At 38.4% G+C, this 72,089-nt stretch overlaps 1 protein-coding gene and 1 long non-coding RNA gene across 5 annotated transcripts; both read right to left on the minus strand.

Moving 5' to 3' along the window:
* Positions 1–27,875: 27,875 nt before the first annotated feature.
* On the minus strand, positions 27,876–28,755 carry LOC147631109 (uncharacterized). Its single transcript, XR_015267529.1, has 3 exons — positions 28,652–28,755; positions 28,450–28,540; positions 27,876–28,285 (listed from the first exon to the last, which is right to left on the minus strand). It is a non-coding gene; the product is annotated as an uncharacterized LOC147631109 (long non-coding RNA).
* Positions 28,756–29,381: 626 nt separating this feature from the next.
* LOC147631110 (transcriptional corepressor LEUNIG-like) lies at positions 29,382–37,549 on the minus strand. Of its 4 annotated transcripts, none has more exons than XM_086809441.1 (19): positions 36,464–37,549; positions 35,069–35,260; positions 34,877–34,974; positions 34,678–34,787; positions 34,149–34,577; positions 33,907–33,992; positions 33,527–33,614; positions 33,204–33,315; positions 32,893–32,942; positions 32,437–32,760; positions 32,106–32,324; positions 31,738–31,983; positions 31,510–31,654; positions 31,319–31,428; positions 31,049–31,204; positions 30,674–30,829; positions 30,459–30,575; positions 29,937–30,143; positions 29,382–29,809 (listed from the first exon to the last, which is right to left on the minus strand). In XM_086809441.1, exons 2-19 carry the CDS (start codon positions 35,098–35,100, stop codon positions 29,663–29,665), a joined length of 2,832 nt encoding a protein of 943 aa, XP_086665567.1. In that variant the 5' UTR covers positions 35,101–35,260; positions 36,464–37,549; the 3' UTR covers positions 29,382–29,662. The 4 variants fall into 4 exon arrangements, with proteins under 4 accessions (XP_086665567.1, XP_086665565.1, XP_086665566.1 ...); XM_086809439.1 differs by having other exon boundaries at positions 34,877–34,998; positions 36,464–36,989; XM_086809440.1 differs by having other exon boundaries at positions 36,494–36,918.
* Positions 37,550–72,089: the final 34,540 nt, after the last annotated feature.

Raw genomic sequence — 72,089 nt, forward strand, 5'->3', positions numbered from 1 at the left:
CTAAAACACATTTATTAGGCTAAGGTCCTTTATACACACTTTCAATTGATTCCAAAAGCACATTGGAAACTTCTCTTTGAATTTTTGTTTCAAGGGAATCCATTTTAGACACTAGGAGGATTTTTATATCCACAAAGATATCTCAATTTTTTATTACCTCTCTCTAGACATTTTCTCTCTCTAGGCCAAAACAGGGTAAAACAAGATCTTTCTTCTATTTCAAAGAGGGGAATAATTACAAGAATAGAAGGGGAGGTTCTTACACCTTTACACCTCAAAAGTTGGAGGGAGGAATCTTACATCCTACCCCACTTAAAAAACGCAAGATGTCCTCATCACGCAGGTGGAGTATAATCTCTTTCATCTTCTTCTTCTTCAATCACTTCCAGCGTTACTGCCTTGGAAGTGGATGGCCGATTTGGGAACATCTCTCTTTGACTTCCCCTATTTTGAGGCGGAGGTCTTGCATTACTTTGGATTGAAATGAGGGTTGGTTAGAGGGTCTACCTCTATGTGAGATCCCAGTCTCCACCACGCAACAGATTTGGGGTACTAGCAGCGGAAGTAGCACATCGTGCGCGGGTAGGGGTCTCACACTCGTTGGGGCCTCGCCCACAGATATCCGGACAAGAGACTAATCCGTCGGTTTGCCCAAAATCGAAACCGGAAAAACTCTCTTTACCCGGAAAGCATGGGCGATTCCACCAGGATAACTCTTTACTCTAACGTAGTCAAGATCATTACGGATCAACTGATCTGACTGCACCTTTAAGGGTACTTGGTCAACTCAAGGAAGAAACTTGCACTTGGATCATTGGGATCAACGCTTTTTTCCCCATCAAGAGGCACAGCCGCCGTTGATTCCTATCCATAGAACAATTTCTATCCGGGATTTACTTCATCTATCGTAATAATAGAAATTAAAATCTCGATTTACGGATCCATCAGTCCAGCCTAACCCCATCCAGTCCCATGGGTTAATCAACCGCCCAACCACTGTAGTGATGGGATCCAATTAATAATTTGGTTAGGTTTTGTCCCGGGTACCAAGGAAAAGAGTTCCAAGGCCCCCTAGCCGGAAGTTCATACAAACATAAAACTAGTCATACCGCTTACACACCCAATATGAAATTGCCTTTTTCTTAGCATCAACTAGCTTTAAAACAATCCTTTAATAAAACCATTATGTCACTGATGACAATCCTCAAAGTCTCTGGTTGAATCCTTATTTCCAGTCATTCTTTCATCGGTGTACTTATGGCATCATTGGCAACCAGAACGCTCACCACCTGTTCTCTCAGGGGCCTTTTCCATAGTTCCTAGCTCATAGTAACCGGCAATATATTCATATAATAGAATGGAATCTCCGTGGAAGATCAGCAAGATCAACCCACAGATCCATATAAAAGAGCCATGGACTCATCTGTTGAGGACCAGCAAGGTCAATCAACCAGATCCATCCCCGGTTTCAGAAAACAACTCTTACTCCTTGTTCCAATATCTTCCACGACGCACGTGTGGGTATCTTCGGCGACCCAGAGCCCGAGCACCGTATGGTCAGCACCCTCTAGGATCCTTCGCAGGTGACCTAGCGCTTCACTTAGGCCGCTTCCTTGGTCCCTCATCCACCGTACAGGAAGCTCACCATTTCAATCGAACCGAGGCTGGTCAAGACCTCGATCGACCTTGCTACGCGAGACGTCCTCCATTGACTCTCCATCAGCAGTTGCAACTTTATCAGTTCAGTCTTCATGACCTTAATCCTCAAGACGGTCAAAATGCTTCTCCAGCATTCTTGACATAAAACAGTCATTTACAAACAGTCACAAAATACAGTTTCTATAACGAACTCTTGTCTTTCCATATTATCCACTCTCGGACCACATTACTTATTCCACATTCCATTCAATGTGTACTCGTTCTCATCCATTCACTCATATAGACTACATTATCTCACATACATCTTCATATTCATTATTCTACATACATATCCATGTTCGTACGTCCACATCATACATCCAATTTCACATTCATACATACGCATCTACATGCATACATCCACATCTTCATTCATACATCCATACCTCCATTTCCACATCCACACATCCACATTCATATTCATACATCCACATTCACATACATACATCCATTTTCACAATCCTCATTCATACACCCACATTCACATACATACATCCACATCCGTATCTACATCCATACATCCACATCCACCTCTTCATTCACATTCACATCCATACATCCACATCTACATACATACATCCACATCTACATACATGCATCCATACATCCACATCTACATACATACATCCATTTTCACATCCTCATCATTCATACATCCACATTCACATACATACATCCACATCCGTATCTACATCCATACATCCACATCCACCTCTTCATTCACATTCACATCCATACATCCACATCTACATACATACATCCACATCTACATACATACATCCATTTTCACATCCTCATTCATACATCCACATTCACATACATACATCCACATCCGTATCTACATCCATACATCCACATCCACCTCTTCATTCACAATCACATCCATACATCCACATCTACATACATACATCCATTTTCACATCCTCATTCATACATCCACATTCACATACATACATCCACATCCGTATCTACATCCATACATCCACATCCACCTCTTCATTCACAATCACATCCATACATCCACATCTACATACATACATCCATACATCCACATCTACATACATACATACATACATACATCCATACATCCACATCTACATACATACATCCATTTTCACATCCTCATTCATACATACACATCCACATACATACATACACATCCGTATCTACATCCATACATCCACATCCACATCAACATTCACATTCATACATATACATCTACATGTATACATCCACATCACATTCATACAACCATATTACATCCATTCTCGTCCTAACACATCCCATATACATCTTAACACATCCTAACTCATCTTAACACATTCTATCACATCTCATACACACCTTATCACATCTTTTTACATCTCATACACCTCTTATCACATCCTATCACTTTCCATGTGCATCTTATCAAATCTTATCACATCTCATACACATCTTATCACATCTTTTTACATCTTATACACCTCTTATCACATCCTATCACTTTCCATATGCATCTTATCAATTCTTATCACATCTCATACACCTCTTATCACATCTTATCACATTTCATATCTTCTTCTTTTTTTAAAGAGAATTTTTATATTTGATATAAGATTTCTCTACACATTTATTTATACATAAATTCCATTTAAGGAGACTAACACTTTCGAAATTAAAATCAATCTTTTATGCATCTTCTTATGCATAAATTCAATTTGGTAGGAAATTACACTTTTAGAATAAAAGAATTTCTCTTATGCATCTAAGTTATGCATAAAATCCATTTATGAGAAAAATCACACTTTTAGTATAAAAAGAATATCTTTTATGCATACCTATATGCATGAAATCCAATATGATAAAAGTAACACTCTTACAATAAAATAATCAACTTTTATGCATACTTCTATGCATGAAATTCAATTATGATAAAAGTCACACTTTTATAATAAAATAATCAACTTTTATGCATACCTCTATGCATGAAATCCAATATGATTAAAGTAACACTTTTGATATAAAAATTTTTCCTTTATGCATACTTCTATGCATGAAAATTAAAAATGATAAAAGTAACACTTTTGATATAAAAAAATTTCCTTTATGCATACTTCTATGCATGAATATTAAAAATGATAAAAGTAACACTTTTGATATAAAAATTTTTCTTTATGCATACTTCTATGCATGAAAATTAAAAATGATAAAAGTAACACTTTTGATATAAAAAATTTTTCTTTATGCATACTTCTATGCATGAATATTAAAAATGATAAAAGTAACACTTTTGATATAAAAATTTCCCTTTATGCATACTTCTATGCATGAAAATTAAAAATGATAAAAGTAACACTTTTAATATAAAAAAATTATCCTTTATGCATACTTCTATGCATGAAAATTAAAATTTGATAAAAGTAACACTTTTATGTTAAAATAATAATCTTTTATGCATACCTCTATGCATGAAATCCAAATATGATAAAAGTAAGTGTTAAAATAATAATCTTTTATGCATAGCTCTATGCATGAAAATCAATGATGCATAATATAAAAATCAATTTCTCTATGATTACAATGAATATCTTTCAATTAATCTAGGATGATAATTCCTAGAATATGGTAGGAAGTCCTCTTTTTATGCTTTGAATGAAATTATTTTATGCATAATTTTTATAAAAATTTTGCCATAGCTCCGCTGCTATGACTGATAAATCTCAATTTTTCTAAGGGATAAAGCTTATCATTAAGAAAATAATTAAAATGATCTCTAATTGGATCATTAATCCATAATGGATTGAATCATCAATATACATAAACTAAAAGCATAGAAAAAAGCCATTAATTTGGCCTCAAGCATAGCTTAATCTTGGGTTAAGGAAAAGCTTTATGAAAAGCTTGATTTGGATTGAGAATGGATCATGAGTATGACCATTTCTTGAGTGAGAGAGAGAAATTACATAAAAGCCATTAGAATTTAAACATAAATGAAAATTAACTTCAATAGCATTTATTAAATTATGTAACTCTTCACTACTATTCACCAATTAACTTCAATAGCATTTAAAAAACCATACCAATTAAGCTTCTCAAGCTTGAGAGGGGTTGAGAAGAGAGAAACATTGAGAAATTATAGAAAAGATCAATATTCACTAATTACCTTACAAATTGCTTGATTCTTTGTTCATAGTAGAGGCTCCCAACCAATCAATATTCACTAATTACCTTACAAATTGCTTGATTCTTTGTTCACAGTAGAGGCCCCCAACCAATCAATTGGTTAAGTATGTTGATGGAGCCACTAATTGGGATTGAAGAAAGAGGGAAGCTCCAAAGACTAGTGAATTATTAAATGAATTCACAGTTCTTGGCTTAGGTGGAGTAGAGTAACGATGCATAAACACTATATATTTTTCAACAAGGGGGAGGCTTCTATTTATAGGAAAAATTGAGCTCCTAACCAAACAAACTGATTCTAGAATTTTCCAAATCAGTTTGGTCAATTTTTGACCATTTTTAGGTCAGTTAAGCTAACTTTTTGGAACTAGACTTGAATTAGGAGAGAGGAGAGATGAAATATCTCAATTTTTATGAGTTTAAAACTCATTCAAGCATGTGAAATATGCACCTCCTTTAAAGAACTCCCCTTCCTTACATATGTGTCATAATGGAATCATTTTAATATTGCTCATAGTTTTTTTACTAATAAACCTTGTACATTTTCAACTCTTCATCTTATGTGAAATATGCACCTCCTTTAAAGAACTCCCCTTCCTTACATATGTGTCATAATGGAATCATTTTAATATTGCTCATAGTTTTTTACTAATAAACCTTGTACATTTTCAACTCTTCATCTTATGTGAGCATTTACTCATTTTTGGATACCCAAAATATCTCATATTTTTAATATTGCTCATAGTTTTTTACTAATAAACCTTGTATATTTTCAACTCTTCATCTTATGTGAGCATTTACTCATTTTTGGGTATCTTCTTTTACAAATTGGATTTATCTCCTCCCTACACATGGATTGATGCTATTGGCCCATAGGAACCTTAATTGGACCATAATCCAAAAATTTCTGAAAATCTAGACCCTTAGGCTAAGGTCCTTTATACCCATTTCCAATTAATTCCAATTGCACATTGGAAAGTTCTTTTTGAATTTCTGTTTCAGGGGAACTTATTTTAATAAGATGAGATAATTTTCTATCCAAAAATATTAAAATTTTGAATATTCTCTCTCTAGAATATTTTCTCTCTCTAGGTTAAAACAGTTAGAAACAAGTCTTTTATATTTCTGAAGAGGGATTGATTACAGGGAAAGATGCTGGACATTTTGAGAGGCTGGGGAGGAATCTTACATTCTCTCCCACTTGAAAAACACGAGATGTCCTCATCTCGCAAAACTGGGGGTAATTTCGTAAGATGCACAAGTATGAGACTGAGAGAAATTTTTTAATTAAGATTAATCACCAATTAAAAAAATCTCAAAGAGAGTAGGGTCAAGACAAGAACAAGATTTAAACTTTATTCATTCTTGGAACATGTACAGTAAAGATAGAAGAACTCTTTACACTTCCATAAGCCCGTCCATCATAAGGTCACAAAAGCAGCACTCACAAGCTGCACAAGTATAGGGTAACTCATCTATGGGAATGATTCTGCTGGTTATTGACGCACCTATCTCAGTGGTATGAGGTGATCTAACAAAAGGACCTCTGAGAGGCAAGCCAAAAACGGGATAAAGGCATATCTTCTCATGAGGAAGAAAACACGCCAGTAAGAAGACCCGCTCAGAAAACCCAAGATGCCTTGATCTCATGACGCAGTAGTATCGGGGACCCAAACCCAAAGCTTCAATAACCATGGCCAAGCGGACATTGTTACGAAAGTGCTGCTGACCCCAGGGTGTTACCCTAGTTATGTTTTGATAGGTCCGCCATTTGGTCTGAGCTACAGAAGTTCCTAGGTGAGCTACAGAAGTTCCTAGGTGAGGAAAAAGTGAGCGCTCATACTGTTCTATAAAGTCTTTCTTCACAGACTCTCTTGCGTCTTGAAGGTGAGAAATCATCAGGGATAAAACTAATTCCTGTTGCCAAGCCATGAAGGAGATTAAGAAAGAAAGGAGATTGATGGGAGTAAGATTACTGTGAGCGACAAGTAAAAGTTACGACTTATATAAAGGAAGGAGCTAGCATAACCTAGAAGCCAACGGTAACTTGCCACTGAAGTTTTACCGTCTTTCCATGATTTGTGTTTGACACATTTTTCTATAGAAGGCATTAAGAATTTTGAGATGAGGAGATAAAAGAAGCTTGTAGGCTAAGTCACCTACTTTCATTGAATTTAGATATAAGGGTCACAATATCTGGGGGATAACTTCTTATACTCCCCAAGAGATAAAGAACTTCTTTTGGGCCGTACTCGAATGAAAACCAAAACCTTGGTATCCAAAACACCGATTCTCACCTCTGAACTCATTGTTCTAAATCCTTAAAACAGGTGGGACTCCTGAGAAGTATTCTAGGGAAAGGGTCTTCCTTTTTTAAACGAAAACTTTCTTTTATTTTAGAGAGGGAATAATTATAAGATCAGAAAGGGAGATTCTTACTCCTGTATACCTCGAAGGCTGGGGAAGAATCTTACACTCTAGGATTTCCCTGATTTTGACGGAAAGGAACCTGATTACTCTGGAAGGAAGGAGCTGGAGTCTGGAATCTTGGTCCCTGATTTCCCCACCCCGAAAACCTTGATCCAAAAGGAGTTGGGCAATCCATACTGCAATGTCCAAATCCTTGACAGCTATAGCATTTCACTTCCTTGTTCAAGGGTGGAACTTCTGAAGTTGAATTCCAGGGGATTGAGTTCTAGGAAAAGGACCTTTCTTCCATTCTGGAACTTTCCATATTCTGAGCTTGATCTTGTTGTCTCTTAGGTAGTGGAAGGTTGGAATCACCTTCTAGAGCTAGAAATATTTTGAAAGATGATGGTGCTGGCTTTGGCGGGACCTTGACATCAAAGGCCTTGGCGAAATCCTTCGCCATCCGCAGTGCTTTGGCCATGGAAACTGCCTTGGCATTCTTCATCCATTCACATCTATCCTGATTCACATCACATCCATTTCACATCACATCACATCCATTCACATCACATCTCATCCATTCACATCTATTTACATCACATCACATCACATGTCATCCATTCAGATTTCATTGCATCCATTCAGATCCATCTCATTCATTACATCCACATCACATCACATACATCCCATCCACATTACATCACGTCCATATCTCATTCTCATCCATTTACATCACATTACATCACGTCCATATCTCATTCTCATCCATTTACATCACATCACATCCTTTCACATATCATCACATCTCAATCTCATCTCGTCACATTCACATCCACCTCCATTTACATCACATCACATCCCATCCACATCTCTTCACATCTACATCCATTTACATCACATCACATCCCATCCACATCTATTCACATCCACATCTATTTACATCACATTCATATCTTATCACATCCACTCACATCCTATCACATTGCATTCACATCTTATCACATCCATCCACATCTTATCACATCCTATTACATTGCATTCACATCTTATCATATCGTATTCACATCTATTCACATTTAGTAACATTTTCTACTTTCGATACCGATGGGACTTTTTCTAAAGTTATGCCAATTTCTTGGCCTAGTTAAAGGTACTTTTTTTCGATGGATATTTTTATATTCTTCCTCAAATTTCTCAAGTGAAATATATTCAATATTCTTCTTTTGAGTAAAAGATTCATGGGATTTACAAAAATCAAATCTACCTATATTTCTCAATAATGCTCAAAATTTCACTTTTGATAAATACTCATAATTTGAATTATGCTAAAAATTTCTCTTTTTTTATTTAATTTCTTGGATCACAATTATCATGGGAATTCCTCTTTTTTCATTTAAATGATTGAATTCCAAATGTCATCGGAATTCCTCTTTTATCATAAAATAAATTTATCTAAAATTCCTCTTTTCTTTAATAAAAATATCCATTATTTCAAATTTGCCAAGAATTCCAGTTTTACCATTTAAATGATTGAATTCCAATTGTCATGGGAATTCCTCTTTTATCATTTAAATTATCTCATGCATAAAATAAATTTATCTAAAATTTCTCTTTAAATTAAATAAAAATATTCATTATTTCAATTATGCCAAGAATTCCACTTTTACCATTTAAATGATGGAATTCCAATTGTCATGGGAATTCCTCTTTTATCATTTAAATTTTCTCATGCCTAAAATAAATTTATCTTAAATTCCTCTTTAAATAAAAATATTCATTATTTTAATATACCAAAATTTCTCTTTTCCATTTAATTACATGGATCTCCATTATCATGGGAATTCCTTTGTTTGCATAAAAATAAAAATACCAAAAAATTCTCTTTTTTTAATTAATTATTTATGCATAATACTAAAAATTAGTTTCCCATGAATTTGTAGAAAATCATTCTTTTAGCATAGGATGTCCAATCCTAGAATATGGTAGGAAGTCTTCTTTTCACATTATGCATAAAAATGAGCTATATATTAATTTCTAAAAATTTTGCCATAGCTTCGGTGCTATTACTAGTAATTTCCAATATTTCTAGAAAGAATAAGACTTTGTAATACAATTATGATAGAATACTATCCTTAGACTTAAATCCAATTTATAGAACTGAATCATAAAAAAGCTATTTTCTTAACCTCTAGCTTAACAAGCTTAGAGATTGGTTTTGAATCAAGAATTTATCAATGAGAAGCATTCATTTGCTAAAGAATTAGTCATAGGAATGACTATTCTTTTGGGGGGAGAGAGATATACATAAAAAGCATCCTAATTAAGCATAAAAACTAACATTTTTGTGATTAATCATTAGAATTCTTATAGAAAGCTTGATTTGCATTGAAAATAATTAATTTGAAACTTCTCAAGCTTGAAAGGGGTTGAGAAGTGAAATCGTTTTAGAATATTAATGAAATATTAATGAAAGCCATGAAATTACTTCTTACCTCTCTTGATTTGGCTTGCTTCTTTATCTTAGAAGGAAGCCCCCAACCAATCAATTAGTTTAGTATGTTGAGAAGAAATCTCCAAGGATTGTTGAAGAGAGAGAAAAGCTCCAATCTCTCCAAAAGTAGAGGATTTTTAAGGGATATTTTAATATAATACTGGCATGGTATAGTTGACATATTTTTTTACAAAAGACTAAGGATCTATTTATAGGTGAGGGAGGCCACGAACCAAGTCCAATTGGGTTCTAGAATTTTCCAGGTTCAGTTTGGCTAAATTTGGACAAGATTTGGACCAGTTTGGCTCCCTTTTTTATTTGGTTTGATCCAGGAGAGAGTATTCTTCCATTGCTTCGATCCACTTCTCCACAGCCTCGCCCAAGTTTTTTCCTTCACCCTTGAAAGGTCCAGGCTGCGATCTATGAAGTGTTTTACAAACATCCAAGTCGAGCTCTTCCTCATCGAGCTGGGGATTAACATTCCTACCACCACGAAGACCTCAATCCATGATCCTATCAATACGAAAATTCTTGTTAAGTCCCTTTATTTATAAATCAAATCTGACTTTAGATCCAACTAATTCTGGGGTTCTTTAGATTGGTGAGTCCCCCACAGAATCATGGGATAAAGATCCCTTCTAATAGAAGAACATACAGAACTCATTATCAGAGAATAATTCATTCATATTCTTAACACAATAATGGTCCATCAAATCGAAACTTCCATCTGATCATTCCTCCACGAGAATTTCAGTTATGTAGGTTTTCAATTTGTCATCCCTTAATTAGATCCATCAATCCAGCCCCATCCAGTCCCATGGGTTAGCCAACTTCCCAACCACTATATGTGATAGGATCCATTTAGGAATTTGGTTATGTTTTGCCCCGGGTACCAGGGAAAAGAGATCCGAGGCTCCCTAGCCGGCGCTTCAAGCAAACTTCAAGATAGTCACACCACTTACACACCCAATATGAAATTGCCTGTTTCAGAGATTCAGCTGTCTTTAAAACAATCTTTTAATGAAACCATAGTATCATTGATTATAATCCTCAAAAATATCCAGGTTGAATTCTAATTTCCAATCATTCTTTCATCGATGTACCTATGGCATCATTGGCAACCAGAACGCTCACCACCTGTTCACTCAGGGGCCTTTTCAATAGTTCCTAGCTCATAGTACTCGAAAATATATTCACTTATGAAAATCCAGACGGACTCTCTGTTGAGTCCATTTTCTTCCTCAACGCACGTGTGGGTATCTTTGGCGACCCGAAGCCCGAGCACTATATGGTCAGGACCCTCTAGGCTCCTTCTTCGCAGGTCACCTAGCACTTCACTCATAGGCTGCTTTCTTGGTCCCTCATCCACCGTACCGAAAGCTCACCATTTAAATCGAACCGAGACTTGTCAAGACCTTGGACGACCTTGCTACGCGAGATGTCCTCCCTTGACTCTCTGTCAGCTGTTGTAACTTTATCACTTAGGTCTCCACCTTGACCTCATTCACAAGTACTCAAAATGCTTCCCCAGCATTCTTGACATAAAACATTCATTTAAAAACAGGTCATAAATAAAGTTTCTAACGAACTCTGATCTTTCCACATTGTTCCACATCATTTCTCGTTATTCCACATTCTTTTACATCAATTCACATTGCTTAATGCACATCCAATCATATGTATTCCCATCGTCCTTCATCCATTCTCATCTAGTCACATCATATTACATCTCATCACATCTATCCTCATCACATCTCATCCATTCACATCTACCCATATCACATCACATCACATCCATTCACATTGCATCTCATGCATTCACATCTATCCCGACTCACATCACATCCATTTCACATCACATCACATCTCATCCATTCACATCTATTTACATCACATCACATTCACATCCATTCACATCTATTTACATCACATCACATGTCATCCATTCACATTTCATCGCATCCATTCACATCCATCTCATTCATTACATCCACATCACATCACATACATCCCATCCACATTACATCACGTCCATATCTCATTCTCATCCATTTACATCAGATCACGTCCATATCTCATTGTCATCCATTTACATCACATCACGTCCATATCTCATTCTCATCCATTTATATCACATCACGTCCATATCTCATTCTCATCCATTTACATCACATCACATCCTTTCACATATTATCACATCTCAATCTCATCTCATCACATTCACATTCACATTCACATTCACATCTCAATCTCATCTCATCACATTCACATCCACATCCATTTACATCACATCACATCCTTTCACATATTATCACATCTCAATCTCATCTCATCACATTCACATCCACATCCATTGACATCACATCACATCCCATCCACATCTCATCACATCCACATCCATTTTACATCACATCCCATCCATATCTCATCACATCCACATCCATTTTACATCACATCACATCCCATCCACATCTCTTCACATCCACATCCATTTACATCACATCACATCCCATCCACATCTCTTCACATCCACATCCATTTACATCACATTCATATCTTATCACATCACTGACATCCTATCACATTGCATTCACATCTTATCACATCCACTCACATCTTATCACATCTTATCACATCCACTCACATCTTATCACACCCTATCACATCTTATCACATCTTATCACATTGCATTGCATTCACATCTTATCACATCCACTCACATCTTATCACACCCTATCACATTGCATTCACATCTTATCACATCGTATTCTCATCTTATTCACATCGTATTCACATTTAATAACATTTTCTACTTTCGATACCGATGGAACTTTTTCTAAATTTATGCCAATTGCTTGGCCTAGTTAAAGGTACTTTTTCTCCATGGACATTTTCATATTCTTCCTCAAATTTCTCAAGTGAAATATATTCAATATTCTCTTTTGAGTAAAAGATTCATGGGATTTAAAAAAATCAATTCTATCCATATTTTCCAATAATGCTCAAAATTCCACTTTTCATAAATACTCATAATTTGAATTATGCTAAAAATTTCTCTTTTTCCATTTAATTTCTTGGATCACAATTATCATGGAAATTCCTCTTTTTGCATTTAAATGATTGAATTCCAAATCATCGAAATTCCTCTTTTATGATAAAATAAATTTATCTAAAATTCCTCTTTTCTTTAATAAAAATATCCATTATTTCAAATATGCCAAGAATTCCACTTTTACCATTTAAATGATTGAATTCCAATTGTCATGGAAATTCCTCTTTTATTATTTAAATTTTATCATGCATAAAATAAATTCATCTAAAATTTCTCTTTAAATTAAATAAAAATATTCATTATTTCAATTATGCCAAGAATTCCACTTTTACCATTTAAATGATGGAATTCTAATTTTCATGGAAATTTCTCTTTTATCATTTAAATTTTCTCATGCATAAATAAATTTATCTTAAATTTCTCTTTAAATAAAAAATATTCATTATTTTAATATACCAAAATTTCTCTTTTTCCATTTAATTACATGGATCTCCATTATCATGGGAATTTCTCTTTTGCATAAAAATAAAAATACCAAAAATTACTCTTTTCTTTAATTAATTATTTATGCATAAATACTAAAAACTAGTTTCCCATGAATTTGATGAAAATCATTCTTTTAGCATAAGATGTCCAATCCTAGAATATGGTAGGAAGTCCTCTTTTCACATTATGCATAAAAATGAGCTATGTATTAATTTCTTAAAAAAATTCCATAGCTTTGCTGCTGCTATTACTGATAATTTCCAATATTTCTAGAAAGAATAAGACTTTGTAATACAATTATGATAGAATACTATCTTTAGACTTAAATCCAATTTATGGAATTAAATCATAAGTTTACCATAATTTTATTAGCATAAAAACATAAAAAAGCCATTTTCTTAACCTCTAGCTTAACAAGCTTAGAGATTGGTTTTGAATTAAGAATTTATCAATGAGAAGCATTCATTTGCTAAAGAATTAGTCATAGGAATGACTATTCTTTTGGGAAGAGAGAGATATACATAAAAAGCATCCTAATTAAGCATAAAAACTAACTTTTTGTGATTAATCATTATAATTCTTATAGAAAGCTTGATTTGCATTGAAAATAATTAATTTGAAACTTCTCAAGCTTGAGAGGGACTGAGAAGTGAAATCTTTTGAGAATAGTAATGAAAACCATGAAATTACTTCTTACCTCTTGATTTGGCTTGCTTCTTTATCTTAGAAGGAAGCCCCCAACCAATCAATTGGTTTAGTATGTTGAGAAGAAAGCTCCAAGGATTGTTGAAGAGAGAGAGAAGCTCCAATCTCTTCAAAAATAGAGGATTTTTAAGGGATAATAGAAAATATCATTATTTTAATGTAATATTGGCATGGTATAGTTCACATATTTTTTACAAAAGACTAAGGATCTATTTATAGGTGAGGGAGGCCACTAGCCAAGTCCAACTAGGTTCTAGAATTTTCCAGGTTGAGCTTGACTGAATTGGACAAGATTTGGAACAGTTTGGCTCCCTTTTCGATTTGGTTTGATCCAAGATAGAGGAGATATAAAAATATCACAATTTTTTTGAATTAAAAACTCATCCACATGTGTGAATTAGGCGCCTACCTCAAGAGTCCCCCTCTCCTTTTACCAAGTTGTCAAAAATGCATCATTATTCTATAATATCTCATTTTTTTAGTAATATCTCATAGTTTGTAACTAATAAACTTTATACTCAGTCAACTCTTTAGCTTATGTGAACATTTACTCATTTTTGGGTATTTTCTTTTATTCTTTGGATTTATCTCATCCCAATACTTGGATTAATCCAATTGGCCCATTGGAAACCTTAATTGGACCATAATCCAAAAATTTCTAAAAATGTAGACCCTTAGGCTAAGGTCCTTTATACACATTTTTAATTAATTCCAAATGCACATTAGAAATTTCTTTTTGAATTTTTGTTTTAGGGGAATCCATTTTAGACACTAGGAGGATTTTTATATCCAAAGATATCTCAATTTTGGATTATCTCTCTCTAGACATTTTCTCTCTCTAGGCCAAAACAGGGTAAAACAAGATCTTTCTCCTATTTCAGAGAGGGGAATAATTACAAGAACAGAAGGGGAGGTTCTTACACCTTTACACCTCAAAAGTTGGAGGGAGGAATCTTACATGAGTTCCAACTTAAAAGCATTGAAGTGCATGTATGGGGTGTGTGGTGGTCCTAGATGTGCAAACCCGTACCTCTATTGCATGGCAAGAATGAACAATCCGGATTGGTACAACCCTACAATGGATTGTACAAAGCCTCCATCTAGAGACAAGACAAAGCAAGTATTGAAATTCTTAAAAATTAGGTTAGTTTATACAACACAAAAATAGTCACTATTATTAAAACATCAATATATTATAAACGCTCATCATGCTAAATAAAATGTATCTTTATGCAGGATGGTGATTGAGAATAAGAAAAAGTCAAAGTGACGCAAATTGTAATAAAATTTATTCTCAATACAAGTGGGAAAAGACTTTTTTAAAAGTATTCTTCTTTTTTGCTTCAATTGTTTGTCTTCCTCAAAGAGACTCCCCTCCTTTTTCGGGGCTTTCTTTGGGCAGTTGTTTGCCCTCATCTTTGGATGACTGTTTAGCCTCGTCTTCTTTGGGTAGTTTGCCTCTATACCTTAATAGCTTTTGGCGTTGATAGCATCCGAGCATGGGTATTCAAATTAGGAACTGCCTTTGCATACACTGCATAACACAAAAAATACCCTGCCCTTGATGCCCACAGCCCTGGTGCATATCCAAAAATACGTATAGCTTCCTCCTTTTCTATCAACATTATCTTTTTTGCATTGTGCTGTATCCTTTCGTATCCTAAGTATGCTGATAGAACCTTTAAGGCCATTAATGGAATGCATGGATCATATGAATATTTTACGTGGTAAATGATCAGCAACGCCTAGAGGTATCCTTGAAATATAGTTGCTGATGACTGAGTCTCTGCCAACAAAAACTCGTTTACCTCCACCTCAACCGAGGAATCCATCTTCATCTGCTATCTCAAGTTGTAAACATAGAAAAAATTTACTTTACAATAATAAAAATATTTTTTTAAATGTGTATTTATTCTTATAAATACCTTTTTATTCTCATCGTCAACAAGTCATCTATCCTCCCACAAGTCAATTGAACCTTGTGGAGGCATCTCTTCTTCTGATGAGCATGAAATCCCTAGTTGCTCCTTTCCCATTTTAGAGATTCCCATGCTATATTGAATAGCTTCAAATTCTTCCTCTGTGTGTGGGAAGAGTGTCTTCTTGTTCTTCAAACTTTTTTATGCACAATTCTATAGCTATTGGTGCACCGATGAAATTGTCACCTGTTGCTTTTGTATCAAGAACTGAAAATTCATCAGTGGCAGCTGGATCTAAAAATTTGATGCAACTTAACATCCATCTATAATTAAACCAATACAATAGTCCCCCCTTATATTCAACAGCTTTTGGATATATGTTAGAAGTACAAAACTCTTATTGTCCTTTAGTTGGGAAGGATGGTAGGCATGGGAGAAGTATCTCCTTCTCTGAATCCCCTATAGAAACATCCTTTCCTCTGGAAGAATTAAACTTGCCTTAAGTGGGAAGGATAGTAGGCATCTCCTTCTCTGAATCCCCTATAGAAACATCCTTTCCTCTGGAAGAATTAAACTTTCCTTAAAATCTGCAAGCATCAAAATCCTTGCTCACTATTGCTTCTTGCTCTTTATCCATGAATGTTTCTACATCATGAATTTCTTCTTGATTCTGAATTTCCCCTAGAAATGCTACAGAGACTAGACACTAGAACTCTTAAGGCTAATCCTTTCAACATTCCTGATTTTACATAAAGATAGAAAAGAAAAGCCACATGATGCTAAAGAATCTTGCATTTCCTACTGTGTAATGTGCAATGCTCCATAGTGCCCTTCACATGGTCAAGAAGTAGGTCATACTTTTCTGCTATCTTCCCTTTTCTGAAGTTGTCTGTGACAACATGATGAGATGATCAAACCTCACACCTTCAATAAGAACTCCATATCATCTCCTGAATGAAAAAGCTTGCATTTCCTCTTCATAATAGTCCTTAAAGTGATCAATCATTGAACTCACTTCAAATTTGACATTGAAAGATTCCCTATAGCAATCAAATAAATTTTCTGCACTTGCAAGCTATAGGAAGACAAAGAGTCTCTCTGATGGTGTTTCTTCTGTCATCACAGGATCACCTTCATCACTTCAAGCCATCTCTTTGCAGTTAACAACCCTAGAATGGTGTAGCTTAGGAGCACACAATAGAAACTAAGGGTTTTACAACCAAGAAGAAAATGTGACGCTTGGGGCGCTGAAGGAAGCTGGGTTATACAACAGGAAATTCTAAGGTCTGTAGCATAGACTGAAGGTAAGAAAGACAATGCGATATGGAAAATCCACTTTGGTCAAATTGATCTTATCGCTTTGTGTTTCCACTAGGGGAAAACTTCTATCGTGGGGCAATATCAAGGGGCTGAGGGGTAGCACAGGATGCTGGGGCAGCTCAGGGGGTTGGGGTAGCTCAATGACAGAAGGCAAAATGGGGGCAAAGCGTAATTTGTAAAGACAACGCGATGGATGCAATTCGATGTGATGGGGCAATTGATGCTATCTCAAGGGGCTGAGGGGGGGCAGGTTAGGGTGATGGGGCTGCTAAGGGGGCCAGGCAAAGGAAGCTCAGTTGGACTGCAAGGCAGGGGGAAGACAAGCTCACGGGAGGGGGCAAGGCAGGGGAAAGACAACCTACAGGCAGCTCAGAGGCCAAAAATTTTAATTAATTAACAAGCCATTTATAGGCGTGTGATGCCATGATGCAATGGTACAGACGCCACATGGCCACGCCACCCATCCACACTTGCGAAACCACATGTCATCGTGCAATCACACGTGTGAAGCCACATGCAGGCGTACGATCACACCTGTGAGGCTGTCACATGTGTGCATACACATATGCATTAATACTCGGACATGTGGATACACGTGTCACCGTACAATTCGATATTCTGTATACCACGTGGCATAATTGAGGTCATCTATAAATATATTGGTCGGGATAATATTTTTTTTAACCGTACGTGTGTGCATAGGTGTACTTTACCCTAGCTCCTCCTCGTGGTCTTCACCCACACGTGCTGTGCATCTTTACCCCAGCTCTAATGGTGTTCTTTACCCCAGCTCCAGTGGTGTCTAGGTAAGCTTTTCCCAAGGGAATAATGACGTAATAATCACAGACTAGAGTCATCAAATTTCAATACATGCATCGGTTTTCCAAAATGTTAGAGGTGTGCTTATTCTACTCTTATTCTCAAGTTTAATGTTTGTAATGTACATAATTTGCAAAGAAATCAAGCCTTGTTCTACACATCAAGGGTCAATCAAGCTCCAGTGGCATTCCACAAGGAGTTCCCATGAGACTGTTCTAAACCATTGCAATAGGGTAAGTCAACCTTTAGGAAATTTGGGTGAAGGGTTGCTTTGCAAGAAGGGTAGTAGGGTAACTCAACCTCACATGTATATGGTTTCAAAACTGGCTAAGTTTGCAGGGGAGGGATAGAAATAGTACAACTAGCTCTAGCACATATATAACTGATGCCATCCAATAGCTCACTAACGTGGCACGAATATGAAGATCCGGTAGCACGCAATATCGTATATCGTGCCGTCTTTCCATTGTTGCTTATGCATCCCACACCACTCTCTATGCAATTATATTTCTTTTACAATGCTTGTTCCTCCCACCTGCTCACACCTTTTTCTGCACATGAAGAATCTATCAGAGAACTAGGAGCCAAATGTTACTACTATGGTGGGAAAGTAGTAAATTAAATAAAGCCAACTTTGCAAGGGAGGGTAGGATTTGCAACAACCAGTAACGTATGTATGAGTGAAATGATAGCCAGGAACTCAGGAATGCTTTAAGAAAGACGGCACGATTACGTTAATCCAATTACACCCGTCTCATGGCATTAGAACCTCAATGGAAGGCTTCTTGGGCCCTTTTATTTGGCAGTTTAAGGAGTCAAACCTTTTCTCTTAAGAAGAAACGTTTTCTAATTAGAAGCTTCAAAACGGCTACTTTATTCGAATTTGAATTTTGGGGGGAAAATGGAATTTGAAATCTAGCGGACAAAACCATATCATGTAACATATCTATGGAAAGCTCTTGATGCGTAGATCATGGATCTATAATCTCCGCTCAAATTGGAGCTTGTATGTAGAAGTTATGGAGGTCCGAAAATTGTAAAATTGCCTCCCCCCCTTTTTGGGGAAAAAAGTGCACCCTTTGACCACTGTTACACCTCTCTTACAAACCCAACATTTCAGTCCACATGGCAACCCCCCATTTGTCTATTCCTTAATCACCTTGATTAGGCTTGGGCAAATTAAAGGGCCCAAGAAGACCCCATTCACTTCCTAATGTATATCGCGCCATCTTTCCATTGTTGCTTGTGCCTCCCACCAGACTCTCTATCTAGTCAAATTGCCTATTTATAGGCAGTTGAATTGCCTGTACAATTCTTTTTACTTTGCATGTTTGAAGATACAGTATGTACATATAATGTTCTACCATATCTGAATCCAAAATGAAGCAAGTTCTTACATGAGGTCATATTTGATTATTTGTTGGATTGACAGGCTTAGCTTAGATGGCTAGGACAAAGAAAACAGCAAGGAGGGTTGGACCAAGTCCAGGGTTAGCAGAGAAAGCAACAAGTGAAAGCGCATTGTCAAAGGAAAAGTTGAAAAAGAGAATCAATCAACATGTGAATGCCTTGAGAGAGATAAGAAAATCCCAGAAACATGTCGAGTTACTCATACCCAAGCTTACCTTCATGCGAGTTGTGAGACAGATTTGTGATGAATGGAAGCTTGGGATGAGATGGGCTGGCAATGCAATATGTGCCCTTCAAGAGGTTGCAAAATATTTCATTATAGACCTCTTTATTGATAGTTACATTTTTTCTACCCATGCACATAGGGTCACTCTTATGGATAAAGACATGCACACCTACATGCTAATAAGATACAGATTTGAGAAGTCATTGCATCTCCTATACCATTGAGTGACCCCACGGCATGCAATATTTTAAATGTCCCACTCATGTCCCACCAATTAGAAAACCTAAGGATGCAGGTATTAAGATTGAGGATGTTACCCATGATACGAATACTAGGATTGTAAATCAAACAAAGACTGAGAAAGGCAAAGAGCAGATGGCTGTTGAGGAAGAAAGGAGGGTTGATGAAGAGAGAATAATGGGAGATGAGTTGATAGACCTTGAAGAGAAGAATCTACAAGATTTAAAGAATGTACCTGGACAACTTGTTGTTCATGTGAAAGATTTTCCTAATGGTGCACAGTATCTTGATATAGCACCTTCATACATGTATATGGTGTCACCTTCATACATGTATATGGTGTCAGAGAGAAATCAAGAAATAAATGATGTTGTGATCTTGATATCTCTCAAGTATGTAAGCTATCTTTTTTGAAAATTTATCCACCCACTGATTTGTTTTTCAAGATAACTACCTAATTTATCCTCTTATTTGTTTTTTGTAGGCTTCTTTTGTCCACCCTACCCCTAGAGGCCTATTTTGCTATTTTTTTGTTGGACCTCATAGTCTATGTTTATGTAAGAGAAACAAACACCAATTTTGTAAGGCTAGAAGAATGGTTGAGGAGAGGCGACATTGAAAAGGTGCAATATGTAATTGTACCTTATAATGAAAAGTAAGTATTTTATTTTAAATATATTTTACTTTGTTTTATGTCCTTTTATACATCTCTATTAATTGTTTTTCTTTTCTCTATTTTGTAGGAGTCATTGGAGTGTAATTATAATTGATATCAAGAAAATAAAGACATATTTCTTGAATTCCATGCTTGGTATGCATGGAGAAGCCAAATTGTAAGTTTTTTATTTTAATAGAAATTGTATTTAAGATTCAATGTGTATTAGATTGAATAATTTATGTGGTTTGTTATTTTGGAGGGCATCTAAACGCATAATAAGCACATTAGGAACACTCCATCCTCCACTCCTTGAAAATAAAACTCCACATCAATTTTTCATTTTGCCTATAAGTAATAACATAAAGGATAACTTTTAAGTTTGTAATAAAGCTTTAGTTAAAAGTCTAAACAAGGACTATCATTGCTATAGGTTCCATTACAAATTGATGGAAGCTCATGTGGATGGAGAATGGTTGCAAACACATGGAGATATATACAAGCAAAATTTCTAGTAGACATATGAAAAAGAGTAGCTACGAGTATTTTTGATAGACACATCAAAAAGAGTTGTAAAAAAAATCAAATATTTTTCTTAAACTTTTGTATGCTAATATATACTAAGGTTTTGGTCATGATTTTTTACAGCTCACAACTTCATGTTATACAAACACATACATTTGGTGAGTGAGAGCAAAGACAATCAAATTAATGCTCGACAGTCGTGTGAATCTTTCTGCATATCCAGATTCACCACCACCATCACCGTCAATCCCACCTATGATGGCAAAGAAGCCATCGAAAAGGAAAGGACCTATGATGTCTCCATTTAAATTTGGAAAGAAGAAAACGACAGACACGCGGAGAAGGTAAAGGCTTCTCGAAAACAGAAACAATCTAAGGAAAAAGAGAGCAAGTCAAAGAAAACATCCAAGAAATCAGAGTCCAAGCCGACCAAGGAAAGTGAAGAGGCCAAGGCTTCTATGGACACTGACCCTTTAAAGTAGATAGTTTTCTATTCTCATACATTGTAACCAACCAATTTGTATAGATACTACCATTGTAATAAATATATTGTTTCTCATTTTACATTGGTTATCTTGTCTTAATAATGTTGAATAACTATTTTACAAAATGAATCGACAATACAAGATAGATGGTTGCAAAATTATATTGTATTAAGAAAACTTCAGGATTACATGGGACAAATATTTCATGCAACTAAAAGTATTTTCGGACCTTCTTCCCACCATAATACCATCGACCTTAAATTTATAGTTTGATAATAGAAATTCCAAGGACGTACACACATCCCTCAATGTCCATTTTGTATTCATAGGGATGACTCTATTGTCAGCATCACTCAAGTTGACTGTTAGGTCATACTGCACAAATTTTTCCTCTAAATCCAATGGCATCCAAGTCCCTCTACTCTTTTCCATCATATGTACTCTAAGCTAATGTACAAGGTTTGTCGAGAGATGTTGTATGCCATCACCACAGGTTCAATGCAAGCGTTACATTTTATAAGATCACCCCTATGGATGACTTCATTCAATTTCCATTCTGCTCCAATTGCATTATCCAAGTCAGACTCAGATATATGTGTAGATAGCCACATTGCTTTTGTCCTCTTCATGTTTGCTTCTCAAAAACATGCCACAAATACATGAAGAGGTATAAACCATGATAGCCTAATTCTCTTAGAAATCCTTCCTGCTTTCATAGACTTTTGAATATCCAAGACAATCGTGGATTTAAATGCTAATAGAGTACCTTTGTCTAGAAAGTCCCAATCTAATGAATTTAGGCTTGGTATAGCCAAACTCTCCAGTCTTCCATAAGCTTCTAGTCTTTTAGGAACAATATACTTGCATTGTATAAAAATATATGTTTATTGAAAAAAGAAGATGGTTATTCAAAAAATAATACTTTCCCAAGATCAGCATGCATGACTTCGAAAGTCCTGGTGAATGACTCTACAATGCTTGTTGATGGATAAACATCTGCCACATATACAACACATGTGAATAAGCCATATAATCATAAATAACATAAGTAAAACATAAGTAAAATTACAAAAAAATATCTTATAATGAGCTTGCAATGCAGATGCTGGAGTAGAAGGATGCATGTGCATCTCTCTTGTCGTATACACATGTTGCACCTTTGCCTTCCATACATCTTTTGCTACCTTAAATTCCAAGATAAGTCCCTTCCAATGGTATTGTACTAAGCCTCTTCTTTGCCTTTTTATCCTATGAGCACCTTTCATGATGGTTGCATAGTCACCCAATCGTTTAGTTTGAAGTTTATACCATTCCACACACCCTGATCATCTTTAACATTATGAAGAATGCATAATGAAATGGTATTAGGAGTATGCCTTGGGTTAGACTGTTGTCTTGACATCGTTAGATGATGAATAGAGGAGAGGATAATGGGAAAAGATGATTAGAAAGACACCTCGGGTAGATTAGGGAATTCAAATGTATTTACTCATTTTGGGGGGGAAACCTAAATTTCAAATTTTTACTTTTTGAAGTACTGACATTTGGCATGTGAGGATAGGCCCTTAAAGTTGGAACCCACTAAAGTGACATTAAAATAGCCGCGCCGTATCACATTAAAGTGGTGATAACCCACTAAAATAGCCAAAACTAGTTAAGCTAGTAAAAAGTAAATATGACATCAAATGTCATATTTATGGTTGAATGTCGCATATGTGGGGTGATGCCCTCAACTGCTTCACTTGGGGATCTATTTATCAAGTAGCATGATGTGTTGATAGCTTCAGCCCAGTAAGTGTTAGAGAGGTTCTTCTGGCTGACTCAAACAGGACTCTATTCTTCCTCTCAGTAACTCCATTTTGCTGAGGTGTATAGCTGCAGGTTAGTTGCCTTCTTATGCCATGCTCAAGAAGGCATTTGATGAAGTCTTTCGAGAGGTATTCTCCTCCATTTTCTAACCTAAGAGGACCTTGATTCTTCTACCTGTCATGTTCTGAACCATAACATGAAACTCTTTGAAAATGCCAAATACTTCAACTTTAGAATTCATGAAGAAATCCCAAGTGAATCTGGAGTAATCATCTATGAAGGAAACATAGTATGTATTGCCGCCAAGTGAAGAAGTGTGGGCTGATTCACAGACATCTGTGTGAATGAGGTCAAGGACTCCTCTTGCTCTACTTGTGCTTCTAGAAAAGGGTGCTATAGACTGCTTGCCAATGCAAGAGGCTTCACATACTTTATCTAATTTTTGCAAAGATGGTATGCCCAAAACAATGCCTTTTGATTTCAATAGACACATGTTATTGAAATTCAAGTGACCATACCTTTTATGCCATAATTCTCATGGAGGTAAGGAGGCTGACCTATCGACTTGCATTGCTGACAATTTTTCTATTGATCCACTCAACTTGAAGAGTTTGCCATGCTTCTAACCTCTTCCAATGACCTTGTAGTTGTGTTGAGGATCTCTTATTAGGCCTTGTTGGCCTTCAAATTCCACTTTGAAGCCTTTATCCACCATGGTTCCAACTAAGAGTAGGTTCTTGTTGAGTGAAGGTACCACGAGGACATCTCCAAGCTACTTCTTTTCCCCTATGTCTAGCTCAAGGGAAACTTCTCCTTTACCAGTGATAGGATTAGGAGTACTATCTGCAGTGTAAATCAAACCATCATGAGTAGAATCCGATTTAGAAAAGTATTCAGCATGAGAACTCATGTGGGAGCTTGCCCCACTATCAATCCACCATGGTTCCTGCTTGCTACCATGGTCTACATGGTTGGCCTCTTTGATCTCTTTAATAGATAGAAAAGTGTTGGCATTTGAGAAGCTTTGAGAGCTTTCATCTTCAGCATAGCTGACTAATTTCCCTTTCGTATATCAGCTTGCTTTTTCCTACAGTCTTTCTCAAATGTCCATATTTTTTACAGTAATAACATTGAATGGAGTTATGAAAGTTCTACCTCTAGAGGAATAGCCACCTCTACCATTAGAAGAATAAGTACCTTCTTGAGTACCTTGATTATTGTTGTTGTGCAAGTAGTTGTTATGTCTTCCTCGTTCTCTTTCATTATTTGGTCTTCCTCTGCCTCATGTTGTGAAGAGGGCTTTGTCACATTGTTACTTGCTAAAGTGATGTTACTACCATGGTTGTTCTTCATGGACGCTTGTCTTTTATCCTCGTTCCTAAGGTCTACTCTATTTCATCAAGTGAGGGTTTTTCCCTCAAAATGATGAGGCCTTGAACAAGATTTTCAGAGCTTTGCCTTCAGCCACGAATGATGATTGTTAGAGCAAGCTCCTTTATCAAACATCTTGTCTCCCACATCTATCAATTTGTTGATGCAGTTCTTTCACTCGCTTCTTGATGAAGTCTATAGCATTCTCATTGGACTTCCCTATTTCATTTATGAGTTTAGCTCTCAAGGAAATCTATCTTGAAGTGCTCTTAGACTCACACACCTTCTGCAGATTGTCCCGAGCTTCTTTAGGAGAGAGTCAGCACCTCCCTCAAATGGCTAAGGATGTCATCCTTCACACTTAGCTTTATCATGTGGACAACAAACATGTCCTTCTTGTCCCATTTTGCTAGGGCTTCAACAGTGAGATTAGTTGGTCTCTCCATAGAAACCATCTCTCAATAATCTTGGAAGAATAATAGTGACTCTATCTTCAGCTTCCATGTTGCATATTTTGTACTATTGAGTTTTTCAACTCCCTCCAAGTGCAGGCTAGTCAAGTTGGGTACAAGGAAAAAAAATAGGGACTTATCTTCGCTAATTTGCTATTTTTTGGGGTTTTTTTGTTTTTTTAAAAAGCACTCAACATCTTAAAACATTCGCCCAATTTTGAACATTTTAGGGTATTTTTTGAAAACATTCGCTCCATTTTCTATAATTTTAGATTTATATAGGAGGAATAATCGCCAACCCACCTACACTTATATATTCATGGAGGCATCGTATTTTGTACCTTGGTTGGATACCATTAAGTCAACAAAATAGGCAACTAATTTCGCCTTCGGGTTTCGACAATTGGAGCTAACTCCGAAAGTTGTTTCTTACTTTAGTAAACCTGGCCAAGAAAGTAAACGGGACCAAACGAGTAAACATGGCTAAACAAGTAAACCTAGCCAAACGTTGAATGCCGACTCCGGCATGCGAAAAGTTGTGTGGCAGGCAGTGAACAACATCAAGTTGCTGGTTGTCAGCAGAGTAGGTCGACGGATGTCAGTAGAGCAAGTCAACTCAGATGACTAACTCCTTTGATAGCTAATTTAAACGGTAAATTTTGTCGATCGATTCAGGAATCTGATTTCAACAACTTATTGCAACTGGCTTCATAGCTGCTTCATATAGCCGGCTCTGATAGTTGTTTCAAACAGTTGGCTCCGACAGCCAAAAGATGATGTAGCATTAGTAGCTCAAAAGATGACGTGGCTTCAGATGGCCGGAAGATGATGTGGCTTCAAACGACGGAAAGATGACATAGCATCAACAGATCAAAAGATGATGCAAATTCTGCAGACTTGAGTCTCCAAGAAAAAGTGGCTGCTAAATCTACAACCCAAGTACAGAGTACTGAATGCCAAAATTCAAAAGACTGACTTAACAGTTGTGCAACTCCGATGCAAGTAGAATAGCTATAAATATGAGGCAACATGTGCCTGAAGCTAAAGCTAATGCAGATACTGGTGTGCTTGATCTCAGAGGCTAGATGGCATTCAGGTAAACTTTACGCAATGGCAGTAAATAAGGCTCCGATACCATGTGAAAATTGCGGGGACAAGGAAATACGACACAAGGACAAGAAATAGGATTGAATGAACAAGTTGAAATCGAATCAGAACTGTTTATATTACTGAATCAGATGAGATATAACAAATGATAAATTTTGACTCTAATGTGGAAGGGCTAATCTCCAAAACCCTATCCGAATGCTAAGAGCTCAATCAATTCAGATATTACAATCAGTACAATGTTGTGAGTGTTAGACTAGGCTACAGAGGCTAGATGGCATTTAGGCAAACTTTACGCAATGGCAGTAAACAAGGCTCTGATACCATGTGAAAATTGCGAGGACAAGGAAATACAACACAACAACGAGCAATCCGATTGAATGAACATGTTGAAATCAAATCAACACTATTTATATTACTGAATCAGATGAGATAACAAATGATAAATTTTGACCTTAATGTGGAAGGACTAATCCCCAAAACCCTATCCTAATGCTAAGAGCTCAATCAGTTCAGATATTACAATCAGTACAATGTTGTGAGTGTTAAGACTAGGCTACACAGTCCACGGGCGGCTTCTGTTCACTATTGTCCACTCCTGTTCACTGGCGGTAGCTGCATACAAGACAAGCTTTTATAATGATCTAGGTAGTGAATAGCTCGTCACCAATGGTAGATAGACAAGTCATGATTGCAACTTCATCTCCATAATTTTGCCGCCGCCAATCCAAATAGCTAAAATGCTCGATTAGGTCGGCTCTGCAAAACTGTCTCCAATTCCTACTATTCCTCCTTTGACGTGAGAATTCTTTTCACCAAACAAGCAATGCATTTTCAAGGCTTTGCAAACCTTAGATGGTGTGAACTTGCATCTTTTAACAGTTGGCACAAGAAGTTCATCACTATAAATGTGTGATGATACCAAAACGAAAAGATTTTCAATTTAGGACATTGTAAGACTCCCATGGGCCTTCCAAATTGTTCCATCTACAACTTTTACGACGATAAGATCCAAGAATAAGATCTAATAACTTCTTTGGTTTATAACGAGGATCTTTATAATATATTATTGCTTCTAGTGGAGTTGCCTACACCTTTCATGTTCGTGGAACCTTTTTCTAGACTCAAACAATTGTAACTCCATATTTTCTCATGTTATATTAAATGGGTTGAGGCTATACTCTCATTGATATGCTCATCTCTCTTCCTAAAGTTTTTCCTTGTGAGCACAAGAAATGATTTCTCTATTAGATCAGAGGTCTGTAAAATTGGGATTATAATGGTTTCTTAGATTTGTCTTTTATAATGTCCTTATGAATTAGCATAGCATTTTTTTCATATAATAAATGTAATGCGTAAACCAAGCACATTTTACGTAATTATCCTCAAGACCTAAACCCAATGATAACATGGACCAACTACTTGATGCCACCACACTATTTTGAATCAATGCCTTGGAATGATATGCTAGCATGTATTACTTTCTTAACTTTGGGAAACTTCCTCAACACTACAATAAAGATGAGAAAAGAAATACGTTAACCATCTCCCATCAATTGCTAGAGGTAATTGTAAGAAATTGGTCAAATCATGCAATCAAATATTTTCTTAGAATCCATGAGCAAGTTGTTCTAATTAAAGCTCATCATGGGCCCAATGGAGTGTATCATTGTAAAATAAAGTTCAACAAGTAGACCCTATGGATCCATCTCTTATGAAGGATGCTAATCAAGATTGAGTTACCTACCAAAGACTTTGGAAGCTAGCACCCATTGATTGGATACTTTAGCCTTGGTATTTAAAACAATGTTTGAAATTGAAATCATGAGCCAAGAGAGTCCAAAGAGTTCCTAGGCTTCCCGTAAATACCAATGTTTGAAATTGAAATCATGAGCCAAGAGAGTCCAAAGAGTTCCTAGGCTTCCCGTCCAGTGAGAACAAGTCCTATATAGACATAACCATGAAAGAGAAAATTCAGTTGGGCACTCTATCTTGAGGGATAGAGGTGACTTTAAGTATTAGTAATCATGAATACAGACTGTAAGTGCCTTGGGAAAGTCCACGCATTGGAGCATCATTAAGGAACAAATATGGAAATAGACGCTTACCAGAATGATAACTTTTATGGAAATCCAGATCTTCTAGCACCCTTGATTGACTCGATGTGTCATCTCTTAAAAGCAGTTTCTCATAGTGAAACTGTAGAAAAGCAACCTCTTATTTATGCCCTCCTCAAATAATTCAATTCCTCAATCAAACCTAAGGGCATGATCGTTTTCAATGTGATTAAGTTATTAATCCGTTGTCTACCTGCCCTCCTCGAGCAGTTCAATTCTCCAGTCATTCTAAGGGGACATTATCATGCCAAAGTAACTTGCTTTCCCAAAGATAAAAATACTGAATTCTGATGTGTGACCTATGAATGATGGGATTTCCAACTTAGCAATGAATGATCAAGTTCGTATGTTCTATTATAAACAAAAGCATGTGTACCACCAAATGGCTTCAAACTCACTCCATTTCTACCGCTACATGGATTATGAAAAACACGCTTTCATGTTTCAGAACTTGTAAAAAAGACCCTAAAGTCTGAATTGTTGGTTTACATAACCCAGCTAAAGAAAATGGGTATTATGCACATTGGAAAACACGCACGAACAAGTGTGTACTTCGAGAAACACCATGAAACATGACAACATATCCCCAGGCAGAAAGATAATGATTCTCCTTCCTAAATGAAAACCTGTGCTTTGTGCAAGTAGACACGTGAGAGAGACAGACAGAGAGAGTTACTTCAACGTCTGCAGAAGGCCAAAATGACTACGAGACCCAATCTTGCTCTTGAGCTATATATGTGGTCTGGCAAAGAAAACGTTCTGCTAAACAACCCGAAAGAGAAGGAGAGAGAGAGAAGATCAGAGGATTCTTTTAACCTCATACCCAACCAGCGGACCGCATATGACCCATTTGACAATACCAAAGTTCTCTCTCTCTCTCTCTCTCTCTCTCTCTCTCTCACACACACACACACACACACAGATTACAACTAAGGTTCCTCACTGGTAAATTGACCCTCCTCTGAAATGCGAGACAAGTGAAAATATTCTTTGAAACAGACCAACATAACACCCCTAGGCTTGTAGCTATGAGGCTGCAAAAGACTCGACAACTAAAATGCTTGCCTGAGCCTCTACAAAGGTTACGGCATTTCTATGATAATAGAAAGATAGAATCTCTCATGATTTTTTACAATGCACCCTCTTTAACATTATCACTTCAAACTTTATATAAGGAACACAGACTATAGTACAGTCAGAAACACTACGACTTCCACAACTTGACACACTTATCATGGCTAGCCGAAGCAACCATGCCAGTAGCGGGCGATTGAGCTAGTGCTTCAATCAAACCTTCGTGGGCAGGTACCGTCATGCTTTTCTTTTCTTGCATTGACCACAACTCAAGAGACTGCCAAACAACACACAAAGAGGAAACTATGAAATTTCGCAGTCTTGCCAAAATCGAATACCTGAATGCTCAGGAAGAGAGAGAAGGTGAGTTGATGAAGGCCCACACCACCCAACAAAAGCAATACCTGATAGCAGCCTATGACAAGGATCTGTGGGTAGGTTGGATGGAACACACAAGATTGGAATTTGTTGCCATTGCAGCTTAGCTCGTGCACACACTGACCGTCGGACCCGGGTCCAAGTGCCCACACTCGCACCGAATCTTCACTTACGGAAGCAACGTAGTCCCCGGTCGCATCCCAACACACAGAGTGGACAGGCTTCGTGTGCCTCTGCAAACAAAGGACACAAATGAGCTATAAGAAGTGCATTACTATAGCAAAGTCAAGCCATACTACTGCTTCACTTAACTACAAAGATTGAGTGGGCCAAACCCATATATTCACAGTGCATAGGCATAGGCAACAAAGAAACGTGTGGACACAAATGAGCTATAAGAAGTGCATTACTATAGCAAAAGTCAAGCCATACAACTGCTTCACTTAACTACAAAGATTGAGTGCACAGGCCAAACCCATATATTCACAGTGCATAGGCAGCAATTACTACAAGAAGCTGCCCCTAATGAAGGAAATCTGACAACATACCTGCAGAGAATGCACACGAGTTTCTGACTCAACATCAAATATAGTCACTACGCTTTCTGCTGCAGCAGCCAAAAGCCTTCCAACCCTTGGTTGGAATCTGACCTGGCTCATTCCTCCCTGTTGTCACAGGCGTATCAAATCAAAACAACCTCAATCAGAGTCACAAAGAAGCTGAACGAGATTCTGATTGTCCTATTGCTTGATGAAGCCTTCACCTGGAATATCCGTGTGCAAATACCCTGATTGACACTCCAGTACCGTATCTCATTTTCTCCGTCACAAGAGCAGAGAAGATCCTCATTGTTGGGATGAAAATCAAGCGACATAACTGATCCTCGATGCCCCACAAAACTCCTCAATGAATAGCTCGGCTGTGAAAACAAGTCCAAATCATTTTCACCTACCTGAGGCTGTATTGAAATAAGGCTGGTCACACAACATTCCCCACCCATGTCATGGCATCCGGTTGGAGTATGATGGGCCTAACAGCAGCAGGCTGCCTGGATAGGCCCCCACAGATGCGCAGGCGGTGGTGTGCAACCAGCCTAGGCATGTAGACCAAAAACATGATAGTAAACCAGGTTTCATACACTCAAATTATCAGCATCCCAGACTTTAACAGTCTTGTCAAAGGAGGACGTTGCAAGGCGTGTTGACTTGGGACTAAACCGGACATCAGTTAGCAAAAAGTTGTGTTCATCAAGTGTGGTCTTTAACTTAAAATTATCCATGTTCCACAAAACTGCCTGCACACAACATGAGACCAACACCTTTATTTGAGTATCAGTACCAGTCATGGCACTTTTACACGACAGACATGCAACATCATATCACGCTTCAACCATGACGAAAAAGCCAACCTTCTTATCATGCCCAGCACTGGCAAGTAGCTTGCCATCAGAAGAGAAGTGGCAAGCAACTACTTTACTGTTGCTTGCTTTAAGACACCGAACCTCTGAGAACGAAAAACCTGCCAACCAGAAGAGGATCAAATCTTTAACAAAGTCAGCCATGTTTGTAACAGCTTCAGGTTCCAAAGTGGGAAAAGGACCTTTACTGACATCCATACTGTGCCCAGTAGGACTCCTTTTACTGCAGCTAAATAGTGGCTCTCTCTGGTCTGCCTCCTCATAAGACAAGAAGGATTCCACGTTGTCATCCAAGGACCCATCCTCGGCAAACCGATCTATATCAGCCTGTATGGTTACCACCAAACCAGTTGTTTAGTGATCAGCAAGGAGGAGTTCGTGTAGGTTGAAAGGGTGCTATTCGTATGTACCAATTGATTGGAAGAAGTTGCTAAAGGTCCGGTACCATCTGAGCCATATAGCAACGATGACTTTGATGTGCTACCACTGTGTTGCAATGCACCAGGCATAGAGATGACATCACCTGGCGTGTGGGTTGAGGGTGTTGAGGGGGCAGAGTTGGGACCAGCAGTATTTCCAGTTCCCGTACTGTTTGCCGGGCCAGAGGAAGATGCTGGCTGCTTCCTTTTCCTCCCATTTTGCCCTTTTGAAACAGTCTAGAGAAAAAGATATAGAACGGTTAAGAAGCATGAACCACTCATTCAACAAAGCCCAGAGAAAACCAGCCTCCTGGCTACAAAATTAAGAAGCATTGCTTGTTTCCACCATGACAGTGTACCTGATCACTGCTTCGGTAAGCATTTGAGAGGCTTCCATCCACCATGCCACCAGCTCCCACAAGCCTATCCTGTTGCTGCTGAGGTGTGGCAGGAGGTTGTTGCTGAGATGTCTGTGTCTGCTGGGATGATGGCTGCTGCATTTGAGTACCACCTTGCTGCTGTTGTTGCTGCTGCTGCTGCTGCTGCTGCTGCTGATGTTGAAGCTGAGCTAACTTTACCTGTGATGGCCAGAGTAACAACAAACTCACTTTCTGTAACACTCTCCTGACAGTATGAACAAAACAGCAACTAATGCCTGGACAAACACATGAGGCAGGGAAGGTCGCGCACTTTCATAAGCAAATCTTCATTACGTGGTATTTGAGAGGCAGCTTGCATGGGGGAGCCCACGCCTTGCATGACATCTCCAATACTGCCAGGCTGACCATCTTTGCTGGTTATGGCGTTTCTACTTAGGAGCATTTTGAACCTTCTGGAATCCAGCTCTCCAAGAAGAGGAGAGCCAGCAGACCCCAGATTTCCTTGTGCCTGTTGCGCTTGCAGCAATAGTTGGTGCTGTTGCTGGGGATTAAGCATCTGAATCTGATGGTATTGCTGGGGAGATTGAATGAAAGACTTTGAAGGTAACATGTTCGGGCGAAGTTGATCAAGCCCCTAAAGTTCCAGGAACAAGTAGCACAAACATCACCACAAATATATGCATGCATTGAAAGAAACTCTCTAAGCCTTGAGGCTTGCATTATTGTTATTGCTAAGCAAAAGCAACCGCAGTGTGCATGAACTTACTGTCAATGGCCAGCCTTTCAAGGGTAAGGTGTTAGCGCCTTGATTTACACCTGGACAAAATAGAAGCCACTTGATTAAACAAAGTCATCAAAGGCTCTACAATGGCATTCACTAGAGCAGAAAAATACACACCAGACGGCATACAACAGCACAGAAACATGTACAGGAAAAAGGAAAGGATCGAATGCCATGTTAATGAAAAGATTACATGTATAAAAGCCAAGATGGCCTTAAAATTACAATGTAATGGATGGTGCTGCCTGCCCAGGGAGAACAAAGTACTAAGTTAACTTGTAAGGTCTTTAACACACCTGGACTAAGAAGGTTCTGTTTAGAATGCCCAACACCTGGCACACCAAAAAGCGATGGATCTGTTGCAGGTGACCTTTGATTCAGCACTCCACTCACGTCGCTTTTGTTGTCCTGAAACATTCAAGCTTCATTACACAAAGACCCTACATGCAAACCAAATTTATTTCTTGCATAATCCCCACACCACACAATACTGCACTCGGAAAAAAAGCAATGAAAATACTACCTACTACTCCACTCGGAAAAAAAGCAATGAAAATACTACCTACTCAAACAAAACTGTGGTTGAAAGAGAAACTTTTTCAGTAGTGGATAGACTTACTTGGCTTACACCCGGCAGCGGCTGATTTCGAACTTGTGCTTGCTGAAGAGTTGTATTCATATTGCCAACAGCAGTATGCAACATTTGCCTGTACCCACAAGAAGAAATTAGGTATTAAGATAAATCTTCAATAGCCAAAATTTCTGAAAACACTCAGAACCAGCCAAAAAATATGCCTGTGTGTCACATACCTAGACATACACACACACACACACACACACATGCATACATATGAGTGAGGATGTGTAGATACACACACATACACACGAAACACAATCAGGCAGTTGGTCCTGCACGACATCAGTAAATGCCTTATAACTGACTGCACAAAAAACTCTACAGTTAAGCTGGACATTGATACAAGTATGATCATATCTTACCCAGCAGGCTGACCAGGTGTAGCTGATGTCTTCAGCAAAGGCGCTTGACTGGCATCTAACAATTGATTGGGATTATCAACGTATCTCTGCAACCATGCACATTGATAAAGTAAGCTACCCAACCCTTTTCAAGAGCAATGGAAACTCATAACACATCTGGCAGTGGACTGTTCTTGGAAATGAAAGCACTTGTAAAACCAAACATATTGAACTGCTCAAAAGCCTTCAATCACAAATGCCACCTTCAAAGTTGCTTCTTCCATGGCATCCCTCTTCTGCGGCTGCTTCAAACATTCTTCGTAAATTTTGGTTGCCATCGCGTTTGCTGAGCTTTGCCTCATCATGGTATCAGGCCCCAGACCATTAGCCCCTCCATTGATAGCGAGATGGTTGCCATCCCTTCGAGGCGGTTGCTGCTGCTGGTGTCGCATAAGCTGAAGCTGAAGCTGCTGATGTTGCTGTTGCTGTTGCTGTTGTTGCTGCTGCTGCTGCTGCTGCTGCTGCTGATGGTGGTGTTGCTGCTGCTGTTGTTGTTGATGCTGCTGCTGCTGCTGCTGCTGTTGCTGCTGCTGCTGCTGCTGCTGCTGTTGCTGTTGCTGCTGCTGCTGCTGTTGTTGCTGCTGCTGCTGCTGCTGCTGCTGCTGCTGTTCCCGAGCTTTTAACTGTTGAGTCTGTTAAATCAGCAATATTAATAAGATAATTACGAAACAGAGTGCATAGAACTAAAGACTGCTCAGCAACTTCTATACAATGTCAAGATTAAAGGCTCACCTCAATGTAAGAAGCAGCTACATCCGAGTGTTTCTCATTGGTGCGTGCAATAAAAATGTCCCAAAATACAGACCACCACTCAAATAGAAAACCACCCGGTGCATCTATGGCTGAAAATATAGGACAAGATTGGCAGATCAATTCACCCGAGACGAGCAACGATTAAAATTGAGAAAAATATCAAGCTAGAAAATCTTACCGACAGGATCAGAGGAGACCTTCCCTTCAGCTTGAAATGCCTGTGCAGATGCCTGGAGATTCCTCTTTACAAGATAGTCATAGATGTACACATCTAACCTGAATTCAGAGAACACAAATGATCTACACAACATGCATTCTGACTACTGCAATAAGATGGACAAATAATTGTGCAGAAATCTCAGAAACTCACATCTTGTCAGCTTCCCAGTTTGTCTGGGCCATTTTACCAGCCAAAAAATAACGCAAAATGGTGTCAGCTAGCCGTACTGACTTCTCACAATCTATAGAACATTCTGCTCCACTCAGTTGACTGTGGCCCAGAGCTGAGATCCAGCTACCAAAACTGCACTAGGTCATCAATATCCCCAACTTAAGGTTCTACCTGCAAGGCATTTGCGTGTTGGTAAGCAAGTGGCCTCAGGTTTCCCAAGGCAACCACTTCAGAGATTTCGAAAATAGACAACAGAATTAGTTGAGCCATGCATTGCTTCAAGATGGCTTTACTATAGATTGGACAAGCCCTAAGCAGAGTAGCATAATGGGAAGAAGCAGGAGACAACTAGTATAGAAAGACATTAGAGTTCTGTTTAAGTGCATGGGCACAGCTCAACTGAGTGTAAAGTTATACAACTTCAAGGGATGTGCCATACATAAGCAAAATAGTGGTTGTAGGATCCTCTTTATTAAGGCCCAACTTAGCCATCTTGATGGATGAAAATGACTTCCTTCTATATATGCTTTGCACATGATAATCTTGCAGCTAAGGTTGTCAAATCTATTTCTGCAAAGTGACTCATATTTAGACACACTGAGAGAAGCTTAAACTTGTGCCTGCGTACATGTGTGGTGCGTGTCTCCAGGCATATGTTCAAATCATAGCATCCACAGAAGCAGCAGATGTCTCAAACCACATGCTTCCATGGTTGTGGATCCATGGAGACAAACTACGTCTTGGTCAAGCATGCTTAGAGAGAGGGTGCTTGTGTGTGCATGCGTGTGTGTGTGTTTGTGTGTGTGTGTGTGTGTGTGTCACACACATGCTTAGAGAGAGGGTGCTTGTGTGTGTGTGTGTGTGTGTGTGTGTGTGTGTGTGTGCACGCACACATGCATGCGCGTGCACATATGCTGCATCAATGTACTGTTCCACCCACAGCATGCACCTACGGTACTAAAAACACTTGTGTGGGATAGAAAGGATGATACAGGAGTCATCATATGTTCATGCCGTACCTCATGATTGCAGGAAATGATTCTACGAACCATTGTGTACGGTCACCATAACAGCAGGGGATGATGATAGGAACATTTGTACAGACAACAAATTATGGGAATACACACAGAGGAAACAGCTGACAAACTACCCTCTACCAGCTTTGCAAGAATGAAACAGTAGATTTTTAACACAAGGAAGAAACTAACTACACAGAGAAAAGGGGCCAGTGTGTGTGTGTGTGTGTGTGTGCGCGTGTGTGTGTGTGTGTAGGGGAGGGGGACAGAGAGGGGGCCGGTGGGGGGTTTTGGTTTGCGGGGGCGGGGCGGGGGGACATTTGATGGGAATCAAAATGGAGTGAGAAATTAAGCTTACCAGAGAAAGCCTTCTCTGCGAGAGCCCTACCTGACGACAATCACCACATCAGAGAGTAGAACAGAATGCAAAACGCCGAACAACGTCTGCCGTGCCAACGATTGAGCTGAGAGAAGTCCTCAGCGATGGTGTTGAAAATCCTGCTGTTACATGCGGGGGACGCCTTTGTTTTTCTGCTCTGAGAGAAAGGCCATTATTTTTCTTCACAATGGCGTCCCTTTCCTGGGCCAGATCAGAGCAAGAAATGATGGAGTGATCTTACGCAGTAGGCTTGCGAATGTTACAGGGACGCAGCGAGAGAGGAGGGGGGAAAGAGAGAGAGTGTGTGTGCGCGCGTGTGTGTGATGATCAAAGAGCTTCGCAGAGAGCTTCAGAACTTTACATCGCCATAGCCAGGCCAGACAAAATTTCACTCACAAAAATAGAGTATCGAGACTAAATTTTGTGTGTGAATAAATCTCCTTCAGAACGATGACCAACCAGACCAAAACACCGAGCCTCGGCATTCCCCGAGCCTCTCTTTCCAAACCTGCCCAACAAACCGAGCCTTTGATTGGATGCCCCAACACCGAGCCACTTGCCTCCGCCGAGCCTCGAAGCTCCGGCTCGGCCCTGCCACTTTTTCCGAGCCTGCAGCATCTCTAATACTCTCCTTTTCCTTAAAGCTCTTTTTTATAAATTATATCAATTTTTTTATCCCCTCCAAACATTACATAGCTGTAAAGCTTCACACATCATCCCTGGCTTGTTTTCTAAGGGATGTTGCATGGTTTTGAGGGATGTTGCATGGTCAGCCCAACAACAACAACAACAAAAAAAAAACTTCTTTTTTGGGACCCTTTTCTTTTTTAACTTCTAGAGTGTGTGAGTGGAGACACCCCCTCCCACACCCAGAACCCACACCACACATGAATGGGTGGAACAAGAAAAACATATCAACGGGAGTGTTGGGACGTTGTTAAAGAGGTTAGCATGCTAAACAAGGGTGTAGGTTTGAATCCCACTACTCTACACCCATGTATCCTTCATCTCATAGCAATGATGTATCGAGGGGGCAGAGAGCGGGGCAAGGCCCACTCGTGTGTGAGTTAAAAGAAAAGTCTTAAAAGGATAAGTATAGTTTTCAATACAAGAAAGTGTCCCCATGGCTACCCATTCATGAGTTGCTTGTTTGCTACTAACATGAAGGTGCAACAATAACCACCCCCTTGTCCTACTAGCAACCCTTGGAAAGACGAAAGATCATTCTGCTTATTCCTATGTAAACAAAACATAAGTTCTAGCTCCTTTGCCATTGTTTCCTCTTTTTCAAAGGGTGTTGGCTTCTTACCCTAATCTATAAACATATGTAAGCTTAGTACTTGCATATTGTGCACATATTGTTAGTGTTGGCCTTCTTACCCTAATCTATAAACATATGGAAGTTTATTCCTTGCATATTGAAAGCACATCCTTCTTTGCTGGCACCTCCAATTCTAAGGAATGAAGAACAAAAAAAAAAGTCATTGTTCTATAAAGATTTTGTCGAGTGCCTAAATGTCACATCGTTGCATGGGTGGCTAAGTCACGAATGCACTAATTACTTTCCAAGAGTATTAGAGGTTACTAATGGGCCTTTCATGTTATACCCCACCACAATCATTGTCCTCCTGCATTCGCCCCCCTTAACAAGCCCCACCTCCTATACCTTCTATTTTGAGGCCCACCAAAATAAACAACAACTCGAGTAAATCCCTAAAATTTCCAAAGAAGTCCACATCAACACTCATGTTTGATTACTCAAAGCTTGTATGCTCTCTTGCCTCAATGGAGATTTTCTAGCCAACTTACACATTCGAGAGGCTCCAAAATTTCAAAGGGGTGAAAAGGTGAAAGGACTCTCTCTCTCTCTCTCTCTCTCTCTCTCTCTCTCTCTCTCTCTGCACATACCTACCATTCTCCCCCACCCCCCTTTCTTCTTCTTCTTTTTGACTTGGACAAGGAGATATTAATCAGCTACATGCATGTCTACAACCATAGCTTGAATTGACATAAGAAAATTAAACAACCTAAGACAAAGCGTGAACAAAAAGCACAAAAGAAAGAATTGGGTGCAATCGTCCCCCCCCCCCCCCCGAGAGGCTCACTCTTCTCATGTAGATACTTAAAATCGTATTGTGAATGATAGCCCAAGGAGCCAATATAATAGTTTTCCTTGTCAAAATTAGGCTTCCCTATTAGATAAATAACCATATGTATATGCATTTTTACATAAAATAAATGACTAAAGCATGTAAGCTTATGAATCAATGTTCCAACCATACAAATGGGCAAATAATATATAATCCAAAAATGTGACACACGGCCAATCTTAGTGTCTAAGTTAGATTATGTTTGTCCATTTGGATTTTGGATGGAATGTGGTCATGAAATCCAACCTAAGTTCTCAAATAATGTAGTCCAAAAATGGTCGTAAAAATTACTCGAGGTAAGCCATGACACACAAAGATTTGCTTTATGAATAATTGTGCGGCTTGCTGAGATGTCAAGGTCTTCTTACAAGGAATGAAATTGGCTTCTTTACTAAAACAGTGCACTATCATCCAAATCATATCATTATAACTCGCCTGGACCAGGAAAGCCAATGATAAAGTCCATCAAAATCTATTTCCATGGTTTATTTTGTATAGGAAATGGCATCAATAAACCTTTTTGTTTACCTTTATAGCTCTTGAATTTCTGACATGTCATGCATTTGGCAACAAAATTTACTAAAGCAGTCCACTATCATCCAAATCATATCATTATGACTCATAGTAGGAAAGCTAATGATAAAGTCCATCAAAATCTATTTCCATGGTTTATTTTATATAGGAAATGGCATAAATAAACCTTTTTGTTTACCTTTATAGCTCTTGAATTTCTGTCATGTCATGCATTTGGCAACAAAATTAGCTACATTATTTTTATTGTAGGTCAGTGAAATTCATGAGCCGATACTTGCAAAGAGGATACCCCCTATGTCCCATGTATGGAGGCTGGTGTATCTCTCTTTTATCATTATGTGTGTCTAAAAGGTCGCATGATGCAAAATTTTTCCTGAAGAAAAGATAGCCCTCGTGGTATGAATAATCATTGACAAGAATGTCTTGCAACTTGATCCAAATGTTAGAAAAACCGAGATCTTGCCTATACGACTCCTTCATAGCCTCAAAGGTTGTATACTCTATGGCTAAGATGTGATTGATGCTAGGTCTTCTACTTAGACTACATTTTCTTTGCCATGTTAGTATTGAATCATAGGTTGAAAACTCTAAATAAAAGATGCCCACTTGACATGCCTATCTACAACCAATGGCTGAGACAACAATGCTTTATTGATCTGTTGATTAGTCTTTATCAACAAAAAATATGATCCCATAAGATAATGCTTCCATGTTCAGAGAGCATGTACCACAGCAATTAAGTCTTTATCATAAGTACTATAATTGCATTCTACTGATTTTAACTTTCGACTCTCTACAAGATGGGGGATTAGGGTTTGCACTTACAAACATGGAGTACTACATGTTTCACTCAAAAGGGAGTAACACTCTTTGTTATAAGTAGTATAATTGCTTCTATTAATTTAAACTTTTGACTCTGTGTGCAAGATGAGGGATAGGGTTTACACTCATGAAAATGGAGTACCACATGTTTCACTCAAAAGGGAGTAACACCACCAAGATGGGGGATTAGGATTCTCATGAACATGGAGTTACCACATGTTTCACTCAAAAGGAAGTAACACCGTGTTTCACTCAAAAGGAAGTAGCACCATGACAGCTTGCTTGGAGCAAGAAAGTGATTAGTATTTATTAGAAAGGTAATTATAATCACTTTCTTGCTTGGAGCAAGAAAGTGATTAGTATTTATTAGAAAGGTAATTATAATTAGGGCTTATAGTTCACTTATATACTTAGCCCCTTGTTCACACTCACGTATTCTTTTGCCTCTATATATGTCCGGCCTCCTATATCCATGGCCTTTGGCTACACATAAACTAGGCTAGATTTATGCATGCCCTCGGGCTACCACTTTACAAGCCATCCCCACCCAAATAGGTTTTGTCCTCAAAATCATATAGTCAAGTCAAATCATGAGGTCATGGAACCATGAGCCTCAAATCATCCAATGGCGAGTGGATGCCAACAAGGTCAAATATGTCCAAGAGAGCTAACAACCATCCACAATAATTAAATGTTTCATAAGTGGCCACCAAAATCCCCATGGTAGTACATGATCCACGTGAGGCTTCTTGACATGATTATGCCAAAATCCCATCAATGAGGCCACCAAAGTTGTGAATTACAAGAAATTCTGGAAAGCATAAACCTCATGATTTGCAACCAAAAACCTCATGTCATGCCCCCAAAATCTCCTCGCAACCTTCCAATATGGAAGCAGGTTACCACAGGAAGCCTATTCTCGATAATCCTTTCCATTTGATGAGATGGTCAACCATTTTTGGGTTTCAAAGTATCTTCTCCCTTGAACCCAATAGCTTTTTCCGGCACATACTCAATGACACCCTCCTCATTCGTGGGAGGCAATTCTTCATGCACTTGCACCATTGGTCCCACATATGCCTTCACGTTGGACACATGAAAGACATCATATATCCTTGTAGTATATGGAAGTATAAATTGGTAAGCTACTTCGCCAGCCCTTCTCACCATGGACCATAGAAGAAATGGAAAATTTTGGTGTTTGTGTTGCCCTTGAGAAACCCATACTTTGACCATTTATAGAATCCCCTTCTTTGAACTCCATTGGTCTCCTATAAGCATCTTCATATTGCTTCATTCTTGCTTGGGTACTCTTCATATTCTCCTTACATTGATGGAGAAGTGTTTGCATTTTTCCTTAAGTAAGACAAGGCACACATTTGGCCACAACAGCATATACAACTTTCCATATGCCATTCCAATGAAAGCTCTTCCTCACTTTATCATAGGGCTTCATAAGCCCCAAATGCCCCACCATTGGGTCTTTTTGGACGACCTATGAGACCCCTGCCCTCGATGTGCAGCCTTCTCTGGGGCGCTAGCAAAAGAAGTAGAAACCTCTTGCGTAAGGTAGGGCTTCCCACTCAGGGCCTCGCCCACCACGAATGTCCGGACAAGAGACTAATTCGGTGGTTCCTCCGAAACCGAGACTGGAAAAACTTCCCTCGCCTAGAAAGCACGGGCAATTCCGCCCATAGAGGTTTACGTGCAATCCAACATAAAAACTTGTAAAAAATCTCGTGTGATTTCAAGATCTTAATAATATAACTTTTATAAGTGATATAAAAGACACAGAGCATGTAAAAAGAATTAGTTTTTGAATTGAAATAAAATTTTGACTTGAAACAGATGAACATACAACAAAAAGGCCCCAAATAGTTGAAGGGAAAGGTTCTAAAACAAGGTTTTACATACACGACATGACTATCCTTGAAGGAAAAGGTTCTAACAAGGTTATTTATACGACATGACTATCCTTGAAGGAAAAGGTTCTAACAAGGTTATTTATACATGACATAACTATCCTTGAAGACAAACATGAATTAAAAAAATAGCACACACCACAAATTGTGTTGTAAACCACCACCATGATGGAATGGCCAACCAACTAGATAACATCATTAGAGGAGTTTCCCTACACAAGAGAAAACTCTTATTATTAAAATTCCTACATGTTTCCAAAACTCTCTCTCTCTCTCTCTCTCTCTCTCTCTCTCTCTCTCTCTCGCACACAAACATACACATACACATACAAATACACATACACATACACATACACGTACACATACACACACACGTACACATACACACACACATGCATGCATGTATGCACATACATGGTAAAAAATACACACTTAAACAAGACCAATTCAGATGCAACATAAACCAAAAACAAAGTCTAAGCTTTGTTACAAATTGGCTTAATCAAGGACAATGACCAACAAAACTCTGAGCTCACTTCATAATGTGAGAAAATAAAAGAGGCCAAGAACTTGCTTGAGGCTATGGGTAGTCTAGCCTTAATTGCATGTTCAAGGATGATTACCTCACTCAAGTTTGTCCAAGATGGCATGGTCTTTGCAAGGAACTACTATTATAGTATTAGTGAGTGTGTTACATTGTGAGGGAAAAACAATGATGATTGGGAAGGGGATAGAAGCAAGCTTTGGAGGAAGGACAAATCACTAGCATTCTTGATTAGATGCAAGTTTTGCTTCTACACCAAAAAAAATTAGTAGGGAGAGGACCATGTGGTTTGCACACCTCTATAGTTAGGGTTGAGGGGAGAATAGGGCAGAAGATAAGGGTTACACCTCTATAGTTAGGGGTGAGGGGAAAATAGGGCACTCTATAGTTAGCAGTTAATGCAATTCGTACACCTGTATAGTTAGGGTTAGTGTGATTTGTACATCTCTATAGTTAGGGTTAATGTGGTTCGTACATCTCTATGGTTAGGGTTAATGTGATTCGTACATCTCTATAGTTAGGGGTTAATGCAATTTGTACACCTCTATAGTTAGGGGTTAACTGTCTACGGGGATCCTTTTTGTACATCTTAAAGAAATAATTAAATCTTCACAAATATACATCAATTAATAAAAGAGAGGCTTGAAATTGAATTAAAAATCAATTAACGTGACTTGTTATCATTAAACAAAGAAAAATTAAATACAAAAAAATAGCAACATCATTAAAGGTTATGATAAAGAGTACCACACAAAGAAAAACAACAGACTGGGTGTAATCTCCCCCCCGATGTGTGTGGCTCCACCCCCAACGTGGTATTTTAATCATATTCATAAATTTAGCCCTTGGAGCCATTAATAGCATAACTTTTCCGAAATTGGGCTTTTTACAAAATTGAGCCTTAGTCGAATGCTTTTAAAGCATCTCAACAAAATTAATCCTTGCCCAATATATGTACAATGGGCCAAACCATACAAAATTAAATATTTAGCACACATGTGCTTGGCTAGATAATCTCGTCCAATGTCCACCTTGGTCATCTCGAACTCATGATCTATATATAACATGATCCACAATGTTAGATCACAATTACTTTGGAATCACTCACAAAAATAATTATAACAAATGAAAATCATTTATTACCATGAGTCACAGATAAACCATGCATCACATAATTAATTGGATTCACTCCCATGATAAAATATTCTGAAAAATCTCACTCCCGTGTGACAGTCCTCCCGTTTGGGGAAGCAATTGTCCTCAACTGCGTCAAATGATCAACAACCTAACAAGGTTAACTCAAATAATTAACATAGTTCAATCATCATTCCCTGGCAATACTACATACATCAATAACACTAGATGATTAGTATTTATTGTGGAGTCACCCCCCATGATGCGCAATCGCTAGTATGGTATGACTCGTGAGGACCCATACGACACCTCATTCAGTACCCTTGTATGGTGCGACACCTCCATCGGTGACCCTCGCATAGTGTGATACCTCGTTCGATGACCTTCACACTAATCCTCACCTGTGCGACACCTCATTCGGTATCCTCGCACATATCTCTCTCATGTGACACCTCGTTCGATACCCTCACACAATATTTCACTGGTGCGACACCTCATTCGGTACCCTCGCACGCATCTCTCTCGTGTGACACCTCATTCGGTACCCTCGCACGCATCTCTCTCGTGTGACACCTCGTTCGGTACCCTCACACAATCTTTCACTGGTGTGCGACACCTCATTCGGTACCCTCGCACGCATCTCTCTCGTGTGACACCTCGTTCGGTACCTCACACAATCTTTCATTGGTGCGACACCTCATTCAGTACCCTCGCACCTGCCATCTTATTCCTCAATAAATAGTGTTTAAGGTAGGAATCTCGGTTTCCTGTTCGGTCTTGAAAATGGTGTTGTGAAAGCCACGGGGTCAACATATTATTTCTAACTTGTTTGTAAGAAAAAGATGAAAGTTTAATAATTATTACTGATCTTGGTATTATATTGTATTAAACTTAGATTTTATACGCATAACGTACTAAACTCCTCGGTCTAATATGGTTTTCAGGGATTTTAAATCTTGAAAGAGGTCTTGTTTACAACAATTGATGTGTCTTGTTTACAATTGATGTTTGTAGGCTTGAAGAAATCTATGTTTTTGAATAAGAAATCTGTAATCTTTAGGAATCTTGTACTTGATTGTGATTGATACTTTGATTCGTAGTCTTGACTTGATGGTTACTTTTAATCTTACCTTACCATCCATGATATGATCGGGTGATACAAAACTTGATTTTCAGAGCACTTTCCCAACAACTTAATGGAGAACTTGTCTTTATCTACTAGCAATTACTTGTCACTTGAACTAATACTTGTTGGATACCTATTGGATACCAACTAGTTATGTCATTAAATTTAGCATATCTTCTCTTAGTCGTAGTAATCAATCCAAGTGATCTACTAGTACAAGTTTAGATTATTCTTGATATTATGAATTTAGGGTTTTCTTGTCATGTGGAATTGGTTTCTAGAAACTAGGGTGCTCTAAAGTTTTCTTCCTAGGTCTCAATGAATGGTAAATAATACAGAAGGAAATGAATACTTAATTTTTAAAATTTCAGAATCATTTTAGAATCAAGAGAATTATTCGAAAGAAATGAAATAAATAAATAATTCGACTTTGAAAATGATTAATGATTAATTATTAAAACTTAAACATATAAAAGACAATAAAATAAATGCTTACAAATTTTCCCAACCTCGAAAATGAAATTTCAACCATTTATAATGAAACTTGAATAAAATAATTAATTTGGAATAGTAAAAATTAATCAACAACTAATTTTAAAATTAAATAGGATTTAAGAGATTAAGATTAAAACTTACATGTTTTTTTTTAAATTTCCTAGCAGTAAAAATGAATTTTCAGACAATTCTAAAGAAAAATCATGAAATAATTAATTTAAATAACTAAATTTATAGAAATTAATTTCTAAATTTTTATTTTTAAAAAAATCTAAAAACATTTAAAAATTTACAAATAATTTCCTTGGAAATTTTCTACTATTTTTACTAATTTTATTATAATTTTAATCTACTAATGCATTATATAATGAAATAAATTATAAAAATTAATTAAAAAAGTATCTTTAAAATCTAAAACTAATCGAGAATATTTAGAAACTAAAATTTGATTTTTATGATTTTTTAGCATGCAACTATATTTTTTAAATAAATTTTAATTAAAAACTAGGAAATAAATGTTGAGATAATTAATTTTGCATATGCAAATGAATTAATCATCCAAAGAAAAAGTGATAATCTGAACAATGACTAATGAAATTTATTTTGATTTAAAAGGATACAATCTAATAATTTTTAACGAATTAATAATTTGAAGAAACAATAAATCGAAATTTAATTATTATGATCATCAAATTAAATACTTGAAATTATAAAAATAAATAGGGAGAGTAGTGAAGGACTTAGCTCGCATGATTTTGATTCGCCAAGCTGCAAAAATAATTGATTTGGACGACATAAAATATGCATGCCATAATCTAATTAATTTACAACTGGTAAAGAGTAATCGTAAAAACTAAGACTTAGCTCATGATTTGTGGTGGCCGAGTCTCGATGGTGAGTGAGACGAAGCAATGTTTCCTGTCATTACTCCAAAGAACTGTCCACCTAAAAATTCTTAAATAGGATTGTTAAAAATAAAATGATTTGTGGTGGCCGAGTCTCGATGGTGGGACGAAGCAATGTTTCCTGTCATTACTCCAAAGAACTATCCACCTAAAAATTCTTAAATAGGATTGTTAAAAATAAAATATGCACTTTTAAAAGCGTTAATTATATATACATAGATAATCAAATATTAAGCACTAATTAACAAGTACTAATTAATGCTTAATTAAGGTGCCTTGTTGCTGTGCACTGGCTGGAAAATAATAGAAGACAAGGTTTTAATCAAAGAAAAACTTTAATCAAAGCTTTATTACAAAGATAAAAGATAATTTTTAATCAAAGCTTTCAATCCTTCTTAGATAAGCTTCCATAACGGCCTCATACCTTGGCAATGAGAAGATAAAAGCTGATTTGATGGCAGGAACACATTCTGTTGTTGCTGGGATTTTAATGTGAGCATTTTGCTGGTTCACCACACTTTGTTGTCTCGTGTACAAGCCTCGATGAGACTTCCACTTTCAGTCAAGGGCTTCAAATCAGTAATAACAGGCCGCCGAAAAAAATAACAGGCTGTCAAAAGGTAGAGAGAGAGAGAGGTAGATCTGATATGGTATAAGGTATGTATATATATGTAGTAAAAAGCTTATCAAAGCTTTAGTCTTAAAGCTTAATAAAGCTCTTAATCCATGTAAGCCTTAACAATTAAAGTTTACAAAGCCTTTGTTAACTAATCAACGCAGTTTTTGATTTATTTGAATCATAAGCTTTATTATTTAAAACCTTATTAAGCTTGGTAGTAAAAGCATTACAAGTTTTTTTTTAATGGGTATTAATTCCAGCGCAGGTTTAATCAGATTATGCTTTATTATTAAAAAATGTATAAAGCTTTTAATTAAGCTTAATAATAAAAGCTTACAATGCTCTCCTATATATATATATATATATATATATATATATATATAAGACTCGTTGTATTAAAGCTTTATTCTTAAGGCTTAATTAAGCGCAGCAAATTAAAAGCTTAAGTGGAGATTAAGGTGCATTAGCGCTACACTGCTAATCCCTTCTCGAATCACATCTGCGCAGGGCCGCCATACGGCCATGCGGGTAGAGAAAATTAAAATTTTAAAAAAATTATTTGAAGTTTTTGTCTGCAGCGCTTTACAAATTAGCCATACTACTTCTCAGAAGAAGGGGCTAGGGTTTCTGCAGAGGTCGCCATAGCCAGTACTGCTCAGCTAATAAGGCAAAGTAAGGAGAGAAGAGGCAAGATTCCGGTTGAGATACAGCCTTCTCCTGCAGAGATTGATTGAGAATCAAGATACAGGGCTTGGTATGATCAAATATGAGCAGGTACAGAGCCGCCGCTTCGTCGCTCGTCAAGGAAAGAACCGACATGTTGCAGCAACACACCGAGCGACAGGATTTGACAGGGCCAAATCAGGTCTTGGACCAGTGGCGTCAGGCTCTGGATGTCGTCCCCAAGGAGTCCGCGTCACGTGAGATCATGGACCTGGATTCGCAGGCGTTGGTCCCGGTGGAGCAGGACATGCCCCCTCTTTTCCATCATACCGCCCAACCGACTCCTCTGCTTCAAGATCCCGCTTTTCTTCATCATGCATTGGTGGACGCGGAAACAGAGCGCAATTTTCTCAGAGAAAGAGTGGCCTGCTTGGAGCGACATGCGGCCGCGCAGATCTCCCCATCTCATACTGCAGAAGCATCACACCGAGATGAGGCAAATCGCCAAGTCCATCCTCGCGGAGGTGCCATGCAATCCCCTCCCGCTCTACAATCACCTGCTGATGGCACTCCAATGGCTGGAACTACTCCTCTCGGAGATCATCAAGGTAACTCTTATGCCAATATCAAGCTTTTTCTTCCCTCTGATGGCCTTAAGAAGTTAGAGCAGGAATACTCTGCCCGGGCGGTGGTGGGTCTATTGTTCGGCCCCCGCCCTCCCCTGGAAACCCTAAAGTCTTGGGTAAGACAATCCTGGGGCCCATTGGGGGTAGAAATCTCCACTGCACAGGTCCTCCCCAACAATTATTATCTCTTCCTCCTCAAGACCCCAGAGATGGCCCTAAAAGTGCTGGGGGCGGGCCAATGGCTCATCCGCAACAACCCCCTGTGCCTTTCCAGATGGTCCCCAAGCTTCTCAACTGAAGGGCCAAAACCGACCCTTTACCCTGTGTGGGTAGAGTTCCCTCACCTCCCCATGCAATACTACCCCTTCCTCCACAAGGTAGCTGAACCCCTTGGGAAAATCCTGGGTAGACGACCTCAGCAGGACTTTAATCCAAGATGGCACCCCCAAATCCTGGTGGAGATGGACTTGGAGGGGCCGTTCCCAGCCAACATTGAGATATACAGAGATGACGGGATTACCCTAATTCAGGCTGTGGTGTACAAACACCTTCCGAACGCATGCTTCCACTGTGGTCTTCAAGGTCATGCCATCAAGGTCTGCCCAGCCAAACACCCACAGAAGCAGTCTGCGCCCATCCAGACCGCAGCCAAAAGTGGGATGGGCCCCCTCCATGAAAAGGAAGAGTTCATCCCTGTCGCTGCCAAGAATAAGAAACGTGGAGATCCCCCCAAAAAATGCAAGGAAGGAAAGGGAACAGATTCGTACCACTGCTTAATTTCCCTGAGTCGGAGGTCGCTGAGAGACGGCCGAATCATCTGCGTCCTCCTTCCATCAAGCCCAACCTAGCTTCGACATAAACAGGCTGGAGAAGGAAGTTGACTCAATGGATGCCAAGGATTCGACCCCGACCAAGGATAAAGGCAAAGGGAAAATAGTAGATGAAGAGAATCATCTCATCTCCTCTAACCCGGCGCCGATGGAATGTCAAAAAGATAACAAGAGGAGCAGAGATCAGGTGGCAAAATCCCCGGCGGGTACTCCTCAGTTAGAGAGGCGCTCTACCAAAACTGGTAAGAAATGAAAATAGTTTCTCTGAATATAAAGGGACTCACCGACCCTCTAAAAGCCCTGGCGGTGAAAAGATGGCTGCACAGTATGCATCAAGATGCAGACATAATATGTCTGCAAGAAATTGAAGCCCAAGAGGCGACTCTCATGCAGAGGCTAAAAAGCATTGACTCAAACCGTTTTTGGATTACTACATCTCATCCTACAGGATCTGGGGGCTCAGCCTTGGGCATAGCGGAGAAAATGAAGAAGGACATCTTACAGATCATCTCTGAGCCCTGCAACACCCACTGGCTAGGGGTTAAATTGGGGGGACCCAATCCCATTAATGTCATTGCCATCTATGCTGCAGGCAATGCAGCGAACCGGGCGAACATTTGGCAATCCTTGCAGAGAGTGGAAGGTCCATGCGTGCTAATCGGAGACTTTAATATGGTAGAACAGGTGGAGGATAGATTCAAAGGCATAGGACAAACCATTAAAGGCCAGGAGAAGGAGCAATGGTCGCAGCTGAAGGCCATTCACTCTTTGCTAGATATTGGTGAACAAGGCAAATTTACGTGGCAGAACTATGGAAAAGGCTCACTTACTAGAAAAGCTAGATTAGATAGATGCTATATTTTCTCCGAAGTAGGAAATAGGTTCCTGAGGTGCAAAGCGAATGTGGATAGCTCTACTTGTCTGTCAGACCACTACCCTCTGGTTGTGCTGCTAGATGACAAGGATAACAAGATTAGAAGTAGCTGGTTCCATACCGACCCAAAGCTATTTGACCTACCCTGCGTGCAAACCCAAATCAAACATATCTGGGAGGAAACTTTCAAGGGGAACCCCCCCGCTAGAGCATGGTCGGCAGCTGTCAAGCAAACTCAAAGAATGCTAATAGACACCAGGAAGGAAGTCTCCATCATCAGGAGGAAGAGAAGAGAACACACGTATGACAAGCTGAAAGTGCTGGAAGAGTGTGTAAACCCCTCCCTGAGCCAGAGGGAACAGGTACTGCAACTCAGACACGCCCTCCACAAAGAAGAACTGATTGAAGGAGAGCACCTTAAACTGTTCTTCAGAAGCTGGTGGGTGAATAAAGTGGATAGACCCGTGAAAGAAATGTTCAAGCTACTTAAGAAGAAGAACGCGCAGGACTTTATTCCCCCTTTGAGAAAACCGAATGGCTCTATTGCAATATCCGAGCAGGAAAATCTGGAGATAGCCCATCAATACTTTAGCCAAATATTCAGCCCCCCTGGGAGTGTCTCCCCAGCCAAATGGCAGGCTCAACAAGAAATTAAAAGAATTTGGAAACCATCGCTCCCGTTGCATCTGGCTGACAGCCTGGAGGCTGTCCTCTCTACTGATGAACTGAGCAAAGCCATTGACACATTGAAGAATCACAAAAGTCCGGGGCTGGACGACCTTCCAGCTGAATTCTTCAAGATCTTTAAATCAAGCCTTCTAACCCCGCTCAAGCTCATTTGGGATGAAGCCCTGCATTTCCAAGCTCTGCCCCTAACTATTAATACAGGAGTAGTGAAACTTATTCACAAAAGGGGGGACAAAGAGGAGCTAGGCAACTGGAGACCGATAACAATGCTTAATACAGCTTACAAGGTATTTGCAAAAGCGCTGGCTCTTAGGCTCACCAAACACCTGCATAACTGGGTGAGACAGGAACAGAAGGGTTTCATAAAAGGGCGTTACATCCTTGATGCCATAATCAGCCTATGGGAGGGCATAGAATTTGCAGAGGAATCAGAGCAGGACTACTGCTTCATTAAAATCGACTTTGACAAAGCTTACGATCGTCTAGAATGGGATTACGTCAGGCTGACCCTCCAATGCATTGGGTTCAAAGAGAATTTTATCAGACAGATCCTAACGCTCTTTGGGAATGCCCGGGCAAAAGTGTCAATCAATGGTGAACTCTCAAGGCCCCTTTGTCTCAACAGATCGATCAGACAAGGCTGCCCATTAGCCCCCTTCTATACGCTATAGCCACAGACGGGCTGTCCTGGCTTGTTGAAGATAGAATCAGACTAAAGAGAATGGAAGGGATACAACTCCCCAACTCCCACAGACAGATGTGTCTATAGCTCTTTGCCGATGATACCAATGCCCTGGTGGCCAATAAGGAGGCTTCTTTAAAAGAGTTTTGGCTCTGCCTGCAACTCTTCTGCACAGCGTCAGGATCGCTGATCAATCACCAAAAAACGGGTATCAAGTCCAAGGGGCTCCCCACCCCCGAGTGGATTGTGAAGCAAGGATGTCAACTCATCCAAGATGGGGAGATCTTCAGATTACTAGGTATACCGATGGGGTTCAAGGTCTCAATGCACCAGAGGTGGGAATGGGTTATGTCCAAGCTGTCTGCCAAACTCAACAGATGGGAGAACACCATCCTATCGTTCACTGGAAGAATCCTTGCAATCAATGACTATATTATCCCGGCTACCCTTTTCTTCTTGGCATGCTGGAGACCCCCAGATCAGGCACTCAAGTCTCTTCAACAGATTTGCAGCACCTTTCTCTGGTCGGGACATCCCATGGGAAAGAAAATCCCCAAAGTTCAATGGTCATACTGCACTCTGGCAAAAGAGAAAGGGGGCCTTGGAATTCATGACATCTCTGAACTGGCTGATAGGCTGGCCAGTAAATGGATCATCAGAGGATTCTTCTCCCCAGAGCAAGATTGGGCGAAGCTTATCACAAGAAATCTGCACAGATTCAAACTACTAAGAAAGGCAAAATGGACCAATCTTCCTACGGTAACTATCTTCTTCATCAGAGCAGTGGGAAGTGCACTAACGCTATCCTTATGGAAAGCGTGGAACAGGTTTAAAGGTAAGCTCCGCCCTAACCCCCGTCAACATAGGGATGCAGGTCTCAGACAGAATGACTCTGTCTAGTGGCCCTGGCTGGAAATCCCTAGAGTCACTGAAGAAAATCTTCACCAAGCCCTGAAACTGCACAAAAAGGGTATCCGAACCTGGGCGGATTTGTGGGACAAAGGGAAACAGGACTGGGCATCCACCCAGGGAGGAAATTAGGACCCGATTTAAGCTGAATAGAGTGGACATAGAGCTGATTGAGCAGAGAATGGCGGAATGGGATATGGACATCACTTGGGAGATTGGTATCTTTACCCCTATCCACCCGAAGGCGATCGTGTGGGCGACGGGAAAAAACCTGCTCCCCATCCCTAAAGACATTGTTAGCCCCCTGCTGCATGTCAAGCTTAATGCCAAGTGGGAGGTGCTCCTCGACAGACGCCAATGGACCTTCAAGTTCAAATGTCTGTGGTCCCCTCTAATCCAACCCAAAAAGACATGCCTCTTGTGGTCAATCTTGCACAGGGGGCTATGGACACAGGAGAGAGCTTGCAAAATAGGGAAAGGATCTGGCCTTTGCCCACGGTGCAAAAGGGAGGGGGAGTCCCTATTACACCTATTTCTCCAATGCAGATTTAATAACCCTATCCTATCTATCCTCAACAAACTCATTGAATGCATCCACCCGAGACCCCTCTCGTGGAAACAACTCCTTTCAGGAGATTCCATTGGATGCTCAACCCCCCTCTGGAACTGTATTAGAGCAGAGTTTTTATGGTTTATTTGGTGTGCCAGGAATGCGTGTTATTTCAATCATCCCCTCCAGTACTAACAATGCTGCAACATGAACTGTTTCTACAGATGAAGAATGCAAACTCTGCTAGGAAGAAGGAGCTCCACAAAAGAAGAGACTTCCTCAAGAAAAGCAAACACGCATGCAACAACATGGACATGCTGCACAAGACGGACAACATCCTCTATGTCAGGTGTTATGTTGAGTTGGAACATGACATCCATGATATCCGCGAGAAGGACAGAATACTCACTGAGCACCTGCTGGAAATCACCGATATTTACACAGGTGGATGAGAACGCTGCACACCCCAACAGGCCCCCGAGAGCTTGCAACTGTTCTGTATACCCATGTGTGCATGCCCTTGTAATCATGTAACCCCTAGATCAGTATGGTTCTTTTTGAAAGGGCACAGCCGGTATCTGCTATGTAATCGTCAGTCCCTTTTCTTTTTCTAATTCAAAATCCCTGCTTTTTAAAAAAAAGATATAACTAATAATATTCAAAAGCTGAAATTTTCCCAAACCGTCCAATATAGAATTCTTCTCCTGGCCACTAATCAGAAATCTGAGGATAGGAGAGTGCTACTCATGCCTTGGTCTTCACATCTATAAAGAAAGATCTCAAAACCAAAATCAAATTTTTCTCAAAACCACTTTTGTGAAACCATACTTGGTTTTCTTCACACAGTAATGGTATTTGCAAGAAACTTGACATTAATTCATAGCCATTGATTCTAATCTCCATCCAAGGGTCTATACAAATCCCATAACCATTCAATCTTTGGCCCAAAAGGTCTTCTATGTTCTCTCTCTTTTACCTTTTGGTTTCTTGTGAGTTTTTCCTCTTTTACCCTTTGTTTTCTCATTATTTAATCTTCACCCAAGCTCTCATACCACTATTACACGGAAAGCCTATTTTAATCATATTCATAAATTTAGCATAGCTTTTCCAAAGTTGAGCTTTTTATAAAATTGAGCCTTGGTCCAATGCTTTTAAAGCATCTCATCAAAAATAATCCTTGCCCAATATATGTACAATGGACCAAACCATACAAAATTAAATATTTAGCACACATGTGCTTCGCTAGATAATCTCGTCCAATGTCCACCTTGGTCAGCTCTAACTCATGATCTATACTCAACATGATCCACAATGTTAGATCACAATTACTTTGGAATCACTCACAAAAATAATTATAACAAATGAAAATCATTCATTACCATGCATCACACATAATTAGTTGGATTCACTCCCACGATAAAATATTCTGAAAAATCTCACTCCCGTGACATTAATGCAATTAGTACACCTCTATAGTTAGGGCTAATGTGGTTTGTACATCTCTATAATTAGGGTGAGGGGAGAATAGGGCACCCTTGGGCCTAAGGTATGGAATCGAGAAGATAAGGGTTGACACAAGGGGCTCCATGTCACCACCAATTACATATGTCTGCATGTCCACCATTAATGTGATGGGTTTTTTTTAAACTCCAAGAGGTACCCACCATCCCCTAAGAACACACATGTACACCGCCACGAGGCTTGTGGCTCCATCCATCATGTCCACCATTGATGCATGTAAAAACCATGGATTCTCTTATCATTGAATATTACAATCTTAGTAAGACTTTATATAGGATAGAGGTAAAAGATATTTACACAATCATACCTTCACCCATACCTTGTGTAACCATGTACCAAAGTAGTAAATGCAAATGCAAAACATATAGATCCACCTACTAATAAAGCCTAATAACTATCCTACCCCCTATCGGTACTCCCTACCCTACCCTTTATCCTTACCATCATAGATCTACCTATTAATAAAGCCTAATAACTATCCTTCACCCTATTAGTACTCCCTACCCTATCCTTCATCCTTACCATTATAAATCTATTCCTTTCTATACTAAAGTTATTGTGCATGCAGATATACAAAACCCCTTACAACATTACTGATCATTCAAGTCCTATATCCCTTAGTCTTTAACTCCCCATACTATTTAACTTTTTCTCCAAGTCTATTCAAATGTCTTACATGTAAAATGTTGATTATGACTTCACCCAAAAATCAACCATTTATCTTCTTGATGGACTTATAGTGTTTCCACTACTTATGGACCAATAATGAAGAAACAAAGGCATGCCTAGTTTCACCATGTGGCAATGCTTAGAAGCAGTATAGATAATGACCAGGGTTTCCACTGACTGGTAGGGATGGCAAGGCTAATGGTTTCCTTGGCATGGGGAGCATCTGTCTTGTGGTGCCGAAGTCCATCCTGTTGGGTTTCCTTGGTACTAACAATGAGCTATGTCATCATGGTTCTCGTGACAATGACAATGAGCGTTAAACTATTGTTGTCTAGGCTTTAGCATCAGAGACTTCTTACTTATATGATTTTGGCAACAAATTACACACCAAACCATATCTCTCTATGAAACTCTGTGAATATAGGTGTGGGTATCCTACTTGAGGAGCTGGTTGAGGCTGGCCCTACTGGTAGCCTAAATAGTTAGAGTAGATTTTCCGCCAACATGGTTGATAAGTGATAAGTCATCTAGTCTCTCATGGTGGGGATTACATCTCATATGGAGATACTTCGTTCTAGCAAAATGAGGCTCCATCTAGATCTATTGGTGGGTGAGAATCCCACGATGAATGTGTGTCTCAATACCTCATAACTAATCTTTTTAAGTGACCTAAACCATTTGCTTGCTTTGTCTTCAAGGCAAAGTTTGAATTAATAGATCTTTGTGGGATCATTAATCCTTCACATGGCCTCGCAATTTAATCAAACTTCACATGGCCTCGCAATTTAATCAAACTTCTCCCATCAAATTTAGTCATCATCATCCTTGGGATGTGGATTGGCTTTGTTTTTCCCAACTCTGAGCCTCTAAGTGTTATGTTGAAATTAGAGCAATGTGATAAGCTATGGTGGATCAAATGCTAGAATCAACATCATTAACAAAGTGATTAATAAATAATTAAGATATGATTAGTGAGTAATTAGCAAATAGCTTAATGTAGGCATGGATAATAAAAAACCAGCAAATTCTCATTAGGCCAATGCCTCAATTTATAGAGTTTATATTAAAGCATCTAATCCCACTGATTTCTCCTTGATCGATCCACATCACATCCATTCACATCTATCCAGATTCTCATCACATCACATCACATCTCACCCATTCACATCTATCCCGATTCACATCCAATCACATCCATTCACATCACATCACATCCATTCACATCTCATCTCATCCATTCACATCTATCCCGATTCACATCACATCCATTCACATCTATCCCGATTCTCATCACATCACATCACATCCATTCACATCTATCCCGATTCACATCACATCACATCACATCCATTCAGATCTTGTCTCATCCATTCAGATCTCGTCTCATCCATTCACATCTATCCCGATTCACATCACATCACATCCATTCAGATCTCGTCTCATCCATTCACATCTATCCCGATTCACATCACATCACATCACATCACATCCATTCACATCTCATCTCATCCATTCACATCTATCCCGATTCACATCTCATCTCATCCATTCACATCTATCTCGATTCACATCACATCCATTCACATCTCATCTCATCCACATTCATCCAGTCATTCACATCCACATCTATTCACATCCATCCATTCATTCACATTCACATCTAACACTTCACATCTTATTCTCATCCATTTACATCACATCACTCCCATACATATCATCACATCTCATTTACATCTATTCACATTCACATCCACATATATTCACATTACATCACATTTCATCCACATCTCATCACATTCACATCCACATCCCTTTACATCACATCACATCACATCCTTTCACATATCCTCACATCTCATTCTCATCTCTTCATTCACATCTACATCCATTTACATCACCTCACATCCCATCCACATTCATTTACATCACACCAAATCTAATCACATCCATATTCACATCCATTTACATCACATCACATCTTATCACATCCACTCATATCTTATCACATCGCATTCACATCTTATTCACATTTAGTAACATTTTCTATTTTCGATACCGATGGGACTTTTCTAAATTTATGACAACAATTGCTTGGCCTAGTTAAAGGTACTTTTTCTCGACGGATATTTTCATATTCTTTCTCAAAATTCTCAAGTGAAATATATTCAATATTCTTCTTTTGAGTAATAGATTCATGGGATTTACAAACATCAATTCTACCCATATTTCTTAATAATGCTCAAAATTTCACTTTTGATAAATACTCATAATTTGAATTATGCTAAAAATTCATCTTTTTTCATTTAATTTCTTGGATCTCAAATCTTATGGGAATTCCTCTTTTTGCATTTAATTGATTGAATTCCAAATGTCATGAGAATTTCTTTTTTATCATAAAATAAATTTATCTAAAATTTCTCTTTTCTTTAATAAAAATATCCATTATTTCAAATATGTCAAGAATTCCACTTTTACCATTTAAATGATTGAATTCCAAATGTCATGGGAATTTCTCTTTTATCATTTAAATTTTCTCATACATAAAATAAATTTATCTAATATTTTTTCTTTAAATTAAATATTTATTATTTTAATATACCAAAAATTTCTCTTTTCTTAATTTAATTATTTATGCATAAATACTAAAAATTAGTTTCCCATGAATTTGATGAAAATCATTCTTTTAACATAGGATGTCCAATCCTAGAATATGGTAGGAAGTCCTCTTTTCACATTATGCATAAAAATGAGTTATGTATTAATTTCTAAAAAAATTACCATAGCTTCGCTATTACTGATACTTTTCAATATTTCTAGAAAGAATAAGACTTTGTAATACAATTATGATAGAATAACTATCCTTAGACTTAAATCCAATTTATGGAATTAAATCATAAGTTTACCATAATTTTATTAGCATAAAAGCATAAAAAGCCATTTTCTTAACCTCTAGCTTAACAAGCTTAGAGATTGATTTTGAATTAAGAATTTATCAATGAGAAGCATTCATTTGCTTAAGAATTAGTCATAGGAATGACTATTCTTTTGGGAGAGAGAGAGATATACATAAAAAGCATTCTAATTAAGCATAAAGATTAATCATGAAAACTCTTAGAGAAAGCTTGATTTGCATTAAAAACAACTAAATAGAAACTTCTCAAGCTTGAGAGGGGTTGAGGATTGAAATCATTGAGAATATAATTAAAAAAACCACGAACCAGAGGAGTCCAAGAATGATTGGGAAAGGTTGACCAAAGCAATGAAGGAGAGATTCGGGACAGTGGAGTCACCAAATGCTTTATATGCATTTGGTGACTCCACTTTATAGAGTTTATATGCATAGATATATTCAAGTCAAATCTCCAAGCCTCTTGAGGTAGAACTTTATCTTATGCTTTTAGGGTTTTGGTATGTTTTTCATTTTTGTATGTTTTGCATACAAAGAGATTCAATGCATGAAGCTCTATGGAAAAGAGCTTAGCTCTTTGCTTAGAGCTTCTATACATGAGCTCTATGTATAGAGATTCATTCATAGAGCTACTTTGTATGAAGCTCTATATATAGAAGCTACTAGGCATAGAAGCCTCATGCATAATAGAGCTCATGTATAGAAGCCTCTATGCACAAAGCTCTATGCATAGAGGCTCTATGCATTGAAGCTCTATGCTTAGGGCTTCTATGCATCTTCACCTCATGTATAAAGCTATATGCTTAGGGCTTCTTTGATGAGCTTCTATGCATATAGTCTCTATGTATGAAGCTCTTCGCACAAGGCTTCTATGCATGAAGCTCTCATATGCTTCCTCTAATCACATTGTGAGGGAAATCTGGAGCCCACTTAAAGCATGATGTATAGGTAAATGCAATGTACATATGATAGTGAGGGATGGATCCTAGGTGGCTAAAGATGTGGAAACCAAATGAATAAATGCAGGTGCACAAAATGGAAAAAGAAACAGTATATGGGAGAAAGAGTAAGCCGGGCAGTGCTACTTTTTGGAAGGAATCAAGGTAGCAATGGGGTAGAAGAGGGGGAATTGCAGTGGATCGAGGGTGTGGTTTTGCGACTGTGTGGTGAGAGAGACCACCAAAGAGAGACTGCAGTGGATCATGTCTCCTACAGGGTAGTTGATAAAATTCACAGGCTAGAGTTCTTGTAGTTTTTCAAGTTTACAGAGAAGAGACTAGCGCAGCGTGGGAGAATTAGTTGGATGAGAGTGGAGGGAGAGCTGGAAGTGAGAGAGTTGGCTAGGAGGCGTGTCCCCTAGGATCTCCGAGGATATAAACTTTGTTAGAGCCTTGATTCAGATCAACTCATCCCCAACTGTAGTTACTTTAAGTCAACTAAGTGCTATTTTTGTGTGAGAGACTTATCATTTGTGATAGTGGATTTAGAGTTTGAAGCTATGTTGTTGTGGTCTATCTGTAGATAACCCTAGAGTTTTTTTGTGTTTTCTTCTTATGTTAGTGCCCACGTCTCAGAGCTATTGAGACATTCATGTTTTTTTTGTATTTTATGAATTTTGTGAGTTTGGCTTGTGTCAACTGTCTGCATATGGGTATATAGTCTTTTATTTTGATGTTTTGGATGAGACTCAGCCAACATATGTTGAGAAGATACAAAATCAGCTGTGTGTTTGCTGAGCACCAGTATAGTGTATATTTCTTGGTTTGGCTTGTCTACGTTGAGAGGAAGAGTTTTTGACTCAGGTCTGATATTCAGAGGACTATCCAACTGTATTGTCATTAGTCAGATTGGATTGAGGTTTAAATGGTTCTAGTGTCCACTACTGCTGCCAGCACTTGAGTATCCATTGTGATGGGTCCTTGTGTGGTTTGAGTGTCTTGAGGGTCTAGCAGTGTTGGCAGATGCAGAAGAGAGAAGATCTGCATCAGCTGAGTCAGTTTAGTTGGTTTGGTTGGGTTCTGTTAGATTTGAAGTAGTTGTGTATCAGCTATAGTCAGCAAGGAGCTTATAATGTGATATCCCTTTGAGTTTAGAGTTGCCTAAGGGCATGTGTGTCAGAGGACACATTTGTGGGTTTTTGATTCAATTGAGGTTGCTAAATCAGCTAGTTCTATATATCAGACTACTGAGTTGGTTTTCAATCAAGTTTAGGCAAAAAGCTATGAGAGCAGGTTGTCAGTAGAAGGTCAGCAAAGTGACTAGAGAGCTTCTAGAGATGTGGATGTAAGATTAGCTGATGTTGGAAGACAATAGAGGAGTCTAGAGGACTTGTTTTGAACTAGAGCCAGAATTAGCATTCAGAGGCAATTTATAGTCAGTTATGTGTCAGCTAGAAACTATTTTGGTCAGATGGATGTTAGCTGAGCTATGTAGGTGAGAGATCAGAGGTTTTGGAGATTAGTGCTAACCTGGGAGGAAAATTGAGGAGGGAGCTGGATCAGATAGGGAGGTTGGGAGGGTGTTTAGGTGTCCGGAGGTGTCACCTAGAGGGCTGAGGACTGAAGGCAGGTTGATTGGTGCATTTCGAGGTGGGATTTTAGTGTCCCCCAGTTCTGATCCTTTTTCCTTTTCTTCTTGTGTGCCTACTGTTGGTGTAGTAGAGGCCATCACTCACTCATCACACATGCTTTGGTGGCCCACTGTGAGGATCAGAAGGTTCTTGTTTAGGGCTTTGGTCAGTAGGTTGGAGTCCACTTGTTGTTGAATCAACTCAAGACTAATGGTTGGATTTAGTTATGATGTGTTCAAAGGTCAAAAGGGAGACAATGTTGCTGTGTTTTTGAGGGGAGTTGAATTGGCAGCTTTGAGGAGTAATAGAGATGATGATGCTTTCAAGCTAAAATTGGTGAGTTTGTTGCTAGAGGATGCAACCATGGATTGGTTTGAGTTTGAAGCCAAGAGAGGAAGTTGGGATGGTTTGAGGGAAGCCCTGAAGAGGAAATATGGGAAAGCTAAAAGTCCTAAGGACTTGTGGAAAGAGTTGGGTAGACTGACTCAAGGAGATAATGAAGAGGTGTTAGACTTTGTGCATAGGTTTGAAGCTACCTGGAGGAGGATGCTTAAAAGCTTGGGAGAGAATCAGGTTCCTCCTGACTTAAAGAAAAAGGATAAGTTCATTGAAAAGTTGCATGAGAAGATCAGAGAGACAGTGGAGGTGAAAGACCTACTCACTGTTGTGGATCAACACAGCCAGGTGCGCTTGAGTATATGGATGGTGGTGTGGGTAAGGCTAATGATACCTTGTTAGATGATGAATTGGAGGGTGTCTATGCTTTGTTTGACAAATCTATGGGTTCAGATGATGTTAGGCTAATTGATGCCTAGCCTATGAATGCTAGAATGTGTGTCTGTGATGATGAGGTTCTAGATGCTTTGAGCAAGCTGTGGGATGAGGAAGCTGTGGATGCTGACCAGGAGATGTAGCAGGTCTTTAATTTGGATTGTTTAGATGACAGTGTTGAGGATGGTCTAGCTAGAATGTTTTTCTCTAATAGTGGGGATGTATTGGGGGAATGGAATGAAGGCTTAAGGGAAGGACAGAGAGTTGGAGAATGTCCTGAATTGGATGAATAACTTAGAGCTAACAAGGATGGAGAGGCAGAGAGGAGGCTGGATGGGAAGCATGTTTGGATGGTGTAGCCGAATGATAGGGGCAAAACTTTGATGCTGTTTGAAGACTGTGTGTAGATTTTTGATCCAAGTGGATGGATCAATTCAGGTGGATGGCTTTGGAAGAAGGTGTTGTATCCATTTGATCTAGGTGGATGTTAATATTCTGGATCATGCCCTTGATATTGTAAATAGAGCTGTGTAGAGTAGTGTATGAAGAGAGGAGATTGAAGTGCAAAAAATGCAGTGAAAACATCACCTAGGGGGTGGGATATATGTGAGGGAAATCCCAAGCCCCACTCAAAGCATGATGTATAGGTAAATGCAATGTACATATGATAGTGAGGGATGTATCCCAAGTGGATTTTTTGACTTAAATATGTTGTTTTGTTAGTTTTAATCTAGTTTTTAGTGTTTGTTAAGTGTGCACATAGAGTATGTTAGGTCCAATTTTCATGCATTGCATCAAACAATGCAATGCAATGCATTGCAATTTTTACCTCTCTTTAGAGTTAGACATAGAGCTAAAATCATTAATTTTTGTTTGATATGCGTGTTTTTTGTTTGATTTGTATACATTAGAGTGTAAGAAATTATTAGGAGTAGCTTAATCATTTGAAAAAATTCACAAAAACTCTTGAGATCGATTAATCTTCCTTAATTAATTGGTTTTTGTCTTTAAGGTAGATTAATCCAGTTCAAGAGGCAAAAAACTAGAAAATGTGATTTTTTGGAGTCAAAATTAATCATGTAAGAGGTTGAAATTAGTGTTTTTGAGTGTTTTGAGAGCATCTAGATGCATCAAATCACCTAATTACATCAACTAGAGGAATTTCCCTCCCTTTTGCTTAATTTTGCATAAAGAGAAGAGACTAAAATTAAGAGCTTAATTAATCTCTAATTATTTAATTATAGAATAATTTACACATTAGTTGATGCACATAGCTTAGCAATTCCATGCCCTATCCAATTACGTGCTCAATGGTGGAAATTAGTTAGTGATTAGTGGTTAATTAGAGCCCTTAATTAGTTCAAAAGGGAGAAAGATTAGTGGAAGGATTAATCCTTCTACTAATTAGTGATTAATTAGAGCCCTTAATTAAATCAAAAGGAAAAAAGATTAGTGAAAAGATTAATCTTTGATTAGTGAAATAATTAATCTTTGATTAATTCTTAAGCACTTTTTTCCATAACTTATCAAGGCTAATGAGCATTGAATGAAAAAATGCCAATGAGTTGTCAATTTGTCCATTTTGGGTGTCATTTATGAAGGGTCTAAGGGGGTGTCATAAGTGTTTACTTTTTTATTCCCACTTACCTTTTTGGGGAAATGCCCATATCTCCCCAATTTTAAATATAAAAAATATTCCCTCCATATAAGGAAACTCGAATTTCCCACCACTAGACTAAAAAAAAATTATGTGAACCACCTATTTTACATCACAAACTGCACCCTGCTAGTTCACGTCGTGAAACAAACCCATGTGCAAAAAAAAACAATCCGTGAACATCCTAGTTCATCGTGAAATAGACCCACGGGTAAAAAATAATAATATGTGAACTACCTAGTTCATGTCGTGAAACAGTTCTAGTTCACGTCGTGAAACAGACTCACACGCCAATTTTTTTTGTAAACTACCTAGTTCACTTTGTGAAACAGGTCTAGTTCACATCGTGAAACTGACCCGCTGAAAAAGCACTATATGCTTCTAGTAAGGCAACAGTGAATTCTCAAGTCCTAGCTTAAAGCCCAAGGCTATTATGATCATGTTAACACCTTAGGAGTGTACGGGCAACAAAATAAGGATCAATGCAAGGGCCAAGGTAATTAGACCATGGAGAACAAGTAGCAACCTATACAAGTTCGAGCACTGTTGTTTTAAGAAGTCAAAAGAGGTAGGTAAGAAAAAACTTACTAGCAGCCAGGGATATGATATCAAGGAGCCATGTAAGTATGGGTACCAAGGGCCAACAAAAGATCTAGTGCGACGTTTACCTCCAAAAGAAAAGAAGATAGCCACATGCACAAGCAAAATCAAGGCACACCTAAATCATATGTTAAGGCATCACTGAAGTTGGTTTAGAGGAAGAAAGCCATTTAACTAAGTAAACAAGAGAGTGCAACACCACCAACGTCACTCACCAAAGATCAAGAGGGGCCAAGTTTTGGACAAAGGTAATGTAGAAGTAGACCCACATGCACAAGATAAACAACAGGTTCATGAAGATTCAGTAGATGTTCTCCTCCACTAGATGGAAGGAGAACTAAGGAAATCTCATTTTGAACTCAAGCGTCTACAACTACAAATACCAACAAGCTCCAAAGCTCCAACTTGGCTCCCTTGGAAATAAGAAAGAGGGAAGGTGCCAAGGGACATGTACCTAGATACTGAGCAAATCTTTAATTTTTAATGGGTACAAGAAGGTAAAGGGTTAAGCATTTCACGCCATGAAATGTCTAACCTGTTTCATGCCATGAAATAGGTTCATACATTTCACGAGCTAAGTTTCTATTACTTACATGCATATTTTTTGGTCTTGGAGTGAATGAGCATATAGGACCATCTAGGGTATCACCGTTTGCATGAATAAGGGAAAGTGACCATTTCACGATGTTGGCATAAGGGAAAGTGACCATTTCACGATGTTTGCATGAATAAGGGTAAGCAACCATTTCAGGACGTGAAAACCTCCGCTTGGTAGCATTTCATGCCATGAAAAGCTACACACTATTTCACATCGTGAAAAGCTAGGCATTTTTATGCCATGAAACGGCCAAAAAGATCCAACAAATCGTATCTTGCCATGTGGCAGGCCCCAATTAAGGTGGCTACCATGTTGACGGTAAAAACATTTACCTTTTCCCTTTTCTTGCATTTCGCTCCTACTCATCTTCGACAATTTGCATCTCTGCTTTGACGATTGTGTCCATCACGTGCACTCCTTCTGCCCTCTACATGTTTGTAATTGATTCTCATCTTTTTTGTCTTATCGATTCGTCTCTTTTGCATTGTATACTGTCAAGATCTCCATCGCTTGAGATCACAATCATTCATGACATAGAGATCTCACGCTGTGAAATAGCAGTCTGCTATTTCATGGCATGAGATTTGAACCTGCCATTTCACGACCAAACCATTTTCACATCTCATGCCTCCGTTTGATGTTAGTGCTGCCTAATTGATCCCAAGAAAATAGCTAACAAAAACACAAAACTAACCACATAACCCTTTTCACGTCGTGAAATGCAACTCTGCACTTTCACGCGACTAACCCTTTTCACGTCGTGAAATGCAACTCTACACTTTCATGTGACTAACCCTTTTCACCTCGTGAAATGCAACTCTGCACTTTCATGCGACTAACCCTTTTCCCGTCTCTCTTGTTTTCACGGTGAAATACCATGTCACATCGTTAAATGCTAACTCTGCTAATTCACAACAACACTGCACTTATGTTGTTGCTCACTGCACTTATGTTGTTGCTCACTGCACTTATGTTGTTGCTCACTGTATTAACCCTCTTTCCATTATTCATACACCTCTTAGAGGATCACATACATGTTCACATTAAAAAAAATTACCATTTCATGCCATGCACTAAGTTGCATTTCACGTCGTGAAACACCTGGCTGACCATGAACTTCTACCTTTTATATGCTAGTTTCAAGATCTTGCCCTCTCCATGGCACAACCAACATGTCTAGAGAGATCATGAACTCCTACCAGGTAGTAGAGGCTGTTCTAGATGGCTTCCCTGGGGAAGACTCTGACTCAAAGTAAGAAGAGGTCCCTGCAATCACTCAAGCCAGCATCACCGATCTCCTGTGGTGGCAAATAGGAAGGCAAATAAAGATCGTGCGCTAGACTCACGTGATATGGAAAGAAGAGGGGCCACCGAGGCACAAAGCTTACTTATCTTGGCCCCTATGCCAAAGACTTGAAGGGGACAATGATCCAAGAGGACATCAAAATAGAGCAAGGGAACCTTCTTTTCCAGTACCACAGCCTCAAATGCCTCAAAAGTTTGGAAGACACAGATGTGCAATACAAGCTGGAGAAGGTGGGCTTGGGAAAGATGGTTGAGGTACTCCCCAAAACTTTCAATCAAACACTATGTGCAGAGTACCTCAAATCCTACAACAAGAATATCAAAAGAGGAACCATCACAAAGCCTGATGATGGATCCAAGGAGCAGGTACATATCATAGAAAATACGATCAGAGAGGCCCTTCAATTGCTACCTTCCATCACATCACATCTCCATCACATTGATCAAATGCCAGCGGAGGATATGTTGAAGAAGGTCTCATATAATTCTATGGGAAAAAATATGAGAACATCAAGGAAGAAGTTGATGAGAGATCCTGTCATGCCATGTCCATGATTATGCAGATAAAGCAAGTGGACAGGTACAACCACATACCTCTTCATAGAATAGCCAGAGTGCATGAGGAAAAGGAAGATGATTGGGCATGGTACACTACCTCAAGTCCCACCAATCAAAGGTTTGTAGCCCCTACCTCCTAACCAAGATTCTTAGCCATGTAGGCAACATTTTGATACCCATGGCCCATCAAGAACAGATGTCTCACAAGCCCAACAGCAGCAAGAGGTGATGGCGGATCTTGCACAACTAACAACAAAGCTGCAGTTAGGGCAACCTATCCTCAAAGACACCAAAGAGCACATAAAGGAGTTTTCCAAAGGCACTAAGGAAGAAATGAAGCAAAAAAACCAAAACATATGAGAGGCGGCATTAAATAAATCTTGCAGAGGTCGATCACCAGGCAATAGATCAAAGAAAAAGCCTGAAGACTAGAAGAAGATGTGGCCAAAGACATCGCTGACTATAACATAGCCTTGGAAGTCCAAGAAGTGTCACTGAAGGTAACAACAACACTAAGGCCAAATCAGGTGTAGAAACTGTCAGCTTCACCAAACGATTACCCTTAGGGACATGGGAACCAAACATACAAGAATCTATACTCCAAGCCCCTCCTTCCAGCCTGGCAAACTTGGTCTTCAAAAACCTCTCACCTCAACATGATACAATATGTAAGATTCCTCCCTCCGACTTTTGAGGTGTGCAGGTGTAAGAACCTCCCTTATGATCTTATAAATTATTCCTCTCTTTGAAATAAAAGAAAGATCCTCTTTTACCCTGTTTTGGCCTAGAGAGAGAAAATGTCTAGAGAGAGGTAATTCAAAATTGAGATATTTTTGGATATAAAAATCCTCGTAGTGTCTAAAATGGTTTCCTATGAAACAGATATTCAAAAAGAAATTTCCAATGTGCAATTTGAATAAATTAAAATTAGGTAAAAAGGACCTTAGCCTAAGGGTCCATATTTTCTAAAATTTTTGAATTAAGGTTCCTATGGTGACCAATTAGATTAATCCAAATGTAGGGAGGAGATAAATGGAAGAATAAAAGAAAATCCCCCAAAAATGAGTAAATGCTCACATAAGATGAAGAGTTGACTAAGAACAAGGTTATTAGTTAAAAAAGAAGAGATATTTAGAAGAAATGATGCATTTTTGACACAGTGTGGGGAATTCCCCTCATGAAGGAGGCGCCTATTTCACATGTGTGGTTGAGTTTTAAACTCACAAATAATGAGATATTTTCATCTCTCCTCTCTCCTGCTTCAACTAGATCCAAAAAGTAAGCTAAACTGACCTAAAAATAGTCAAAAATTGACCAAACTGATCTGGAAAATTCTAGAATCAGTTTTCTTGGTTAGAGGCTCACTTTTTCCTATAAATGAAGCCTCCTCCTTTGTAAATGGTTAATAGTGTTTTATGCACTGTTACTCTACTCCTCCTCCCCAGAGCCAAAAACAGCGAATTCATTGATAATTCATTTATTTTTGACCATTTCCTCTTCAAAAGAATTGGTGGCCACTCTTGTTGCAAACAAGAGTAGATCCCTCAAACCGTCAAGCCAAAGGAAAGCTCACAAAACTCCTAGTAAGTTAGAAATTCTACTTTTTTTAATTCTATTTTATGGTTTTTTTATTTTTGCTTTCTTTAAAATAAAAATGGATGTTATGCCTTGTTGGAAAGGCTTTCCCCCTTCTCTTCATTATTGAATTCAGCCTTTCTTTATCCTAGATGTGTAATCAAATTGATGGACATATTGTTTACTCTTAATAAAGTGAAAATTGATTAGATTAGAATGATTTAAATCATCTTGGATAATTTCTAGTAAATTTTAGAGTGAAAAATTTAAAAAATGGTCAGCCATACAAAGGAGGTTATGGTAAAATTTTCTTAAATTTGGTGAAATAAGTTTTATCTTTTTATTATTCAAAAAGAGTAATCCCCACCACCGCTTCTGTATTCTAAAAGTGTTATTTTTATTCTATACATAGAAAAATGCATACTAGAAATATTTTTATTATAAAAGTATTATTTTCATTAGAGTTAATTTCTATGCATAGAAAGATGCATATTGGGAATATTTTGATTATAAAAGTGTTACTTTCATCAAAATTGATTTTTATGCATAAATAGATACTTAAAAGATTTTTTTAATTATAAAAGTGTTACTTTCATTAAATTGAATTTATGAATAAAAGAAATTTTTTTATTATGAAAGCGTTACTTTCATCAAATTTTGATTTTATGCATAGAAAGATGCATAAAGACATTATTTTATTCCAAAAGTGTTATTCTCATCAAATTTTGATTTAATGCATAGAAAGATGCATAAAGAATTTATTTTATTCCAAAAGTGTTATTCTCATCAAATTTTGATTTTATGCATAGAAAGATGCATAAAGAATTTATTTTTATTCCAAAAGTGTTATTCTCATCAATTTTGATTTTATGCATGGAAAGATGCATGAAGAATTTTATTTTATTCCAAAAGTGTTATTCTCATCAAATTGTGACTTTATACATATAAAAATGCATAAAGAATTTATTTTTATTCCAAAAGTGTTATTCTCATCAAATTTTGATTTTATGCATAAGGAAATTTATTTTTATTCCAAAAGAGTTATTCTCATCAATTTTGATTTTATGCATAGAAAGATGCATAAAGAAATTTATTTTTATTCCAAAAGAGTTATTCTCATCAATTTTGATTTTATGCATAGAAAGATGCATAAAAAATTTATTTTTATTCCAAAAGTGATATTCTCATCAAATTTTGATTTTATGCATAGAAAGATGCATAAAGAAATTTATTTTTATTTCAAAAGAGTTATCCTCATCAAATTTTGATTTTATGCATAGAAAGATGCATAAAGAAATTTATTTTTATTTCAAAAGAGTTATCCTCATCAATTTTGATTTTATGCATAGAAAGATGCATAAAGAAATTTTTTTTATTTCAAAAGAGTTATTCTTATTAAAATTGAATTTATGCATAGAAAGATGCATAAATATTTTATTTTTATTTTTATTTCAAAAGTGTTATTCTCCTTAAAATTGAATTTATGCATAAATAGATGCATAAACGGATTTTTATAAAAGTGTTATTTCCCACTGAAGTTGTTCTTATGCATAAATAGATGTGTAAAGAATCTTTATATCAAAAATAAGAATTCTCTTACATTCTATAAATAGATGTGATGATATGTAATGCGAATCAGATAGATGGGAATGAATGGATGGATGTGATGAGAATGAGAGGTAAATAGATGTGATGATATGTGATGCGAATCAGATATATGGAAATATGTTTGGATGGATGGATGCGATGAGAATAGGAGTGACGAGAATGTGAGGTGAATAGATGTGATGAGATGTAATGCGAATCAGATAGATGGGAATGAATGGATGGATGGATGTGATGAGAATAGATGTGATGTGATGGGATGCGAATCAAATAGATGGGAAAGAATGGATGGATAGATGTGATGAGAATAGAAGTGATGAGAATGAGAGGTAAATAGATGTGATGTGAATCAGATAAATGTGAATGAATAGATGAGATATGATGTCATGTGAATCAGGATGTAAATAAATTATATAGGATGTGAATGAATGTGTTAGCATGTGAATCGAGATGTGAATGAATGATATAGGATGTGAATGAATGTGTTAGCATGTGAATCGGGATGTGAATGAATGATATAGGATGTGAATAAATGTGATAGCATGTGAATCCAGATGTGAATGAATGATATAGGATGTGAATGAATGTGATAGCATGTGAATCGGGATGTGAATCAATGATAAGGGATGTGAATGGATGTGATGTGATGTGAATTTGGATGTGAATGAACAATGAGGGATGTGAATGAATGTGTTAGCATGTGAATCGGGATGTGAATGAATGAGATGTGATGTGAAATGGATGTGATAAGATGCGATGTAAACTGAATAGATGTTAATGTATGTGAAGTGATGAGATGTATGGGTAGATGCAAGTGGATGAGATCTGATGAGGATAAATGAGGAAATAAGTGATGAGATAGAAAAAGATGTGATTAGATGAGAATGGGAATACTTATGAAATGAATGTGGATTGATGTGTGGGTAATGTGGATTGATGTGGATGGATGAGTGGATAATGTGGATTGATGTGGATGGATGTATGGATAATGTGGATTGATGTGTGGGTAATGTGGATTGGCGAGGATGGATGTATGGATGATGTGGGTTGATGTGTGGATAATGTGGATTGACGTGAATGGATGTATGGATGATGTGGATTGATGTATGGATAATGTGGATTGATGTGGATAAATGTAGGGATGATGTGGATTGACGTGTGGATTGATGTGGATGGATGTATGGAAGATGTGAATGGATGTGTGGATAATGTGGATTGATGTGGATGGATATATGGATGATGTGGATTGATGTGGATGATGTTGATGGATGTATGGATGATGTGGATTGATGTGTGGATGATGCGATTGGTTGTGATTTGATGTGGGAATGATGTGATGTGATAGGGATTCGATGAAGAAAAAAAATTTATGGGAAGATGAATGTGAAAGGATGTGGAGTGATGAGAAAAGATGGAAATATTGTTGGAACTGTAATTGTATGTGAAATCTGTTTTTAAATGACTGTTTTATGTCAAGAATGCTGGGGAAGCATTTTGAGCGTCTTGTGAATGAGGTCATGGAGACCTATCTGTTAAAGTTGCAACTGCTAGATGGAGAGTCAACGGAGGACGTCTCGCGTAGCAAGGTCGGCCGAGGTCTTGACAAGCCTCGGTTTGATTTAAATGGTGAGCTTCCGTACAGTGGATGAGGGCCCAAGGAAGCAGCCTATGATGAGTGAAGTGCTAGGTGACCTGCGAAGGATCCTAGAGGGTGCTGACCATACAACAGTGCTCGAGCTCTAGGTCACCGAAGATACCCACACATACGTCGGGGAAGATATTTGGAACAAGGAGTAAGAGTTGTTTTCTGAATTCAGGCATGGATCTGGTTGATTGACCTTGCTGGTCAATCAATGGATGAGTCCATGGCTCTTTTACATGGATCTGTTGGTTGATCTTGCTGATCTTCAACGGAGACTCCATTTTTGTTAAAGTGAATACTTGCCGGTTACTTTGAGCTAGGAACTATCGAAAAGGCCCCTGAGTGGACAGGGGGTGAGCGTTCTAGTTGCCAATGATGCCATAGGTACACCGATGAAGGAATGTTTGGAAATAAGGATTATGATCAGTGACACTATGGTTTCATTAAATGATTGTTTTAAAGACTGTTGAATCTGTGAAAAAGGCAATTTCATATTGGGTGTGTAAGTGGTGTGACTAGTTTTAAGTTTGCATGAATATCTGGCTAGGGGGCCTAGGAACTCTTTTCCCTGCTGGTACCCGGGACAACCTAACCAAATTCTTAATTGGATCCCATCACTACTGGTTGGTGAGTGGTTGGCTAACCCATGGGACTAGATGGGGTTAGGCTGTTGGACTGATGGATTCCTAAATTGAGACTCAATTCTATTCTGGTTCGATAGATGAAGTAAATCCTTGACAAAAATTGTTCTATGGAAAAGAATCAACGGCTGTGCCTCTCAATGAGGAAAAAAGCGTTGGTCTCTATGATCCAAGTACAATCTTTTCCCTGGTTTGACTATGGGACTTACGGGTTTGGTCAGATCAGTTCAGTTAGTTAAGGCTTTTGACTACATTAGAGAAAAGTTATCCTAGAGGAATCGCTCGTGCTTTCCGGGCAAGGGAAGTTTTTCCGGGTTCGGTTTTGGAAGAACCGATGGATTAGTCTCTTGTCCGAATATCCGTGGGGCGAGGCCCCGAGTGTGGGACCCTGCCCAGTGCAAGAAGTGCTACTTTCGCTGCTAGCATCCTTGAATTCGTTGCGCGGTGGGGATAGGGACCTCACAGCTGGTATTAGAGCGAATTGGCTAATGAGGATCAATCGAGAAGCCAAAAATGTCAAAATTTTATGAAGAAGCAGTAAAAGGTTGTAATTGTGTGATAAAGTTCATACAAATTGATATTCAAACTGAAATTCGTAAATTGGTATTTGGGTCTTCAGATGGAAGTACCGCAATTGTATGGAATCCTTGACTTGTTTGAGGCCTAGACATGATGGTATTTACCTTATAGTTCCAAGGACCGTGACTACCCGTATATACCGAGAGTATAACTGCAGCTCTTTACTGGCAATATATACGAGTAAATCTAAGACTTGAAATTATAAGCATTAATACTATCTAGATAATGAATTCGAATGTGGTTGATATGATTTTAAATTTTGGTTGAGAACTGAGGAGTTGATTTGGATTTTGATTGAAAAATGAAGATTCCTTAATTTTTGGTTGAAATGTAAT

The sequence above is a fragment of the Cibotium barometz genome, chromosome 15, assembly GCF_041138505.1.
Source record: "Cibotium barometz isolate CiBa-2024 chromosome 15, ASM4113850v1, whole genome shotgun sequence".
In the NCBI taxonomy this organism is placed as follows: Eukaryota; Viridiplantae; Streptophyta; class Polypodiopsida; order Cyatheales; family Cibotiaceae; genus Cibotium; species Cibotium barometz.

Bases quoted from the DNA above. Each gene is read 5' to 3' on its own strand.
- LOC147631110 (XM_086809439.1), bottom strand. From the start codon at position 35,100: ATGGCCCAGACAAACTGGGAAGCTGACAAGAT. The intron at 34,999-35,068 runs GTGAGTTTCTGA...CATGTTGTGTAG, and splicing joins AACTGGGAAGCTGACAAGAT to ATCATTTGTGTTCTCTGAAT. The intron at 33,615-33,906 runs GTAAGATATGAT...TTGTGGGTACAG, and splicing joins ACACCTGGTCAGCCTGCTGG to GCAAATGTTGCATACTGCTG.